Source organism: Pistacia vera, unplaced genomic scaffold (genome assembly GCF_008641045.1).
Source record: "Pistacia vera cultivar Batoury unplaced genomic scaffold, PisVer_v2 Contig578, whole genome shotgun sequence".
NCBI lineage: Eukaryota > Viridiplantae > Streptophyta > Magnoliopsida > Sapindales > Anacardiaceae > Pistacia > Pistacia vera.
Window position 1 is genome coordinate 334,769 of NW_022196421.1, and position 65,786 is coordinate 400,554.

At 36.8% G+C, this 65,786-nt stretch overlaps 5 protein-coding genes, 1 non-coding gene and 1 pseudogene across 7 annotated transcripts; 2 read left to right on the forward strand and 5 right to left on the reverse strand.

Moving 5' to 3' along the window:
- The first annotated feature begins 5,830 nt into the window (after nt 1–5,830).
- LOC116109374 lies at nt 5,831–5,937 on the forward strand. The gene has a single exon (XR_004124758.1). It is a non-coding gene; the product is annotated as a small nucleolar RNA R71 (small nucleolar RNA).
- A 15,852-nt stretch (nt 5,938–21,789) lies between these two features.
- LOC116109317 lies at nt 21,790–22,773 on the reverse strand. Its single transcript, XM_031395552.1, has one exon. The coding sequence runs from the start codon at nt 22,771–22,773 to the stop codon at nt 21,790–21,792; it is 984 nt and encodes a 327-aa protein (XP_031251412.1).
- A 10,141-nt stretch (nt 22,774–32,914) lies between these two features.
- On the forward strand, nt 32,915–36,620 carry LOC116109344 (deSI-like protein At4g17486). Its single transcript, XM_031395569.1, has 4 exons — nt 32,915–33,335; nt 34,588–34,849; nt 35,630–35,697; nt 36,318–36,620. Exons 1-4 carry the CDS (start codon nt 33,201–33,203, stop codon nt 36,603–36,605), a joined length of 753 nt encoding a protein of 250 aa, XP_031251429.1. The 5' UTR covers nt 32,915–33,200; the 3' UTR covers nt 36,606–36,620.
- A 6,223-nt stretch (nt 36,621–42,843) lies between these two features.
- On the reverse strand, nt 42,844–43,537 carry LOC116109346. Its single transcript, XM_031395571.1, has one exon. The coding sequence runs from the start codon at nt 43,535–43,537 to the stop codon at nt 42,878–42,880; it is 660 nt and encodes a 219-aa protein (XP_031251431.1). The 3' UTR covers nt 42,844–42,877.
- Nucleotides 43,538–50,347: 6,810 nt separating this feature from the next.
- Nucleotides 50,348–50,991, reverse strand: LOC116109347. 2 transcript variants are annotated; one of them, XM_031395574.1, is made up of 2 exons: nt 50,646–50,991; nt 50,348–50,507 (listed from the first exon to the last, which is right to left on the reverse strand). In XM_031395574.1, exons 1-2 carry the CDS (start codon nt 50,894–50,896, stop codon nt 50,411–50,413), a joined length of 348 nt encoding a protein of 115 aa, XP_031251434.1. In that variant the 5' UTR covers nt 50,897–50,991; the 3' UTR covers nt 50,348–50,410. The 2 variants fall into 2 exon arrangements, with proteins under 2 accessions (XP_031251434.1, XP_031251433.1); XM_031395573.1 differs by having other exon boundaries at nt 50,349–50,510.
- A 1,418-nt stretch (nt 50,992–52,409) lies between these two features.
- Nucleotides 52,410–55,818, reverse strand: LOC116109341 (protein YIPF1 homolog). Its single transcript, XM_031395568.1, has 6 exons — nt 55,662–55,818; nt 55,529–55,568; nt 54,855–54,935; nt 54,389–54,593; nt 53,455–53,722; nt 52,410–52,903 (listed from the first exon to the last, which is right to left on the reverse strand). Exons 1-6 carry the CDS (start codon nt 55,716–55,718, stop codon nt 52,697–52,699), a joined length of 858 nt encoding a protein of 285 aa, XP_031251428.1. The 5' UTR covers nt 55,719–55,818; the 3' UTR covers nt 52,410–52,696.
- A 1,125-nt stretch (nt 55,819–56,943) lies between these two features.
- Nucleotides 56,944–59,572, reverse strand: LOC116109342 (annotated as a pseudogene).
- Between the last annotated feature and the right edge of the window lie 6,214 nt (nt 59,573–65,786).

The window sequence follows — 65,786 nt, forward strand, 5'->3', positions numbered from 1 at the left end:
TTTGGACCAATGTCCTGTATTATAAACTAGACAGAGCAACAACTCAATCTCACTGTGGCCATGGTTTTAGTGTCATTGCCATATACGGAATTACGCCATGAGATAAGTTCTCCCGTACCCGAGAGTGATGAATCCTCTGTCTATCCACCATAGTCTTGATACACTCCTTGATGAAGCCAATCACCACCATATTGACAGCTCTAAATAGAACTGCGTTAGGCTAGTGTCAAACTGCATCAATTGGTGCACAAGGCGCTCCGGTGATCTCAAGTCTAAGGATCACATGCACCACCATTCGTTAGAAGATTTGTTCCATAGACACTGGGGTTACCATCCATATGAAATCCTCTGGTGGGTCAATCCAGCGAACTTGCTGCGGTGTATTCGCCTATAGCAAGCACCCATATGTTGCACCAGGTTGTCACGAAACAAACTTGACAAGTGAGATCAATCATTGCCTTTTGACAGGGTCGTTCAACACTATGATAGCCTTACCGTATTATCTGTGCCCTTACTTTAGAATAATACTGGGCTACAAGCGTTTCTAGAATGGCCACCATATGTGCTCATAGGGTTCTCACTATCAAGATTTGAAACACTTGATACCCTCATCACGGTTCTACCATTCTAAGGACATATATCAATACATATTGCAATAATAATGATTTACGCGATATAGAATAAAATGCCTTTTATTATTGACTAATGAACATTATTACAAAGAGTCAATTCTACAATAATTGATTGGCTCTAAGGCATCTACTCTAACATTGATAACTTATACTAATTTTATTAAGCTCATCATAAATGTCAAACTCCCTAAATTTCCAATAATTTTCTCTCGAACAATTATCAAATTGACCCCTAATTATTAACCTGAATTATCTCTAATAAGATTTAAGCAAATTGGAGATCATTATGCTCTATGGAGTTTACCAAAACCTCACAAATACCGGTAAACTATCTCTAGCGTTCACTCAACCTATGGTTTTACTACCATACACCAACTAAGTATCATCTCTCGATCTTAACTTAGTCCATTAATTCATTCAATTCCTGGGCCCTTAAGAATCAAAAGCGTTAGGCATAATAATAAAACTTAGAAAGAAATCTTAATTAAAATAAACATAAATAAATCAACACATAATCAAGAAATTGGGCTACATCTTAGCCTTAGAAAATAAAATTAGTTCATAGCGAATATAAAAGAAACAATCATCTTTATTAAAACAAAAATCATGAGTTTAACGAGAAACAAGGAAAAACTACTCTATGATTTTTCTCCAAAAGCTCCAGAAATTATGATGCACTTTTCTTTTGATCTCTCCAAAAATCCCCAATATAATGCTAAAAGACTTCTATTTATATCTCACAAGGGTTAGGGTTTTGTTTTCCTTAATTCTACTTAGTTTAGGACTCTTAAACCTATTTTCCTAGTAAAAAAGGGAAAATAAATTTCCAGCTGTTGTGGCTATGCTTTGGCACTATGCTGCAGCATGGTTAATTCTGGACTAATAGTACAGTGCTGTGGCATGGTGATAAATTCCTCTTCTTCAGTTCAAACCTCACATCATTTCTCAGTACTCCAGATATAGTGACTTTTTAGCATTATAACAATGGAACCTAGAAAAGTGGTGAACATATGTAATGTATCTCTTTAAATTAGGTTTCTAATAGTCCAAGAATTGTCTTAATCCAAGGTCTACAACTTGAGTTATTGTCAAAACACCGAAGCATGTTCAAACTAAAGCGTAATCTAGAATCTCCTCTTTAACTTCAAAACTCTATAACTTCTTTAATTCAACTTCGATTCTCGATCTGTTTGTTTCTACTCGTCATTCATTCCATTGTTGACATGACTCTTCATCCGAGCATAACATTTAGCATAGATACCCTGAAAACACTCAAACACACCCATGATTCTGTAAAAGACATTTATGAAAATATTAAGCAAATTTACTATTTAAACCTAATTTCTCCCAAATAGTCCCCATAAACCACTAAGTAGTTGTGTATTTTCAAGCTTTTATCACAATCCCTAACTAGTTTCTTGCTAGTCCCTAGCAAGCTAAGCGATAAAAGTAAGTCTTATAGCTTGAAAAACAAAATAAAAAAATTAAGTAAAACCTATATCTAATATCTAACTATCCTAAATCACTTATGTAGATTGCCACGGTTGCATTTAGCATATGTAATGAGCCTTTAAACCCCTAGGCAACCCTAGTTGGACGAGTTGTAGTCTTGTGAGGGTTTCTAGCGATGATACCTATAAACATCCAAACCTAAACTCACCTAGACTCAAAACTAAAGACTCAAACAAACATTTTAGGATCCATATAATCGGCTCAAAAATTGTCAATGTGAACAAATCGAATAATTAACAACACGCAAATATAAAGAATAAGCAAATTTCAACTACACTTTTGTTATTGACTATCTCATAATCATTCACAAACCATACATCCAAAAACCTGGAAGATTTTATGCAAAGCTTTCATAGGCAAAGTGAGAAAAACAATAACAAAGGTACAATCAAATTCCATAGGCTCACTTTTCAAACCACTCTCCAGTGATGTAGAATCCATTCACTACCTTAGATCATTAGGTCTTTATCATGGTTATAACATTAGGCTAGGGTAATGGTTTATGAAAGAACGGAAATGAATTTTAACAAAATGTAAGAGACTTAATATTTTACAGTAAATGACCATGAACAATCTCCTCTTTGCTTTCTTTCTCATTCACCCACTACTCTTTCACATTCATTGAACTCTTCCTTCCAACAATTGCACCAACCCTCATATAATGTAAATCTTATTCCATGTTCTTCTCACTAGCTACTTCTTCCTATTTTTCTGCAATTTTTTTTTTCAAATTTTTTTCTTTTGCACTTTTTTTTTTCACAAGAAGATAGTAACTTATAAAAAAACCTCACCTTGCTTCTACTATTATTATTTTTTTTTTTTTTACAACCCCAACCAATCTCATTGCACATACTCAGGTTGTGGTCCAAAAGATACATTTATGTTCCTCTACCACTCTTCTTTTCATGAGTTTTTCTTCTAAGGTCACACCAAATTAAGTCTCTCACAATAAGATGGGTCGGGAAAGCGTTTTAGGCTTCATCATCCAGGTGAGATATAGTAGGTTAGAACATAAAAATTGAAGGCTTTCCAAGTGTATATAATAGGCTCAAAGGGTTAACTAGAGATAAAATAGTATAGGTTGGCTTGAAAGGCTCAATTGTTCCAAAGAAAATTGCCTAAATCATATCCTAAGCAATGTGGATTCTAGGATTTCACCTCAAGTGGTTATCAAAGGATTTCTATAGTTTATGCACAATTTTCACAAAAAAATTTATTGCGCATAAAAAGACACATAAAACATCCGAATTACTTAACCAATCAAACCCATTCCCAAGAGAGTCATTATTAGATGCAATTGTCATCTACTATCATCCTTACACTATGCGAAAGTTAATAAATTCTCAATGTTACAAATTCACAATCATGGTCTTATCATTGACTTATGTATGAGTTCCAAAAAACAAAACAAATTACATTGACTCTTTGACTCTACAACACTCTTAAAACATTTCCACCCAAAAGCTTTCCCCAAAGAGATAAAAAAATAAAATAAAAAAACAAAAGATATTCAAAGATGTTCATCAAACGAAACCAAAAAAAAAAAAAGTTTCCTTACCCCTAATGTTAGAGATGGACATTGTCCTCAATGTGCAAATAGAACAACTACAAATACCCTTTGTGCGCAACATTTATGCGGAGATAATCGCGTGAAGGCATGCATATTGTTTTTCATGTCCAATAGTCATCGGAAATCTAGTCAAAAGAAAACAAACTATGTGCCTTTCTTGGCCAATTTAGTGTGCATAAAAGAAATTATAGGTGAAACATAAACAACTAACATATCAAACCAAACCAAAGTTATCATAACTTAACACATTAAATGAAAATCTAAAATAAATTAAAAAAAATCAAAATTAATGTAAAGAGCTTGGGTTGCTTCCCAAGAAGCGCTTTATTAGAGTCAATCTGGATCATCTAGGAAAATCCAAGCCTTTGTATCCTTCAATCCACCATACACATAAGGCTTCAATGGTTGTCCATCTACCTTCTCAAATTCAGCCTCCATAGTCCTAGAGTTGACTAAACAATTTTCTAAGGGTAAACTAGGGTAGTTTTCTTCTAAGGTTTCCGCAACTTTGTCATCAATAATGTTAATCTTAAAGCAAGTATCTAACTCAGATGGACATTTCATTGTGTCAAAAACATTGAACTCCACTTGTTTGTCTTCCACCCTTAAGATTAGTTTACCTTGGTGTACATCTATTGAAGTCCTACTAATAGCTAGAAAAGGCCTTCCTAATATTATAGGTATGTTATGGTCTTCTACCGTATCAAGAACTACAAAATCTACCGGAAAGATAAATTTGTCTACCTTTATTAGGACATCCTCCACCACTCCCCTAGGATATGTTATGGATCTATCCGCCAATTGAAGATGAATCATGGTCGGCTTCACCTCTCCTAAACCAAGTTTCCTAAAAATAGAAAATGACATCAAGTTAATTCTAACTCCTAAATCAGATAAAGCTTTATCAAAATAAAAACTACCAATCGTGCAAGGAATATTAAAACTCCCTAGATCTTTTAATTTCAATGGTAGTTTCTTTTGAAGCAACGCGTTACATTCCTGGGTGAGCATGACCTTCTTATGTTCTTCAAACTTCCTTTTGTGCATGAGGAACTCCTTTAGAAACTTCGCATACTTTGGCATTTGCTCCAACATGTATACAAAAGGAATATTAATATGTAAGCTTCTAAATATATCCATGAACTTATCAAATTGCTTGTCCAATCTCTGTTTCTTTAGTCTACAAGGATACATAAAAGGGGTTTCATCTTTCTTCACATCTTGGGCTTTGTTCTCAAGTTTTGGTTTTGTGCCTAGGCATTCTACTGAGGCATTCTTCATTTTGGATTTTGTGCCTAGGCATTGTGCTGAGGCATTGTTGGTTCTATTAAATTTCGTGTCTTCAGATTTTTCCTCAGTTTCTTCAACTTTTCTTGATTCTTTCAGCTCCTTGCCACTCCTCAACATGATGGCATTGAGTTACTCATTTGGATTCTTCTCAATATCACTTGGTAATAATCCTTGAACTTTCCTCCATAAAATATTATGGATTTGTCCCATTTGAGTTTCAAGGTTTCTAATGGATGCATACTTATTTTGCAAGAGTACTTCATATTTTTTTAGCTGAGCTTCATTCATGTCAAATCTCTTGCCCGACTCCTCCATAAATTTTGTAAGCATGTTCTCCACATTTGCTTCTGTCTCTTGAGCTTGAAAACCAAGATGTGGCTTATGATCATTATTATTACTCCACGAGAAATTTGGATGATTATGCCATGCTGAAGTATATGTGCTTGAGTATGGATTCCTGGCCCTTTTTGAAAATTGTTGACATAATGCACTTGTCTGGGTTGAGCAAATGGACTTCCTACTTGTCAATCTCTAGATAAATGATTTAATAGCATTGACTTTGAGAGCAACACCTAATTGTTTTTGGATGGCTGAAAGTTAAGTGGCTAATGTGGTGTAGCCATCGACTTCATGCACTCCTATTACTCTCCTTGGAACATTCCTTTCCAAAGGTCTCATGTAATTGTTGCTAGTCAACACCTCAATCAATTTATAGGCGTCCTCTGGTGTTTTATTGTTCAAAGATCCCCTACTTGCAGCATAAACTATCAATTGCGTATTAAGAAGCAACCCGTTGTACAATGTTTGCACTTGCAACCACATTGGCAACCCATGGTGAGGACACTTCCGTAAGAGATCTTTATACCCCTCCCAAGATTCATAGAGTGACTCCATATCTTGCTAGAAAAAATTAGTGATGTCACTTCTCATCTTGGCAGACTTAATAGGTAGGAAGTACTTCGCGAGGAAAACTTGAACCAACTCATCCCATGTGGCAATGTTGTTAGGTGGTTGTGAAATCAGCTAAGCTTTAGCTTCATCCATTAGAGAAAAAGGGAAAGCCTAAGCTTAATTGCATCATGGGATACCCCCTTGTGCTTGAAAGTGTCGCAAAGCTCCAGAAAATTTACAATATGCAAATTAGGACCGTCACTTGGTAAACCTCCAAATTGCACCGATTGTTGTATCATTTGAATGATGGTAGGCTTTATCTCAAATGTATTTGCTTGAATCAGTGGGCTGCGAATGCTAGAAAGACATCCTTCAATTGTAGGACTAGAGTAGTCCTTAAGTGCTTTTTGAACAACTTCAACTCTTGTATCAGCCATTGAACTAACTCCTCTATTGTAACGCCCCGCTTGAGATATGAAGCCATTGTTTTTCGTATGGCCTAAAGGATTACTGAATTGCCCCTAAATGAGGTTCTATCTTATTCATGTTGTTTGGTTGGCCCTTGGTTGAGCTTATGTTTTGGGTTTGGTTGAGTGTTTACCATGGAATTGATAAAGACTTGGCAGATTTTGGAGTTGCAGTCTTCGCCGGGGCAAGGGAGAAGCATCGCCGCTGTGACGTTGGTTCTGTGTTGGCAGTATCGGCTCTGGTCTGTTTCGCCGAGGCGACAGAAAGTTCTTCACCGCTGCAACGGGACGGCAAAAAAGTTCCTTGAGGTTTCTAGAGGATTCTCCATAGGGGTAAAATGACCTTTCTACCCCTAATTAGCAGGAAAAGTGGGGAGTAAAATGTAAGGAAATTTCATGGAGAATAGTATAAAATGGGGGTGAGTTTGTAAAGAATTAAAGGATAAAGGTGGAATTTTCAAGTAAGAGTAAGGACAAAATGGGAAAGAGTGTATATTATATGAGCTAATAAGGGTTTAGTTCTCTAAACCCCTTCATTTCACCCATTTCCACCGCTTCTTCATCTCCCATTTTCTCTCAATTCCTCACTCAATCTTCCAAGGGATTTTTGAGAGTTTGAGTTGGAATTTGACAAAGAAGTGATCCTAAGCAAGAAGAGGGAAAGCTATGGTCCAACAAGAGTAGAGAGCTTTAGTGGAGACTACTCAAATATGAGGTAAGTAAATCCTAACCCAAGTTGAGATATGAGAATTCTCTTGAGTACAGATTTAGTAGAAATGGTGTATGCATGTTTTATGTATATTATTGAGAAATTGAGTAGAGATATATGTATACTTGTTGAGAAAATAAATTGAGATAAGTACTCATGTTGAGTTTGTTGGATACTTCTCCTTTATAAGGAGTGTAGATGTGTGATGAGTTGAGATGAAGTTAGATGAGATTGAGTATATATTTTGGGAATGTTCTTCCATGGAAGGGATTATGCCCATGGAAGGGAGTTTATGTGCAAGTAATAAAGTGTAAGAATACGGATGTCGAACCCAAGGGAATTACTAATACCAAGTACTACACTAACCTATCTTATTGCTATTTGATTAATTAGATTTTCAGAATGATTCAACGAAAAATAAAACAACTTAGAAACGAAATAAAAACAGACTTTTATTAATACTTTGGTAGGAAATCAATACAACTAAACCTAGGGCATAGATTTCACACCAATTTAATCCTATACATTGACAATTATTGTTTACCCAATTAAGTTTATTCTAAAGACCAAACTCCCTAATAATTCGCTAACTTTCTCTCGAACAATTAACAAATTAACTCCTAATTACTAACCCAAATTATCTCTAATCAGATTTAAGCAATTGGAGATCATTAAGTTCTATGGAATTTACCAAAGCCTCACAGATCGCGGTAACTTATCTCTAGCGTTCGCTTAATCTATGGTTTTATTACCTTAGACTAATTAGGTTTTATCTCTTGATCTCAACCTAACCCATAAAATCAATCAATTCTAGGGCCCTTAAGAATTGAAAGCTTTAAGCGCAATAATAAAACTTAGAACAAAACTTAATAAAAATTAGCAACAAATAATTCAATGCATATTCATAAAATTGGGCTACATCTTAGCCTAGAAAAGAAAATTAGTTCATACTTGCAGTAATAAAAGTCATTGTATTCATAAACATGAGTATAAGAAAGAGTAGAAAAACTTCTCTAATTGATGACTCAAAATTGCAGGAATTTCCAATCTCCAAAGAGCCGTTGAACTTCTCTCATTTTCTTCTCTCTAAAAATCAGCTAAAGACATCTATTTATACTCCTAGGGTTTTAGGGTTATGATTCCCACTATCCTAATTACTTTAGAACTCTTAAAACAGGAAATACATGTCATAAATTTAATCTAAAAAAACCCAGATTCGTAGTTGTGACGCGGCACTGTGCCTAGGCATAGTTGATTCTGTCCCAAAACGTGAAATCTGGACAAGATGGTGGTTTTTGAGCATGATAACGTTCGAATCTTGCCAAGTGGTGAACATATTAATTGTAGCCCTTTGAATCATCTTTCCAACGGTTCAAGAATAATCTCAATCCAAGATCTACAGCTCAAGTTATTATCGAATTACTGTCACATGTTCAAAACTAGAGCGTTTTTCAGGATTTTCACTTTAACTTCAAATCGCCCTAACTTCTTCGTTTTAGCTCCAAATCACGAACCATTTGATTCTTGTTGTCCAACATTCCATCATCGATATAATCTTCATCTGAATATCATCTTTAAGAACCTGAAAACACTCGAAACATACCTGTGATCCCATAAAAGACATTTATGAAATAATTAAGTTAAATTTCACAAATTAAACACATTTTTTCCATAAATAATCCAATTGAATCACTAACAAAATATGTATTTTCAAGCTTTTATCATGTATGTTTGAGAGAACATATGAATAGGAACAAAGGATGAACATGTTTGAAGGACGAGAACATGTACATGACTGAGGTGTTGGAATTAGGGTAATAAAATATTTAGCGGAAAATTTTCTTCTTTAAAAATTAACAAAGAAAAATAGAATCCAAACTCATAATGTTAGATACAATTAATAAATTAGCTTATCAGTTACCTCTTGTAAATTGAATCACGCTTAGAGAAGCTTCAACCAGCCGATCTTCTTTGCCATCCTCAATCCACTAAAAACCGATTATTGTGTGTGGGCACACTTTGGATGTTTTGATGGTTCTATAAAACAGGCCTACTCCTTTTCTCACAAGGAATTTCTAGAATAAAAAACTCTATTGTGTCTTTTAGTCACACTCAAATATATCTCAATAAGATATATTTATATAATGTTGTTGCTTTCAAGAATGCTCCTGATAATCTCAAATTAAAATCACCTGAGATTCAAAAAGACATTGTAAGTGCTGCTTCAAATGAAACCGTAAGTACTATCATTAGAGATTTAGGAGATTCATTATTCGCTATAATGATTGATGAATCTCATGATATCTCTAGGAAGGAACAAATGACTATTGTCTTACATTATGTTAGCAAGAATGGACTTGTTGTGGAGCGTTTTCTAGGTGTTGAACATGTTACTAGTACCACAACTCTCTCACTCAAGGCAACACTAGATAATTTTTTTTCAAGAAATGGGTTAAGTTTTTCTAGACTGCGAGGACAAGGTTATGATGGAGCTAGTAATATGCAAGGAGAATTTGATGGTTTGAAGAAATTGGTTTTGAAAGAGAATAGATGTGCTTATTATATTCATTGTTTTGCCCATCAACTCCAGTTGGCTCTTGTGGCTTTGGCAAAGAACCATGATGATGTTAATGATCTTTTTAATATCGAGGTGATTATGGTTAATATTGTCGGTGCTTCGTCAAAGCATTGCGATCTTCTTAGAGATAAGCAAGCTTGTAAAGTTATTGAAGCTCTTTCTAATGGTGAACTTTCAAGTGGAAAAGGTATCAATCAACAGACTAATCTGCAACGTGCCAGTGATACGCATTGGGGCTCGCATTATGATATATTAATGAGAATAATCTTGATGTTTTCATCCATTATCGATGTTCTTGAAATTGTGGCAAAAGATGGGTCAAACTCTGAGCAAAGATTTCATGCAAAAAACATATTTAAATTGATGCAATCATTTGACTTTGTGTTTACTCTATTTTTAATGAAAGATATACTTGGCTTTACAAATGAACTTTCTCAAGCACTACAAAGAAAAGATCAAGATATTGTAAATGCTATGAATTTGGTTGAAGCATGAAAGCAAGCTTTACAATTGATGAGGGATAATGGACGGGAGACTTTATTAAGCAAAGTTTATTCTTTTTGTGCCAATCATGACATCGATGTTCCTAATATGGATGACAAGTTTTTTATTCAAGGGCGATCACAACGTAAGGCTTAAGGTATCACAAACATGCATCATTACTGCATTGAATTATTTTATAATGTCCTAGATATGTAGCTTCAAGAGTTGAATAATTGTTTCAATGAGGTAAACACTGAATTGCTTATTTGTTTGGCCTGTTTATGTCCAAATGAATCATTTGTTGCTTTTGATAAACATAAATTGATACACGTTGCCGAACTTTATCTTGATGATTTTTCTTACTTAGAACTCATGGCACTTGATTCTCAACTTGATGTTTACATTTTGGATATACACTCTAATGTCAAATTTATGGGATTGAAAGGGATTGGAGATCTAGCAAAAATGATGGTTGAAACTAACAGGGATAGAGTGTTTCCATTAGTTTATTTGTTGATGAAATTAACATTGATTCTACCCGTTGCCACTGCCAGTGTAGAGAGGGTATTTTCAACAATGAATTTTTTGAAGAATCTTTTGCGAAATAGAATGGTTGAATGATAGCTTAGTTGTGTATATAGAGAAAGATGTATTTGATAGTATTGATAATAAAATCATTATAGAATACTTTCAAAAAATGAAATCCCGTCGAGGACAATTATAAATGTACTAGTTAATGAGAATTTTATAAATACAAAATTTATGCTTATGTTAATTTAAAATTGTATTGTTCTTTTAACTTTGACCCCTTTATACATTATTTCTGGCTATGCCCCTGTTTATATTGCAGACTTAGAATCCTTTTTCCCCATACTTAAAAAAGCTTTTTTCCTCTTTTAATTAGAGACAAATTCCTTAAAGAAAGTATCTAATTAAAATAAACTTATTTAATATCCAAATATCCAAGATAATATGAATTAATATCTCATAACAAGATCCATAATTCAAATATATAAATATATTAAATATATCTATATTTAAAATGCAAATATTCATTTAATATAAATCAGAAAATCTAGTCATAAACCCAATTTCCATACAAGAAATCTATGTATCCGATCGACCATTCTAACATTTTTCGATTTAGGGATTTTGACCTAGCAAAGGGACCCGCTGGACAGATATAGTCAAGCTCCAATAATTTAGACAAATCAACTCCAAGTCAATTTTCTACCAATTATTAACTTTAGAATTGCTCCACTATAATTTCTATAAATCCGAAGTTGCACTCTTGATTATATACCGTAATTACAAAAGATCTATTATCTTTTTGTCCACAACCTCATTCCATGTAACATCCCCATTTGTTATCCATATCGACTCCAGGTCTTGTTTGTTTTACTCATCGATCATTCTATCCTAAGTTCAATCATTCTATATTGAAAAGCCTGGTTTAAAAAAGAAAAAAAAAGAAAAAAAAAAGAAGATATCATTTGAATATGAAATGCTCAAATGATCGAGATCTCTTTTGCTTTCGATTAACTTGAATAATTTCGTAAGAGAACAACATTAACCTTTTCTAGTTAGAGCCATGGATTCCATATCTAGGAATCAAGCTCCATTATTTATAAGTCATGTCTCCAACATACATGAATATTAACCTACTCTTATAGTGGCTTCATCCTTAGTACATCAAAAGACATAAGTTGCAAACTCAAAGACATGAATTCATTTCAGGATTAAGATGAAATACAAGTATGATTATTAAAGCGAATTGATTAGATCAAACAAATATGTTAAAATCAATTCCATTCTAGGTCCTGGCCAGTGTACATCCACCACTAGGATGTACATCAATGTATCTATCTTAGAGTTTAACTCTGACAGCCAAGATAAGCTATCTCCCCAATGATATAAAGATTCATAACAGTCCTGACATGAATAAAGTGTCCAGCTTTATTCCTTTGACTGCGGACCATGTATTTAAACTATGTCCTTGATATTGTATATCTTTCCACTCCCTCATATATCCAATTCAAGGTTCGCTTTAATATAGTTTAGGACATCTAATTTACTTGCATATATTCAACAAACGAACACAAATAGGACACAATTTTAATAACATGAAATAAAATTCATTTATTAGATATCAAAATGCTATTAATACATAAAAAGTATCTAACCTTAGGGCATAGATCCTACATGAGGAGTGTTGGGTCAATGCTTCATTTGAAGAGAAACGTATCAAGTGACACATAAGAAAGGAAAAAGTGGAACAACGTAAAGTTGGAGAACAATAATGAGTAAGTGAACACTTATCCATATTACTTTGTTGAAACTCATATGAGTTGTTACATGTTATGAATGATGGCAGAAGACGAACCACTGTATCTAGAGAAATGATTAAGTACTGTTTGAGTACTGGAAACCTTATTGAAAACAAGAAGAAAGAAAAAGAAAACATTATAGTGTATATAGTGTAGATGTAAAAATCTACCTGTACGGAAGGAGAGACTGATCCTGTGAGGTTGAGGCCAGTAGCAATCTACTGTACTTGCACACGCAGAGAAATAAATGTGAAGCAGGGAAAAACACCAGGGCGGTGTTTGCCGTAGGCACTCCGACGCTCAAGTCAACAAGGCTAAAAGAGGCTGATTTAGTGAGGGCTAGGGAGTAGAGAGGTTACCAGAAGTCTAGTCGGGGACTGTGACTACGACTGTAATGTGAAGTTCTCAAGCAGGAACTCCGAGGTCTGAAGGTGTAATGTAATCTACCTTGTGAGAGGGAGGGTCTCTGTTTAAATAGTGACTGTCTGGTCTCCCAATCCTGGTAGGATTTGGAGTTCTCATAGTAATTGTTTTCCCCCAAGGATGTATCTTTTGGCCCCCTTATCCTAGCGTGAAAGGGAGTCCGAGTATGATCTGGATATAGATGTTGGAGGAGTTGGGGTAGTAGTGGACTACCTTATCAGAGTTCAAGTAGGAGTGTGATCCGTAGTTGACTGTAGGCTTCGAAATCGGCCATAAGCCCAGATGGTGTGCTAGGATCAAGAGGCCTGGGTCTAGATGGTATGGACTGGTTGTCCTTCATACCGAATGGACCCCATCTTGGGAATTCTGGCTCGGGTCACATCGGGACTGGGCCTGGGCTTAACTCTTTGTCAGATGTGTCATCCTATTTAGGTCGAGGACATTTTTTGGCCTTAACAGTTTGCCCCCCACTCTCTGAGTTAAGGAGTGCTTAACTTAGAGAGTAGGCATTGTCTGAGGCGTATCCGGTCAGCCTTCGTGGTCGATCTATTAACTGGATGACTGTGCCCGCAGTTGATCGGTTCTTCGGTAAGACTGATCTTTCGAACGAAGGCGACACGTGGTTGTGAACAAGCTCGATGCCTTTATCCGAGTGAGGGTGTGTGATCAACCCAAAGGGGTTAGCTTGATCGGTCTATGGAGCCGAACGGTCGAGTGTATAGGCGATCAGTCTAGCATACACGTACTGGCCCGACGCGTCTGACCGGGTACAGAAATGAATGAATTGTCTACTGAAGGTGCATTCGCTCGGTCTGCTAGGCCGAACGGGTGAATAGATGGGTTGTACGCTGAAGGTGTGCTCGGCCGGTGTTGCCAGCCGAGTGGGTTACATTAGTCCCAACTTGGTTACAGTGCTTTGGGAGGATTGGTTGAGTCTGAGCAAGGGAATGAACTCGTTGTCAGTGAAGTCACTCATTCGGTCAAGGTGACCTAGTGATGAAACTTATGTTTTGCTAAGCTGGTTGGTGTGAGGATGGATAACTAAAGCTGGATAGTTAGATGTGGTGTTGTCGACCTCGCTAGGTCAGATAAACCGAGCGACTGGTTAGCCCCCGGGAATGGAGTGCAGTTGGACTGAACATCTCTCGACACGTGTACGATCAGGATGTCCTCTAAATTCGGGCAGGAAAATCAAAAGCTCACAGTTTTTTATGTCTAGTCGTGTGATGCCACGTATTACCTGACACCTTTTCACTAATAAGTACCTAGGCTTGCGACTGCTCATTTCATCTCCCATTTGCTTTTTCTTTCTCTTCATGTTTTTCTCTGAAGCTTAGACTCTCTTCACAGCTTCAAAGGATTTCGAGATTTGGCCCTTTTTACAATAAAAATTCTTTCCTCTTTGCTTTTTCTGTTTGGTTCCTTGTTTTCTTTGTGTTTGTACACTTTTTTTTTTTTTAAGAGATTGAATGGTGTTTGGGAAGAGTTTGGTTTGTTTTTGGAAAAGTTTTGCCTGAGTTTTGGGGGTGCCGAGTTTTGGTTTTTAGAGCATGTTTGAATATTGGGTTTCTGGAAAATTTACCGGTGATTCACCTGATTTTTAACGTTTTTGGGTTTTGGACGGAGAATAGAAGATGACACCGAGTTACGTCATCTCGGTCTGCCTAACCGATCGAGTGAACGGATCTGGTCTAGGTTTTGATAGACAACTGCTGTAGGTGGGCTAAGCAGATCATCCGGTCATCCTGATCGAGTGGTAAGACGATCATATAAGTATAGTTGAAGAGCGTTCGGTCGTCTAGACCGAGCGGAAGGTTTTATAACTGTCTTGTTTGGGGTAGTTGATTGGTGATTTAGGGCGAGTGGAGCTACAAAAAAGGGGTTTGGGCTTTGAATTTAGGTCAGTTGCTTGGGGCAAGTGGGACAAAATAGTTGCTGATTCTAGGGACTAGGTCGGTCGGTTGTGGGAGATGAGTAGTTGTCAAGAAAAGTTTTAGAAGAATAATTTGGTCGGTGGTGCAGGGGGAGCGGTAATCTGATACTTAGGTTTTGTGAAGATTTGTGGAATTGAATCGGTTTGTCGGGTAGAGTGGATAGGCTGAAATGTTTCTTTCGGAGTCAAGTAGTTCCAGTGGGGCCGAGGCAGATGTCAAGAATGAGTATGAGAGTGCCCTAACCATGGTCATGCTGCCTAAAGGGGGCATTCCGGTCGGTATACTGACTACTGTGAACATAGCTGCCCTAGGGACGAGTGCGGCTATTCCGAGTGATCTGGATAGAAAAAAAGGGAGTGGGGAAGACTCCGAAGGAGTTGGTAGTCCATCGTCATTTGGAAGTGGCTCTGAGGATGAGCCGAGTCAGCAAGGCAGTGGGATTCTAAGCAGGGATTATCCGCCCGTACTTAAAGATAATGACGTGTGGCAGATCTGAACGATGTACCACATTTCGGATTCGATCGAGATCAGGGCGCCACGGTCGTACAAATAGGTCAACTAGGAAGCAAAAGGCTGGGTGAGTGTCTATGAGAAATGGTTTCACGACAAGCTAAGGTTTCTCATCCCTCGCCTCGTCTGGGAAGTGTTGAACCATTTCATGATTGCCTCGTCTCAAATCATGCCGAATGGTTGGAGGTTGTTGATGGCACTAGAGGATTTTTGCGTGCAGCACCAAGTGATGTTTGGGCTGCACGAGATATTGTATTCGTATTTTTTGAAGGAAAACGACAAGGAGAAGGGCTGATATCTGATCAACCTCAGGCATGATCGATCTCACCTAGTGATCGACCTTCGGTCAACTGACAAGAACTGGAAGGATCGGTACTTCTTTGTGAAGAGTGAGGCGATCTTCAAGGAAAGAGGCCAGGGCGATATTCCGAGCATTTGGCGGGCCACTGGTGAGAAACCTTGTCTTTGTTTTGTATTTTGATTACTAAATCTTATTGTGTTTTTTTTTTTTTTTTGTAGAGCTTGAATCCAATCGGGCTGGGCAAAGTGGGGACGGCTTGGACGTGCAAACCTAGAAGATTCTAGCCATTCCTAAGGTGTAGAGGGATTGGCGAGTGGTGTTGGAGGAGGCTAACTTGAGGACCAACCATCTTTGGGCCAGAGTAGAACGATTCAGTGAGGTATCCTCTTCCTTTCGTTGAAGCAGACTTGGAATGTGTTTCTAACTCGCTATTGTAATCATACCACTTATGGTAAGTCCAGGCTGAACCCACTAACTGTTAGAGAGTTTGTTCTTGCAGAAAGATTAATGAAGAAGCTGATCGTCCCCAGTGCGAGCGAGTCTATCGCCAGGCGTCGGGAAAGAGGAAGAGGGAATCCTCGGCCAGAGGGGAGAGAAGAGCGAAAGATGTGGTGACGACCCCACCGAGCAGTGAGCCCGCAGCTAGAGCTCGGTCATCCAAGACAGCGGTCTTGGATGAAGAGATTGAGACGATTACCTTCAAGATTCCTGCTTCCGTGTCGACCTATTCTGACGCGGCTTCCATGAGCAAATTGGCTGACTCGTTCCTGTTCCCTGCAGACGAGACCCGTTTGAACCAAATGGGCGCGGTCGCGGCCGCTGACTGGGGGGTATCCCATGCTTTCTAGGTAGGGTAGGAGTTTTTGTTTTATTGTGTTCATCGTGGTTGTATACTAATGAAATTGTTTTGTTGTGCAGGCATTCACGAGCAGTCTACATCTGAGGAAGTCCATAGTGGCGCAGGAGAAGAGGATACAGGATGTGTCTAAGGTGAATGCCAGTTTGTGCCAGAGAGAGGCGGTAGCCCAGAAGGCTGAGCAGGAGAGCCAGTAGTGTCCGAAGGATGTCGAGGGTGAGCTAGAGTGACTGAGGGGGGAACTAGCTGAGAAGACTGCAGAGGTCGAGTCGCTCAAGGAGCAATGCCTAAACACTGTTGATGATGCTATCATTAGGGCCAAGGGAGAGCTCATGCTTGAGTATAAGGCTGAGAATGCCTCTTACTGGAACCCGGACGAGGGTATCCAGCTCAAGCAGGAGATGATGGAGTAGGGAGCCGCTGGGCATGCGGAGGAGCAGATTGATGAGTAGGTGCTCAATTTTGCTAGCCAGCCGAGGCCGTCGATTACTGAGGATATGAGAGACCAGGCTACAGGGGTGAGTGGTAGTGCTAGTGATAGGGTGATCGAGTCGGAGATGGGTGAGATGACTCACACCGGTGATACTTAGCTTTATTTTTGTTTTTGCTCATGTATTTTGGGGCCTACGATGCCCTTTCCTGGCGTGTATGCCTCACATTGTACTTGGAACTTAGCCGCTTGAGGCTTCTTCTATATTATACTTGTGATTCTGTTTTTGATGCTTTCCTTATGGGTGAATGAGTTGTTGATTGCTTCTTTGTTCGTAGATGCACTAGGGGTTAAACTGCATGCTTGTGTTATGATTTTGGTGTGACCTAATGGCTAAGTCGTGTGGACTCTCTATTGGGGTGGGTCAATGACTTGTTGATTTTGAGGTGTAAGAACCCTTCAGTTGGTCTAGGCTGACTGAATGTGTAGCTTCATGAATCAGGCAGGGCCGATTGGAAGGTGTAAATCCATGGATTAGGCAGGGCCGATCCAAAGGTGTAAATCCATGGATCAGGCAGGGCTGATCTGAAGGTATAAATCTATGAATTAGGCAAGGAAGATCTGAAGGTGTAAATCCGTGGATTGGGCTAGGTCTATCCGAAAGTGTAAACTCATGAATCAGGTAGGGCCGATTCAAAGGTGTAAAACTCATGGATAGGATAGGGCCGACCGAAGATGAAAATTGCTGAATAATACTTCATTGAATTCAGGCCATCAGGCCGACTGTCTATGAAGGAGATGGATAGGCACACTCATCCCTTTTAAATAAAAACAAAAAGAAAACAAGCATGTAAACGAATGAGTTCACCTAAAAGTAGTAGTGTTTGAGGACTGTTGCTGATGTCTTTGCCTTTGAGAGTCTGGAGTCGGTAGGTGCCCTTACCCGCTCATTTGGTGATCTTGTAGGGACCCTCCCAGGTGAGGCCGAGTTTGCCAGGGTTGATCTCCCTAGTATTTTGAAAGACCGTGCGGAGGACCCAGTCACTTGCTTTGAAAATTATGATCCTTATGTTGCGGTTGTAGTGCCGGGCAGCTTACTGGTAGATTGTGTTGCGGATGCTCGCCCGCTTGCGTAGCTCATCGACGATTTCTAGGTTCTGGCAAAGGTTCTGGCAAAGGTTCTGGTTGTTGGTTTCCTCATTTGCCCATTGGAGTCTGGTGGAAGGAGCCGATACTTCGGCTAGGATGACTGCTTTAGATCCGTATGTAAGGGAGAAAGGAGTCTCGCCCGTGGATGAGCGATTTGTAGTTTGGTAGGACCAAAGGACTCCAGGTAGCTCATCTTCCCATGCACCCTTCGCTTTCTGCAGTCACTTCTTTAAGGTCTCCATGATGGTTTTATTTGATGACTCGACTAGGCCATTGGACTAGGGGTTGCGGGGGGTAGAGAAGCTTAGCTTAATCTCCCACATGTCACAGAAATCCCTAAAGTCTGAACTGATAAATTGGGATCCATTGTTGGTGATGATTTCCTTCAGTATCTCGAACCTACAGATGATATGTTTCCAGATAAAAGCTTTTACCTCTTGGTCTCTGACTTGTGCTAAAGCTTCGGCTTCGATCCACTTAGTACAGTAATCAGTCACAGCCAACAAGAAGACTCGTTTCCCGGGTGCGGTCGGTAGCTTTCCAACTATATCCATTCCCTACTTCATGAATGGCCAAGGCGTGAGAATGGAGTGGAGTAGCTCGGGTGGGAGATGTAAGACATGGGCGAACCTCTGACAACTGTCACACTTCTTAACATAAGCCGTCGAATCAGTGCATATGGTTGGCCAATAGTATCCAGTGGTGATCACCCGATGTGCGAGGCTGCGTCCTCTTGCATGGTTTCCACACTCGCCTTCATGGAGTTTGGCTAGAACACATTTGGCCTCTTCTAGGCCTGTGCACTTGAGGTAGGGACCAGAGAATGATTTCCTAAGGAGTTGACCCTCATATATTGTGAACCTGACGGCTCTTGCTCGTAGGTGGCATGCTTCGTTTTTGTCAGTCGAGAGCTCGTTGTGTTCCAAGTACTTCACTATCGGGGTCATCTAGCAGTCAACCAGTTCGATGTCCATTGCTTCTTCGGGCAACTTGTTTGCTGGTTGTTCATTCCAGTTGGTTGGCCATTGTAGGAATAACAGAGGGATGGATGATTGGGAAGAATGTTGAAGTGCTGAGCTGAGGTTAGCAAGGGCGTCAGCATGAGAGTTCTCCACTCTTGGGACTTGGGCGATGGAGAATTCTTTGAATTGGGTATGCAGCTCTTTGACCAGGTTCAAGTAGGTCGTCATCTTCGAGTCGCATGCTTGGTGAGTGCCTTGTAGCTGGTTGACCACGAGTTGGGAGTCAGACTTCACCTCCAGCCTCCTTACTCCAATTTCTTTGGCTAGGGAGAGTCCAGTGATGAGAGCCTCATATTCAGCTTCATTGTTCATGCACTTGAAACCACATCGTATGGCTCACTGGATGACATCTCCCTCTAGTGTAGTTAGTACTAGCTCGAGCCTACTTCTATTCACATTGCTTGAACCATCCACTGAGAGAGTTCACTTAGATGGTGACTCACTGTTCATACATAATAACTCTCTTTCTGCTTGGATGGTGGTGCTCGGAGTGAAATCAACAATGAAGTCTACCAGTGCTTGGGACTTGACAACAGTACATGGCTGGAAAGATATGTCGAACTCACTAAGCTCTACTGTCCATTGCGTGAGTTGGTCTGATAGCTCTGGCTTGTGCAGTATCTTCTTGAGTGGAAAAGAGGTGAGTATGACTATGGAGTGGCACTGAAAGTATGGCCTGAGCTTCCTGGATGCATGGATGAGGGCGAGGGCCAGTTTCTCCAACTGACTGTATCGTGTTTCTACATCGAGGAGTGACTTGCTTACATAGTAAACCGGTAGCTGCTTCGTATGATCTTCATGAACTAACACTACTGAGATTGCTGTTTCTGAGATCGCCAGATAGGTGTAAAGCTTCTCCCCATCCACAAGCTTGGAAAGGAGCGGAGGGGAGGTCAGGTATCTCTTCAATTGTTGCAAGGCTTCCTCACAGAAAGGGGTCCACTCGAACTTCTTGGATTTCTTGAGTGTGTGGAAGAAAATGTGGCACTTGTTGGCGGATCTGGAGATGAAGCGGCTTAGCGCAGCTACTCATCCTATGAGGTGTTGGACGTCTTTGATACAGGTTGGTGATGGTATATTGAGGATCACTCTGATCTAGTCGGGGTTGGCTTCTATCCCTCGTTGAGTTACCATGTATCCCAAGAATTTACCTCACGAAACATCGAATGAGCATTTGGCTGGATTCAACTTCATGTTATACTTCTTTAGGACAGCGAATGCCTGGCTGAGGTGGTCGAGGTGTTGCTCGGCTATCAGGGACTTGACGAGCATGTCGTTGATGTAAACCTCCATTGTGTTCCGGAGGTGTTTGGTAAACATTCTGTTGACTAGCCACTGATAGGTAGCCCCCGCATTCTTGAGACTGAATGGCATCACCTTGTAGTAGTAGGTTCCCCTCTCTGTGATGAAGGTTGTCTTCTCCTGGTCGTCAGGGTGCATCAAAATCTGGTTGTACCCTGAGAAAGCATCCATGAAACTTAGGAGCGCTTGGCCTTCGTTCGCATCGACCATCATGTCGATATGTGGGAACGGGAAGGAGTCATTTGGGCATGCTTTGTTTAAGTCCGTGAAATCAATACAGACCCTCCACTTTCCATTCTTTTTCTTTACGACCACAACGTTTGCTAGCCATTCGTCGTAGTGGACCTCTCTGATCATACCATTACTCAATAACTTTTCAATTTCTTTGTTGACGATCCAGTTGCGCTTTGGTGCGAACTTTCTTCTCCTCTGCTTTACTGGCAGGTGATCTGGATCTACTTTGAGGTGGTGGACCATTGCCTCTAGGCTGACTCCTGTCATGTCAGCGTGGGACCAGTGAAACAGTCCTGGTTTTGTCTGAGGAATTCTATGAATCTCTCTCTTGTCTCGAGCCTGAGGCAAGAACCTATATAGGTCTTTCTTTTGGGGTCTTCTGGGTGTATCTGCATTTCATCCAACTCTTCCATAAATGGTTGATGTGGCTCGATCGGAGGGATCGGATGGGACTGTAATTGCTATGAAGCATTACCTTTGCTTTTGAAGGTGTTCTTGTAACAGTCTCTGGAAGCCTTAGGGTAGCTCTTGATTTCCCGTACTCCTCATTTGGTAGGAAACCTGATCATTTGGTGGAAGGTGGATGGAACAGCTCGCATGTTGTGGATCCAAGGTCAGCCCAAGATGACGTTGTATGGTGAAGGATAGTCGATCACTAGAAAAATGGTATGCTTGTTTACTTCCATGGCATAGACAGGAAGGACGATCTCTCCGATGGTATATTTCTGATCGGAACTGAACTCGACATGTAGGGTCGGTCGTCTGTTGATGTTTGTTTCTTCCTGACCCATAGCCTTTACTGCTTCAAGGAAAAGAATGTTTGCTGAGGATCCCCCATCTATGAATACCCTCTTGACCAGGATATTGGCGATCTGGAGCGAGATGACAAGAGTATCGTGATGTAGGGCGGCCAGAGTGATCGGCTCGTCATCTTCGAATTGAATTACCTGGTGGGAGTGTGACCGAGAAGGCGAATGAATGGATTAGATTTCAAGGTGGCTATTGGCTTTGGCGTAGCATTTGGCTAAGGAGTAACTAACCTCACTGATCTTTGACCCTCTGGAGATGAGTGAACAAAATCCTTTTAGCATAGGTTCCCGCGGAGGTGGAGATGTTTCTTTCGTGCTTTTCTGGTTGATGGTGTTCTTCCCTTTATCTGTCAACAGGTCTCAGAGATGTCCCCTCTTCAATAGTGCAGTGACCTCCAATCGTAGGGTAATGCAGTCCACGATGTTATGTCCATGGTCGCCATGGAATTCGCACCACTTGGTCATGTCTCTCCTTGCTTCGACATTGAGCTTGCCTGGCCACTTAACGCTAGATCCCATTCCTTTCATGATCACCATAACTTGGGCTGGTTCGACGTTGAGGTTGTATTTTGGGATTTTGTATCGGATCAGTCCGGTTGGTCTATTGTCGATTCTAGGTAGCTGGCGGTCATATGGTTTTCTGACTTTGTTTAGGTTACATGGAAAGGGTTGGTGACGGGGTTCAATCGATCTAAACTTTGGCCTTCTATCATTCCGCCTCGAGTCATACCTAGCATGACTTGCCCGATTCATCTCATCCTCCTCCCACCTTATTTGAATCATTGCTCTGGCCAAGGCATCTTCCATCGTGGTGCAACCGAGCTTCGTCAGTTCTTTGCATAATTTACCATCCGGGAGGAGACCCTTCCTAAAGGCGTCTACGGCTGTCTCGGGGTTACAAGAAGGGATGTAAATTTTTTCTTTGTTGAATTTGCTGACGTACTCTCTCAGTGGCTCCCCCCTTCTCTGGTATACTCTATACAGGTCAGCTGATAGTTTCTCAAGTTTCTTGTTGCTGGCGAATTGCTCCACAAAGATGTTGGTGAGCTGTGCGAATGAGTCGATGGAACCGTTCGGGAGGTTGGTGTACCACTGAAGAGCTGGACTAGATAAGCTTGAACCGAAACTATTACACATGCAAGCTTCCCTTAGCATTCGAGGTATCAAGACGGTGAACATTTGCTGCTTATACGAGGCTATGTGATCATCTGGGTCGGTTGTGCTGTCATAGGGCTTCATGCTAGGGATAATGAATTTGTAGGGCATGCCGGCTAGCGTGATCGCATCCATGAAGGGCGAATCAGCGTAGCAGTAAGGCTTGCTCTTTTTGGTGGGGATCGACATTCTTGGTATGCACCTCATCACTGCCTCTACATTGGTGCGTGTTTCCTACAACATGCAAATGTAGCAAGTATACTAGTCGCATAAAGTAATAAAGTGATAAGTAGAGTATTGTTCCCATGAGGATAGTGTTACTAAGTACCGATTTCCTTAGTTTAAGTCCTAATTAAAGCAACAATAAATTGGATTGATGGAAAATTAACAACTAAATACAAATTAACAAAATATAAATGAATGATAATGAAATTAAAGCAAAACCCAATAACTTAACTAATTAGACAATGCTAAAAAATGCTAGGGTGTTGATTTCACCTAGATACGCTAACCCAAATCATAGAATCTATTACCCAAGTTCTAATTCCTTGATTGAAAATCGAATTCCCTAAGTTGTAAAACATACCTTCTCAGGCTACATTTCTCTACTTATCCCTATTAAGCTTCCGCACCCAACAAATTGAAGATTAATAGTTCAAAGTCTTTTAAGCTTTATGGAATTCTATCTAGATTTCATAGATCGCTAAACCTATCTCTAGCATTTGCTTAATCTACGGTATTTATCCTAAGAGGCACAATCACAAATCACGTCTCAGTCTCATTGTGAACAACACACATTTGAATGGTGATCAAGCATCCAAAAGTCATTAAGCAAAGAGATAAACACTCAATCGTGAAATTAAAACTCAAAGTAAATCAATTCATATAAATTTGAATCATTGTATCAAGGTTACATCAAACCCTAGCTAAACAACTCAGTTCATACTAAAAAACGAAATAAAATAACAAAAACAAACTGAATCAAGATTCATCATTGAAAAACAAGCAAAAGATGGAGAAATCTTCTCTAATTTGAAGCCCAAATCTTCAATAATCTTCTCCTTCCATGAGATGCCTCCCAAATGACGAACCAAGAATCCTTTTCTCTTCCTTTTTGCTCTAATTCATACCTCTCTCACTTAAGGATGAAACCCTAGCAAGCCAAAATGCATCGTTTTATTTTTACATCTGATGCAGGTTTCGCCGCGACGAATCTTTTTCCTCGCCGCGGCGAAGACTTTCAGGCCAAATTTGAGCCTGATAGATTCTGAATCTAGAAACGTGTTAAACATATTAATTTTAGCCCTTTAAAATTCAAGAATAAGCACAATCCGAGGTCTACAGCTCAAGTTATGGCAGAAATACTGAAGCACGTCCAAAGACGTTTTTTCTTCAATTCCCATTGTACTTTTCACGACTTCAAGCCAGGTTTTCACCCTTTTCCAGTCGGAATTAGGAAAAACCCAAAACATGAAAGTTATAGCTCTTCTTCTTAGCTTTCCAAAGCTTCTAAATTCAGTCATTTCGAGTTTCCAAGCTCAAGTTACACAATTTACGCTAAAAACTATCATTTATGCTAAAAATCATCGTTTAGGCCTGCAAGGACAAATTAATAGAATTAGGTAGCAATTATTGCCCAAATTTTATGAAAAGTATCCTAAATCCTATCAAAATTCAATGCAAAATCATAGTGTAAAATATGATTATCATACGTCGGCCAGTCTCTTGGCCAATATCTGTTCCATGGGAGAGGGGAATACCACTAGGTAATCCCGCTTGACTTGGTCAGCCATAGGATTCGCACTTGGCACATTTTGTTGGGTCAATCTACGTGGTATAGCCTGGTTGATCATTCCTTCATGTATCACTTGGTAGCTTGGATCACCGTTCATTTCCTCCAGTTGGGTGACTCCCATTGTAACTGATCGGGTGTTTCACCTCACATGAATGGTTAAGGGGGTTGTTTGGCACTCGCTCGGTCTGTTGGGATGGATGGACTTGAGCGGGATGGTTTGGTGTGGGTGACCACTCGACCCGCAAGGGTGAACCGAGCCAAATGGAGCTTGTGTAGGGATGGTTGACTGAAGGTAAGGTGGGATGGCGAGGATGGACTATTCTTGTTGTAGCGAGCTTTCTGTCACTTGGATGCCTTGATCTTATGCCTGAGGCGGATCGACCGTGAGGGGTTCCGTTGGCAGATCCCTTTCTCCATGAATCAGGACCGAGTCTCGACCAATGACGAACATAATTTATGCGACCTTTTATCTGAGGCCGCATGTCTGTGCTCTAGAGTTTGGAGAGGTTGCATAGATGGAACCGAAGCGCGAAACTGATTGGGTGGTACCTGACATGGCAGAAGCTCAAGATCATAAAACTGACTTACCTTCTCTTTCAGAGACTGGTTTTTTTGCCCTGATGGAGGCATTTTCGGTCCGGATGGTAGTGTTCTCAGCTTCCAGTGCGGCCACCTTGTCTGAGTTCTGTTGCATGTGGGCGGTCAAAGCCTCCAGTTTGGCCTCGAGGTTAGGGTTAGCATTGTCAGAATTGTTAGCCATGGAAAGTTTCTTCACATAGCAAGGTTCGTTGAGCCGAATGATTGTTAGAGGCCCCACGGTGGGCGCCAAACTATAGACGTAAAAATCTACATATACAGAAGGAAGGACTGATCTCGTGAGGTTGAGGCCACTAGCGATCTGCTGTACCTACAGACATGGAGAAACAAACGTGAAGCGACAGAAAACACCAGGGTGGTGTTTGTCATAGGCACTCCGACACTCAAGCCAGCAAGGCTGAAAGAGGCTGATTTAGTGAGGGCTAGGGAGTAGAGAGGTTACCAGAAGTCTAGTCGGGGACTGTGACTACGACTGTAAAGTGAAGTTTTCAAGTAGGAACTCCGGGGCTAAAGGTGTAATGTAATCTGCCTTGTGAGAGGGCTGGCCTCTGTTTAAATAGTGACTGTTTGGTCTCCTAATCCTAGTAGGATTGGAGTTCTCATAGTAATCGTTTTCCCCTAGGGATGTCTCTTTTGGCCCCTTTATCCTAGGGTGAAAGGGAGTTCGAGTATGATTCAGATACAGATGTTGGAGGAGTTAGGGTAGTAGTGGACTACCTTATCAGAGTTCAAGTAAAAGTGTGATCCGTAGTTGACTATGAGCTCCGAATTCGGCCATAGGCATAGATGGTGTGCTAGGATCAGGAGGCCTGGGTCCAAATGGTATGGACTGGCTGTACTTCATACCGAATGTACCTCATTTGGGGAATTCTGGCTCGGGTCACATCGGGACTAGGCCTGGGCTTAACTCTTTGTCAGATGTGTTATCCTATTTGGGCCGAGGACATTTTTTGGCCCTAACATATAGTATCGGTGAGTACTATATATGTAATATGGAGTTAGTAGTGTACAAAACTGCAAAGAACTATATTTGTGTTATTATTTTACAAACTTGATTTGTTAGTATATATCTTTGTATGTTAACGAGTCAGTATGTTACAATATGTAATGTACGAGTAGTGTCTTTGTATTTAAGATACAAGATGATATGTAATTCGTATGAATGATATATGTTAGGAAATACAGAGAATTGTATTAATGTCAGTATTGAGTCACTTAGAGTCTAAGCGGAAGTCTTGAGTTGGAAGATTGGTTTTCCTCTTTAAAATATTAATTTATTTAATCTATTCCTACTATATGACTATTTATTTGTAAATATTGTTTTGGAAAGTAGATTATGCTAATTGTAATAAAAAATTAAATTAAATAAGGTCCAATTAGATAGCTACTAAAAGAAACGAGGGTTTAAATGAGATGATATAGGGTTTTATCGAATAATTTAAACAATGGGGGTTTTGATATCTGTGCCAGCTTCAGTGTGAAGTCCATGAATTGACGTTTTCGGCTCAAAAGGAGGGCATTTGTCTTGGGTATTGAAGAAAAAACACCCTGACTTTCAATTTGTATCACTCTCAATATCGCAATGTCACTCTCACATTCACTCTTTCATTGCTGATGGAATCATTTTTTTATTGTGTTTAGATTGAACCGTTTCCTCATAATAGCTGGATGGAATCTTTGCTTAACGGTGACGTTCTTAACTCTTATTAAGTGTTTGAGGTTGGTGTTCTTCGCTATTCTTCATGGTATTTCCTGAGAATGTATTTCACGATGGCTGTTGGCTTCTTTAGCGTGGTGTTCTTTACAGAAGTTGCTGCATTCTTCACTTGGTGTATGTCTTAAAAACTTTAATTTTGGTGTATTCTTGTTCTCTCTTAATTTTTGCTTCTAGAAAAATTAGAAATCGAAAGGTAATTTTAACGATTAAAACAAACTCAATTGTTTCATATTTAACTGATAATTTTAGGCCTCTCGGATTTTATTCTTCAATTGATGGGTTAGTAAGGTTTTATTTCATTTCAATTATTATTATTGCTTGAAAAGACCGGTTAATTTAGGGTCCGTTTGTTTTGTTATTTTAGATAGGATTTTTAAAATAGTATTGGGGAGTTGAGTTGGGTTATTATTACAAGAATAGGATTTGAATAAAATATGTTTAGTAGAGTGTTTTGACCTTGTTATTTGTGTTGAATAAATTGTTGAATATTTGTTTGATATATTTTTTTATAAATGATTTATTAATATAATATTTTGGTGCATTTTGTTAAAATAATTTATTATTATAACCTTAAAACTTATGAATTTACATTTTAATAATATTAAACATTTGATTGGTAATTTCGTAACCACTAAATATTAAAAAAAAAAAAAAAAAACCTATATTAATTTCAAGTACTAATCCAACTGTTTAAAAACACCACATTAATACATATATGACAAAGCTATTAATTATCAGCCCTTAGAATCGTTGTTACACGTATACTTCATTAACAACTATGACATGGTCATATGTGCTACCCACAGTTCAGTCGTTATGTTATCTAATAAAGTTGTCATGTTGTCTATAATACCTTGCTGCGGTTGACTCGATCCCTCTCCATTTCTGCCATCTTTTGCCCTGTTTTGGCTATCACAATATACTTGCTCATTACCCATATTTTCAATATACCGTTGGAAGATAGGGTCCTCCATATTGTACATTCTGATAAAATTATGAAGTACATAACATGCCATAACAATCTTCCCTTGTTTGTCCAATGGGTAATTGTTCATTCCATTGAGAATACGGAACCTTCTTTTTAAAACACCAAAGGTTCTCTCGACAACATTGCGGAGTGATGCATGTCTGTAGTTAAACAACTCTTGTGGCTGCCTTCGGTTATGGTGGTGATCAGAAATATGGTAAGTCACTCGTCTATAAGCGGCGAGGAACCCCTCTCTATTTGGATAATCCGCATCAACCAAATAGTATTTTCCTGTAATAAAATCACACATGTTATTTGAATTCCAAGGCCTCAAAAGTGGAGCCAATATGCTATAATATGTCAAGAAAATACTTAAACCTGGTGGAGGATGTGGGAATCCAAATTTAGGATCATCAAGAATTGAATTTAAAACTTTTGAATCATGCGCAGATCCTTCCCACCCAGTGATGACATAATTGAACATCATCCTAAAGTCGCATACAACCATTACATTCTGTGACAACGTTCCTTTGTGATTTCGGTACCTATCGCCAAATTCCTATGGAGCCGAAGCATATACATGTGTGCCATCAATGGCTCAAATACAGTCCTATCATCAAAATTGAATTTTAGTAATATTAACCGACTATCAACATTAATAACACAATGAACTTAACTATCCACTAATATAAAACATAATGAAGAAGTACCTTAAAGAAAGGGTAATATTTTCAGTTGGTTGATATTTCCCATGGAGCATCACTGAAGTCAGGTGGCCTGATAAACTCCATCTTCAACTCACATATCGCCTTGCAGATTTCGCCAACATATCTAGAGATCATTTCACCCGAATGTTGGAAATCCTCCATCATTGTTATGATTGTCATTTTTACCAACGATTGTAAAAAATATCATAACTTGTTCTTCCATACTCATCCTCCTGGTTGGTTGCAATTTCCCTTGTTATGCCAAAATGTAACATAAGTATGTAAAACAGTCTTTGTCCATGTGGCACTTGTCAAAGATTCTATCATCATGACCATTGAGTACTTCCAACATGTAATCATGACCAGTTAATATAGATGTATGTCATAGTTGATGCTCATTTGTTTCTAACACGACAACAGCGCACAGTGCAATGGTTATATCTGTCAGTATTTCTTCTTTGTCATCTGCAAAACGCCGTCTTCTTCCTGTACACTTAGGCGATGCCATTTAAACCTACACATTTGCAAAACATTGATCAATATTTAACAGTTGTAGTAGTACTTAGCAAAATATAACAGTCAATTTTTAATTCTAATGACAATCCCAAACTCATATGAAACATGTTATCTCACATAAAACAATAGCACAATGAATAAGTTCATACAGTAGCAGACATCTAGGGACATTTTCAAATCAAGGTGTTGAACAGAAGTTTGGTTTAGCCATAAAAGGATAAGTGCCCACTGGAGCATACAAAACTGTGGGCAAACACTTAGGACATACAGGGTCATCTACAAATTGCGAATGTCGCTATAAATCCAATTAGCCTTTTCTTCGGGCGGATGTTTTACGAATACCTCCCGCCACCCTGGATTTTGATATAAGTACATGAAAACCAGCATGTAAAACTCTGTGGGTACTTGGATGGCCGTCAAGATGTTAATACAATGGCTCATGGAAAACAGATCAGATGGAGCACTAGTGTTCTCTTCATCCCCCTCATCTCCACTACGATTGCTAGCCCTTGATCCCATACTCCTCCTCTCCACAAGCACGTCTGTCAATCTACCAAGGACATCCATAAGTGTTTGTCCCAGGCCCTTCTCTTCCTGCTATTTCTTGGTCTTGCATGACCAAATGTGTTTGGTTGTTTTTCCTCTGTCCTCTGATCTGGATCAAGTTCAAAGTCACTATCATCAATGTCAACCGATCCCTGATTGGAAGAAGTGAAGTTCTCCACCAGTTGAGACGTAGATGTGTACGCATATCTCCCTGTGGCAGTTTGCTTCTCAAATATGACTTCATAAAGCTTCTTGTGAGGAAGTCCCTTGTGGAAGAATCGCTGCACTTGTGGGTTTTGCTGGTAATGTAAAATAAACATATATTAATGTATGTCAGTCCAAAAAAAAAAAGGGTAAAAATACGGTGTTATTAATTAATATGAATTAAAAATTTTAAAATGTGCCTTGATATATTCTTACCAAACCTATAAGGGACACGTTGGAGTTTGCGACTCATGATCCTAACCAAAGCCCGTGTGTTGAAGCAATTTCCGCCATGCTTGATATACTTTTCACAAGCAAAAGTACTTAGAGGTTAGTTGTGTCACGTTGAGTCTCCTCCTAGCCAATGATGATAAGTCATCCAATATTTCCTGGTAATCTGCTGTTTTTATTGAAGTACCATGGGAAGTTTTCGCCTGCTCAGACAACAGGATCAGAAATTTGTGGGTCATCTCAGCAGACCAGTTCACACTATCACTCATCTAATAATAGTATGGTGAGAATGACAACCAAGATTGGGACACCATACTAATTAGCAAACACATTACCAACACACATACACACATTTAAACCTCATAAACTAAACACAGATAAATTGTTACCTCGTTTGATCCAACACTACTTGAAGTCGTCAATGCAGGGGAAGATACAGGCAATGTTGACCAACAGGGTGTATGACGAACTCTAAGTCTGGAAAAAAGTCGAAACTTTCTCCTCTGCTAAAAGTAGTAATTAATCCTGCGATGGCGGGCAAATTATATTGACATTTGTGCATATGATCATAATTTGTTCTTACGATCAAATTACGATGCTGAATCTACAAAATAAATATACAAGTTAGAGAAATCCCAAAAAAATATTTGGAATAATCCCAAAAATTTTTACTCTCAAAATTCATCCAAGAACTCGCCACACAACACTGAACACACATTGTTGTCTTTCTTTTTTCTTTTTTCATTATTGGTATTTTCTTTTTGTTGTTTTTGCCTTTCAAGATTTACATCAATTTGTTGTTTGTATTTTTAATGAATTCTGGGAACAGATTGGTAGAATTGGACCTAATTAACCAGTTTTTCCCCACTTTAAGTTATGTATATTTAAATTTAATTTTTGAGCTAAAAATATTGTCATGTTGCCTGTATTTTCAGGTGCCAACCTGTGTAAAAAGACAATGAAACATATAGGTGCTAACTGATGTAAAAAGTAAGTGAAAGAGAAAGGTACCTACATCCAGCAAAGAAACTTGCCTATGGAGATAGCGTTGGAGGAGGGTGGCCAACGATGGTGGTGGCTGTTCAAGATCGTGCGACGGTGGACCTCGAAGCCTGGCGATGGTGGTGGATGGTATCAGATCGTACGATGGTGGCGGTCCAAGGCCGAAGTGCGTGGGCGTTGTAGCGAGGTTCAACGGTCGTCGAAGAGGAAGAGAGATTCCCGGTGATGGGCAGTGGCTGTTCAAGATCAGGTGACAGTGGACCTCAAAGCCCGACGATGGTGGTGGATGGTATCAGATCATGCGATGGTGGTGGTCCAAGGTTGAAGTGCATGGGCATTGCGGCGAGGTTCAATGGTCATCGAAGAGGAAGAGAGATTCACGGTGATGGGTGGTGGCTATTCAAGATCGGGCAACGATGGACCTTGAAGCCCGACGATAGTGGTGGATGGTATCAAATCATGCGATGGTAGTGGTCAAGGCCGAAGTGCATGGTCGTTACAGGTCGTGGAAGAGGAAGAGAGATTCTCGGTGATGGGTGGTGGCGAAAGACAGACAATGTGCGGTGGGTGGAACATATTTAATTTATATGGCCACTTTTGGGATAGAGATCTTGGGGAAGGAGAGCTGCAAGATCTTGGGTTTTTTTTTTTTTTTTTCATTCAGGTGGAAGATCATTTGGTGTTAGATTTGGGAATTGAAAGGATGGGTTTTTTTTGTGATTCAGGTGGAAGATCGTTTGGAGATAGATTTGGGAATTGAGAGGAAGATTGTTTGTGACGGTGCTGAAGTAGTGAAGATAGAACAAAGAGAAAGACAAAAAAAGTGAAGAAAGCACTGCAAAATAGATAGACAATGGTCAAAATTGTCAGAATCGAATTTTGAAGATTGTTTTTTCTGAATAATAAAACAAACACTTACTCTGAAAATAGGATCAACAATAGGGTAGAAAATAACAAAACAAACGGACCGTTAGCTATCTCTAATATGTTTGTTTAGTACTTATTTTTGTTTCTCTTACTTTCAAAGTAGTGATTGGAGGATACGGTTGATAGCAAGTGTTGTGTAGCTTGAAGCTTTTTATTTTGACTGCTGGTTAGCAAATGTGTTTTTAACCTTGTTGAATGTTATCTAATAATAATTGCATAATTTTTTTTTTTTTAAGTTTTTAATCTAGAGGTTGTTCTTGTTTTTATATTTGAATTTTGTTGTTGTCTGTTATAGGTACTCTTTTTCTGATATTCAAATTCATGGAATCAAAATCAGTAGCTTTGATTAACCTTCACTATACTGAAACCCTCAGTAACTCTACTAATGGTGGTTAGAGAGACAATTAGTCCATTTGGTCAACATGGTGACTTCATCACACTGCTTTTGAATTTAGGTTTTAGAGAGATTTGCTGCTTTAATATTACAGGTGTCAAATAGCTTTTAAATTATATTTTGTTTGAATTGAAATAAATATATAATGTATATCAATATGAGTCAATTAAATAATTATTAATAATTCATTAACATAAAATGATCCAACTCCCAAGTTTGGGAAATATACTAATTAAGTTCTCTCTTGCAATCATAAGAGAGCTAAGTCTAGTATATGGTCAAAATTTCTAATAAATTAAGGATATTTTTTGTTATAAAAAAAGCTTCTAATCCTAAATATCTTAAAACTGACCATACAGCATGCACCATCTTTACCCTCAAGATCCCAGAATTCGTCACCAATTTCATATGCTCAATGCTTGTAATAAACCAAAACAAGGGTATTATCGTATTTTAAAGTGTCGATGTCTCAAAGTTTAAATAATTTCATGCGTGACAACGTGGGGGCCGCATCCTCCACCTTGGGCTAATCATATCCATCACTCACTGACAGTTGTAAGATAACTACCTAACAGTTTCGTAGTTTCCTCTAAACCCAGGGGTATTTTTGTAACTAATATTTTATCTTTTATCTTATATATAAATTTGAAAAGGTATTTTGGTTCAGAATTTGAAACTCCATCTATCTTATTCACCTTTTCTTTATCGCTTTAATACAAATAATAATAATAATAATAAAAATAGAAATAAAATATCCAAAAAGGGTAGAATAATTTAAAAACAAAAAAGGAAAGAGAAATTGAGCGATTCGAGGTGGAGATATTCAAATTAGTTACAGAGCAAAAAAGTGAAAGTGGAAAGAGCGTTGAATCGAGTAATTCGATTGCTTCGCTTTACAGACTGATAGAGGAAGAGAGGGACACAGAGAGAGTAGCGAGAGTTGGTTTTCTTTGTGAAGAAAGTAGGAAGTGAAAACAGACACAATTAGGGTAAAATCTAGGGTTTAGGCGAAGATGACGGATGTGATACTTCACATATACGACGTGACGAATAGTGGATCGGACAAGACCAACAACACTATCATGCAAATCAATAAGATCTTCAAAGACGGTATTGGCGTCGGCGGTATCTTCCACAGCGCTGTTCAGGTCCCTTTCTATCTCTATCTTTATGTTTAAATGTGTTTGTGCATTGCTGAGTGAGTGTGAATGAGATCAAGGTTTTTTAAGTAATATCAGTCTTTAGATATGTGAATGACGGTAATAATTGATTGTGTTAGTTGTGTAATGTAGTGAGATCTGCAATTTTCGTGTGTTTGTTTGGTGTGTTTAATTGTGTTAATGCTTTACAGTAGAATTGCCGACAAATCTGCCTCACCTAAAATTAGGTCAAGTTTGTATTCTTCGAGTTTACTCTTACACTTACAGGGCCTCTATTTATTGGTCAATTAATTGGGCGTGTCTTATGAGTGTTGTGGATTTATAAAATGAACTCTGCCCTGGTTGTGGCTGATCTTCCTCTTGGACTAGTTACTGGTCATCGTCTCTAGCAAATCAGATGTGTACTTATGAGGAATGGATTTCTGATCTTTATTGCCCTTCAGAGAAATAGTTGCAGGCTAGCTTAGAGGTTATTTTTTCCTAATATTGTTACTGTAAGGAATGTGCAACTCAATTTGAAGAATTAGTTTTGGATTCTTGCTCTAAGTTTTCTTTGTTAAAATAATATATACTTGAGTCCATTAGAAAGGATAGTAGGAGCTCTTTCTCCTTGAGGCCTGCTTGTCAATTCATAGGATTGTGGCTGTTTATGTCAAGATATATTACTCTGCAGTGCTATGCTTCTTAGTTTCTTTTCATTATGTGCGCATTATGTTCAGAGCTGTAAGATGCAAGGAGGCAACCTCGTATGTTTGAGATCTAGGATTAGTTGAGTTGTACATAGTTGTATCTCTTGTTTGGGAATCTAAACTTGTAAACAGAACTAAGGTCTCCATATGTCATATAAAGCAATGTCATCTGCTATGTTGCCTATTTAAATCAATTTTATTTTCTTTAACTTTCTCACATCCAGTCTGAGATTGCTCTACCATCTCTTCTTGAAATACTTTATGGGAAAGGGTTATGCTCAAACTTTGAAAACCTATGATTTCTTATTTTTCTGTGAAGAAAAGAAAATTGGTGCCACTTATTAGTTTTGTTGGATACTCTTTGCCACATGTTAGCCATATTATTTTATGCGGTGCGTTCAAATTGCAGTTTATTCCATGTATATTTCAGATTCTTATAGCTTTGCAATTTATGTTCTTTGTCGTTAACATTTATTTGATATATAACTTTTGATTGCTAATATCTTATTTCATTAATTATATTGAGTGATAATTTTGTCCGAACTTGACAGTTATATGGCGATGAAGAATGGTCTTTTGGGTTCTGCGAACATGGATCAGGAGTTTTTAGCTGCCCATCTGGAAAGAATCCAATGTATACATATCGCGAATGTATTGTCCTTGGAAAAACAAACTTTTCAATCTTCAAGGTGAATCAGATATTGCGGGAACTTAGTCGAGAGTGGCCTGGAAGTTCATATGACTTGTTATCCAGAAACTGCAACCACTTTTGTGATGAGTTGTGCGAAAGACTTGGTGTGCCAAAGCTTCCAGGTAAACTTTTTCAGATTATGTAGTCTGCTATCCGTCCACTTGAATTCTTAAATTCTGGTTTGTGATACATAGGGATGGATTGATTCCTATGCGTTTTTCATGTGAACTGTTTGATATATGAGGAGCACTGGCGTACAGATGCTCAATTGACTAAGCAAGACTTTGAGATATACAATGGAAAGGCAATATAAAAACAATGATAAAAGCAGCTAGTGATGTATTGATATGCAAGTTATTTTCTTTTTATTATTTAGTTTTAATTCCTAAGAGAGGCATCAACTCAGATATGGATAAGCGATCTATAAAAAATTTGATTGTATATTTTGCAATTTAATTTGTTCATGGTTGTCTTGCCCTTGCAAGCTCTACCATGAGTAGGGGTGGGGAATGGGTTAAATGGGTGCTGTTTTATACTAGGCTTCTAGCTGAATCCATGGTCTGTTCTAACTATGAGTTTGTACATGTAAGATAGAACAACTGAGCTTCAGTTTGTTGTCCTTTTATCTTTCTTCTTCTTCTTCTTCCCTTTTTTTTTTTTAATTTTTTTTTAATGGGGATCAGTAGGAAGATTAGGGGAGGGAGGACCATGTTTTTTATTGCTTTTGTGCTCCGTGCTGTTGACTACTTTATTCAAAGAGGTTTTTTTTTTCTGAGATTATGCCCTGTCCAGAGGTTTTTTCTATTTAAAAATATTGTCTTCAGTGTTGATAGGTTATTTCTTCCTTTGTAGAATTATGGTAATAAATGATAATATGAATCTTGTTATAATTTCTGTAACAGGCTGGGTTAATCGTTTTGCCAACGCTGGTGATGCTGCCATGGAAGTAGCGGGAACCACTGCATTACGGGTGAGATGCCATTCTGCATTTTGTTTGCTTATAACCTGCAGGATATCAGAATATTACCCCTTTTTTATGTGAATGTCTATAGCTGGATCTATTGAATAACAGATAACTGTTTTACACTCACACATGTACAATTTGTGAATAAATGTTAATTTTTGTGGTTATTTTATGCATTTGCTCTGCAATGTTGCTTGATTCCAATTGTTACGGGAAATGCTTGGAAAATGTTGATGTTTTTACCTGTAGTGGAGAATATTTGATGTTGAATATTTGTGAAGGTTTAGAAGTAACTCCCTATTCCTGATTATTCAACACATAATCTTACACTAAACTATAGAATTTGGACTTAGGAGTTGCCATTCACATCTGCTTTCATTTACTGTTTAGCGGTGTTAAAATCTGGTGGCTTGAATTAAGCTTGTAGCTGTCATGTACCATTGCCATCAGACATGAAATGTGGATGAGTAATCAGATTGGAATTGTTTTAAGTTCTTGTGTCTCTCAAGCATTTTTTTGTTTGGATATTTAATGATAACAGTTCAAATGTAAACCCTTATTAATAGGTTTGAGAGTTTTGCTTTGTGAATAACATTGCCTTTACTTTCTTGTTTGTGCTATTGCAGTTGAGACAAGCCAGGACAGAGATTGTCTCGGCTAGCAAAGTGGCTTATCGTTTCCTTCTGGGTGTTGCTAACAATGGTAATGGCAACAGCAATGGGCCTGTTCCTGATTCCCCAAGCAATTTAATCAGAGGGACACCTAGATTTCAAGCAACTTGGTTTAAAAATCTCATCACTACTGGCGCTAAACCTTCAAGTAGTTCAGATATTGAGAATAACGAGGGGGATACCCCATCCACAACAGGAGCAAAGTCCATCAGAAGTCCTACCGCAACTGAATCTACATCGTGATATAGGAGGAAACTTTTTTCCCAGCAAGATATTCATTCTGTATCAAATGTAAAGTGTCCAATCGTTCCAATTAATATTTGTTCAATTGACTCAAAGGTTCGTTTGATGTATCTGTACGTATTTTCTCCTCACAAACTGATTACGTGCTTGATTCTTCATTAAAGTGTGGAAGTTCTCATGCTGTGCTTTAGGCTGTTCTTACATTCTTCAAAGACACAAGGCGCTTATGTATGTTTGTAGATTTAGACCCTTTCATTCGGTGAAGTAAAAAAATTCCATTTTTATTTTTTATCTTTTTGCCTGTTAGGGTGTGATACTTGCTCATCTGTAAGTCAACTTTCAGGATCCAATTTGGACTTGTACGTTCATTTATGATGGCTTCTTTGTCGCTAGATAAATCAACAAAAGATCTATAATTCGAATTTTGGAAGAAAATGTTTTTGTGGTTGCAACCTTCCAAACCTGCTAGGGCCAAGGCAATAATACAAAAACTTGGGTGTGTTTGTTTTGTTATTTTGGGTAGATTTTTAAAATAGTATTGTCGAGTTGGGCCGAGTTATTATTACGAGAATAAAATTTGAATAAAATATGTTTGGTAGAGTATTTTGACATTTTTATTTGAGTAGAATAAATTGTTAAATATATGTGTGGTATATTTTTTATAAATGATTTATTAATACAATATTTTGGTGCATTTTGTTAAAATAATTTATTATTATAACCTAAAAACTTATTAATTAACATTTTAATAATATTAAACATTTGATTGGTAATTTCGTAACAACTAAATTAAAAAAAAAAAATTCCCACATTATTTTCAAGTAATATTCAAACTGTTTAAAAACACCACATTAATACATATATGACAAAGCTACTAATTATCAACCATTAGAATCGTTTGTACACCTATATTCCATTGACAACTACGACATGGTCATATGTGTTGCCCACGTTTCAGTCGTAATGTTATCCCGTAGAGTCGCCATGTCGTCTATAATACCTTGTTGTGGTTGACTCGATCCCTTTCCATTTCCGTCATCTTTTGCCTCGTTTTAGCCATCAAAATATACTTGCTCATTACCCGTATTTTCAGTATACCGTTGGAAGATAGGGTCTTTGCCATAACAATCTTCCCTTGTTTGTCCAACGGGTAATTGTTCATTCCATTGAGAATACAGAACCTTTTTTTTAAAACACCAAAGGTTCTCTCGACAACATTGTGAAGTGATACATGTCTATAGTTAAACAACTCTTGTGGCCCCCTCCGGTTACGACGGTGATCATAAATATGGTAAGCCACTAACCTGTGAGGGGCAAGGAACACCTCTTTATTTGGATAACCCACATAAACCAAATAGTATTTTCCTGTAATAAAATCACGCATGTTACTTGAATTCCAGGGCCTAAAAAATGGAGCCAATACGCTATAATACGTAAGGAAGATACTTATACCTGGTGGAGGATGTGGGAATCCAGAATTAGGATCATTAAGAACTTAATTTAAAACTCTTGGATCATGCGCATATATTTCCCATCCAGTGACGACATAAGTGAACATCATCCTAAAGTGGCATACAACCATTACATTCTATGACAACGTTCCTTTGCGATTCTGGTACCTATCGCCAAACTCCTGTGGAATCGAAGCATAAACATGTGTGCCATCAATGGCTCCAATACGGTCCTATCATTAAAATTGAATTTTAGCAATATTAATCGACTATCAACATTAATAACACAATGAACTTAACTATCCACTAATATAAAACATAATGAAGAAGTACCTTAAAGAAAGGGTAATATTTTCGGTTGGTTGATATTTCTAGTGGAACATCACTGAAGTCAAGTGGCCTGATAAACTCTGTCTTCAACTCACATATCGCCTCGCAAACTTTGCCAACATATTTAGAGACCGTCTCACCCGAATATTGGAAATCCTCTATCATCGTTTTGATTGGCTCGTTTTTACCTACGATTGTAAAAAATATCATGACTTGTTCTTCAATACTCATCCTCCTGGTTGCTCGCAATTTCCCTTGTTGTGCCAAAATGTAACATAAGTTTGTAAAACAGTCTTTGTCCATGCGGCACTTATCAAAGATTCTATCATCATGATCATTTAGTACTTCCAACATGTAATCATGACCAGTCAATACAGATGTATGTCGTAAGTGACGCCCATCTGTTTCCAACATGACAATAGCACATAGTGCAACTGTTATATCTGTCAGTATTTCTTTTTTGTCATCTGTAGTACTTCGTCTTCTTCTTGTATGCCTAAACGATGCCATTTAAACTTGTACATTTGTAAAACATTGATCATCATTTAATAGTTGTTGCAGTACTTAGCAAAATATAACATTCAATTTTTAATTCTAATTACAATCCCAAACTCATATGAAACATGTTATCTCACACAAAACAATAGTACAATGAATAAGTTCATACAGTAGCAGACATCTGGGTACATTTTTCAAATCAAGGTGCTGAAAAAAAGTTTGGGTTAGCCGTAAAAGGAATAAGTGCCCATTGGCGCATACAAAACTATGGGCAAACACTTAAGACATATAGGGTCATCTACAAATTGCGAAAGTCGTTATAAATCCAATTAGCATTTTCCTCGGGTGGCAGTTTGACGAATACCTCCCGCCACCCTAGATTTTGATATAAGTACTTGACAACCGACATGTAAAACTCTGTGGGTACTTGCATGGCCATCAAGATGTCAATACAATGACTCATGAAAAACGAATCAGATGGAGCACTGGTGTTCTCTTCGTCCCCCTCATCTCCACTGCGATTGCTAGCCCTCGATCTCATACTCCTCTCCACAAGCACGTCCGTCAATCTGCCATCATCCACAAGTACCTGTCCTAAGCCACTTCTCTTCCTCTTATTTTTCGGTCTTGCATGACCAGATGTGTTTGACCGTTTTTCCCCTATCGTCTGATCCGGATTAGGTTTGAAGTCACTATCATCAATGTCAATCGGTCCCTGATCGGAAGAAGTGAAGTTCTTCACAAGTTGAGACGTAGATGTGTACGCATATCTCCCTGTGGCAGTTTGCTTATCAAATATGACTTCATAAAGCTCCTTGTGAGGAAGTCCCTTGTGGAAGAATTGTTGTGCCTGTGGGTTTTGCTAGTAATGAAAAATAAACATATATTAATATCTGTCAGTCCCAAAAAAAATTCGTAAAAGTACAATGTCGTAGATTAATATGAATTTAAAAATTTGAAATTTAACTTGATATATTCTTGCCAAACCTTCAAGGGTCACGTTGGAGTTTGCGACTCATGATCCACACCAAAGCCCGTGTGTTGAAGCAATTTCCGTCATGCTTGATATACTTTTCTCAGGCGAAAATACTTAGAGGTTAGTTGCGTCATGTTGAGTCTCCTCCCAACCAATGATGATAAGTCATCCAACATATCTTGGTAATTTGCTGTTTTTAATTAAAGTACCTTGGGAAGTTTTCGCATGCTCAAACAACAGAACCAGAATTTTGTGGGTCATCTCAGTAGACCAGTTGACATTATCACTCATCTAATAACAGTACTGTGAAAACGACAACCAGGATTGGGACACCATAATAATCAGCAAACACATTACCAACACACATATGCACATTTAAACCTCATAAACAAAACACAGATAAATTGCTACCTAGTTCGATCCAACACTACTTGAAGTCATCAATGCAGAGAAAGCTACAAGCAGTGTTGACCAACAGGGTGTATGATGAACTCCAAGTCTGGAAAAATATCGAAACTTCCTCTTCTGCTAAAAGCATGATTATCAAATCGTGTATCGTATCGTGTATCGAAAACCTAATTTTTTGAATCGTGTATCGCGTATCGTATCGTATCGTAAGATACGCCTTTTTCAAAAAAATTAATAAAATAATCAAAATTTTCTAAAAATTAATATAATCCTCAAGATTAATTAAAGAATTTTGTGGTATTATTGACTTTAAATTACGGTATTACATAATCAAAATTAATCACAAAATTCCAAGATCAATGTCAATATCTATATCTCCACTTATATTATTATTATCATGTAAAATGGGTAATACATATTCCTCTTCACTTTCTCCATGCAAAATAGGTAAATTTGGACAGGTTTTAGTGAATCGGGTTGGGTGACTCGGTTTCGACCCGAATTTTTTTTTGGATCTTTGGCCCAAATTAATAAAGTCGTATCGATTTATATCGATATTTTTAAGGATACAAACGGATACGTATCTTATCGTAGGATACATATTAACGTATCGAATGGTTTAGGATACACTCTCTGATACGTATCGTTGGTGACCTGTATCGAATCGTATCGTATGATACGTATCAGGTATCGTAGGATACTAAGAACCATGACTGAAAGTAGTAATCGATCCTATGACGGTGGACCAAATTATACTAACTTTTGTTCATATGATCGTAATTTGTTCTTACGATCAAATAACAATGTCGAATCTGCCCAAAATTTCCAATAACCATGGTTAATTAACTATAGTTGACAGTAACTATAGTAACCAATTCAACTAACTAAACTAATTACTCCTAACCATATACAACCATATTAACTACAACCTAACCAACTACGAATAAAACACAAACAACTAATGAAATTCATACACTGCATTACATACAAGTAAAACATAAACAAATATAATACAAATGCAAAATAAAACAAATATAAACTAAACCCTAAACAAATGCATAATAAAACAAATATAAAACAAATGCATCCTAAAACATAAACCAAATCAGTGTGCTGCATTGTTTGGGTTACCTTTTAACAAATCATTTGGATCTGGCGGCGTGGGGTTAGAGGAGGGTGGTCGACGATGGGTTAATGAAGTAGTTAAACAACGCTGCTGGTGCTTAAAGAATATGGTGGCCTCAAGTTAGATGAGCTCTCATCGACGATGGTGGTGGAACTGGTGCTCGTTAAAGAAGCCGCTGGCCTCAGGTTGGGGGAGGTTTCACCGACAATGGTGCTGGATCTGGGTCGTGTGAGCCGGTGGTGGCACTCGAAGGTGGTGGCTGTCGAAGGTGGTGGGCTCGGGTTGGAGAAGAAAACCTTTTTTGCTGGTGGATCTGGAGTCCTGTCAACGCTGGAGGTGGTGTTCGAAGGTGGTGGCGGTCGAAGGTGGTGGATGATGGTTGGTGAAATGATTTGCTTTGGGTTCTTAGTCTGTGACTATGGTGTGGAAATGTTATCTGTAATTGTTTCTTTTTCCTTAATAGATCGTGAATGTGTTTATGTCCAGTCGGGGGGTGCTTTGGATATGGGCTGGTGTTTGTTGTTGGTAGGTTGGGTGTGTGGATTTTGGCTTCAATTTTTCAATCTGTCGAGGTTGACAGTTGGGTGTTTTGCTGTTGTCCTCTTCCACTGGTGGTTGTTTTTTTGCTAAATATCGTTGTAGGAGGAGTTTCAGGTTCTTTGGGTGTTGAGTTTGAATGCAGGTGGAAGATGTTCTAGCTTTGATTGTAACGTGGAAGATGGTGACTGTTGGGGATGACGATCTGAATTTCCTGAAGCCGGTGGTGGTTTCAAGTTAAGGGTGGGTTTCTGAATGCCTTAAAATGTGTTAGCATGGTAGGTTTTTGAATGCCTTAAAATGTGTTAGCGTAGTGAAGGAAGAAGAAGAAAATAAGGAAGAGAGAGGAAAAGAAAAAAAAAAAAAAAAAACCGTGCGCTTTTGTTGAATGGTCATTTTGTGCGTCAGGAATCAAATTTTTAGAATTTGATTCTCTGAGTACCAAAACAAACACTTTTTCCCTAAATCCAATTCCAAATACAAATACAAATAGGGAACCAAGGATACCCATCAGTGTCGCAAGGAAGAATCCATTTATAGGCAAGCGCAAGAATCACAAATTGCGTCAGGAACTAATTTGTTTAACATAATATTTAACTATTCCATTTATGGTCAAGAGAAAGAATCACAAATTGCAAAAGGGACTAATTTAGTTAACATATAATCTATAAATATTCGATACAATAAGTCAGCAGATATTTCTAACTCATTAGAGTTAACAAGAACACAAATCTACTAATTGTTCAAGACGTGTGAAAATCAACCATATATGAACCAAGCAACTTCAAGACACAGAATTATGAAAGCAACCCCGACCCACCCCCAAAAAAAAACAGAACCGACTTGGACATGCTAGTGCGGTAATGTTTTTTTGACTGAAGAAGCAAGCAACATTAGAATTTAAGTAGAGGGCTCATTTGTACTAAATATATACAAAACCATTATTTTAGACTTTAAACCACGACTTGTCCCTCTTGAGCATCCCATTAAAAACAATGGCGTCTACTTGTGCATCCTCTGCAATTTGTAGTGATGAAACAGCTTGTGCTGCAATAAGACCAGCAGAGAATTCTGAAGCTCCCCAACCTTCGTCCTCAAGATACGGCATAGTTAGATTTCTTTCAATAGGCCCATACGTAAATGACCAGTCACCATTTCCAAAGTCATCCCACTTGCAGCCAGAACCATACGTGTTAGAGAGCCACCCAATGCCTTCAAGTGTACACTGTGCTCGGTCCTGATGAGGAAGAGATGCTCTCCCTCCACCCATGAAAATGTCAACATTGCTAGTACAATCCCAAGAACTGAATCCCTCTTCTTTGTTCAGCAAAACTTTACATGAATCATCAGAATCGTCACAAAGGACACGGAGAGCAACAGCCTCAGCAATTGCAGCACCCTCTTCATCAAGCCTCTGTTGTTCTTCTTTCTTTTTTTGTTTCTTCTTTTCCAGTTCTGATCGAATGGCTGCAGATGTAGCAAGAGCTTTCTCCAGGCGCCTCTTTTTCTTCTCAGCCTGTTTGATGCGATCCATTTCATCCTTCACCTGCTTCTTCTTTGCTTTTCTCACAACAGGTTGCGCTTTATTACATGCCATGTTATCCATGAATACTACACACGTCTATAGACTCGACCTTTACAAACTCAGTCCTGTTTGCTCAATTTTTTCCTTCAAGAGTATTCCTCTAAAATGTATACATTTCCCTATAATTATCTTTTCTTCTTTCACTTTTCTTTTTCCCTACTAATAACCCTAATTAATTTCTGGTTCAATCTTGTATTGAAAACTTATATAATGCTGACCTATGATCACAACGACTACACCCACTCAGGTCTGTAGGAATACTTCATTTTACGAACAATGCAATCCCAAACAGAAACGACAGGACACAAAAGAAGAGAAAAATGGTACGGACTAACAGACCCATCCCTTGGCAGCATTCTTCCTAATTTCCCACAACCCTTGCATTTACCCATTATCTGCACACCAGGAGAACCAGTACGCTTATCAAAATTGCAGAACCCACAATTTAGTCTTGTTTCAGACAGCTCACATGGCCTTCTCCACTACAAGTAAACAAAACCAAATATTAGCCATTAAAATGCAAAGAAAGTACACACGACAGAAGATTGATTTTCCAATGAATGGCATGAATTCAGATGTAAGGCAAGCACACTGACAAATAAGGTCTTAACCACAGAAAGTTCACAGAAAGGATTCATGATATCTATCAAGCTCTAAGAATAAATATTGCCATCATATTCACATGTTATCTGGGCAAGCAAAAGGGGCACCACATCCATGACAATGACAATGAAACCACTCAAGAAGGTGTAAATTGTTCAAAAAAAATAAAATAAAAAGTTTACACGCCTCACATGACCTTGTCCACAAGAGAAATAAAAGTGATGAACCTCAAAAATTTATATTCATATGACAATTAAAATTACATATTAAAAACATTTAAGAACAAATCCACATCCACAGAAACAATACAAAAGATAAATGGACTACAAAACAAAAATAGACTATACCCAAATCCATAATCAGCATCATCAGACAAAACACTAGAAGGCTGATTCAGAATTCAAAAGGTAATAATAATAACAATAATAATAGTTTACGTGTATTAATATACCCTCATATTATAACTCCCTAAATATAGAGTTTCAAAAGAATACATAACTCTACTAATGCGCAGAAGAAAATATATCGTAAATTTAATGGACCTAAATTTTAGCAATCCATATAGAAAGAGACTCATCATTCAACTATTTATGACCAAACGCATGGCCCACCAGATGCTGTAATCGCACAAAAATATTTCCCCAATTACTCATACATTCATACTGTTAAAAGAAATTCATAGCAACCATATTTTTGGGTTCTTTCTATTGATTTAAAGTTGAGAGCAAGATTCATTATGTCTGAGCTAGGTGTATATTTCATTGGTAAAATGCCTTATTGATTCTTTGTATCAATAAGGCATTTAAAAGTTTTTTCGCCCAGCCCCTAGAAACCTACTTAAAACATTTTAGATCCAAAAGCTAAAACGAGAAACTCAAATAAAAAACATCAACAAAGAAAATCGAAATTTTACTTGCAACCTACATCAGGTGAATTATTCATAGATAAGAAATTCGCAATAAATTCCCTCCTCCCACTCCTTCCCCCCCCNAAAAAAAAAAAAAAATTCTCATATTAATTTCAAGTACTAATCCAACTGTTTAAAAACATCACATTAATACATATATAACAAAGCTACTAATTATCAACCCTTATAATCGTTTGTACACATATACTCCATTAACAACTACAACATGGTCATATGTGTTCGCCACAATTCAGTCGTTATATTATCCCGTAGAGTCGTCATATCATCTATAATACCTTGATGCGGTTGACTTGATCCCTCTCCATTTTCGCCATCTTCTGCCCCATTTTGGCCATCAAAATATACTTGTTCATTGCCCGTATTTTCAGTATACCATTTAAGATAGGGTCCTCCACATTGTACATTCTGATAAAATTATGATGTACACAATATGCCATAACAATCCTCCCTTATTTGTCCAACGGATAATTGTTCATTCCATTGAAAATACGGAACCTTTTTTTTTTTAAACACCAAAGGTTCTCTCGACAACATTACGAAGTGATGCATGTCTGTAGTTAAACAACTCTTGTGGCCCCCTCTGATTATGGCAGTGATCATGAATATGGTAAGCCACTCGCCTATGAGGGCCAAGGAACCCTTTTTGCTATTTGGATAACCCGCATCAACTAAATACTATTTTCCTGTAATAAAATCACACATGTTATTTGAATTCTAGGGCCTCAAAAATGGAGCCAATATGCTATAATACGTAAAGAAGATACTTATACCTAGTGGAGGATGTGGGAATCCAAAATTAGGATAATCAAGAACTAAATTTAAAACTCTTGAATCATGCACAGAACCTTCCCACCCAGTGACGACATAACTGAACATCATCTTAAATTCGCATAAAGCCATTACATTCTATAACAACATTCCTTTGCGATTCCAATACCTATCGCCAAACTCCTGTGGAACCGAAGCGTACACATGTGTGTCATCAATGGCTTCAATATAGTCATATCATCAAAATTGAATTTTAGTAATATTAATCGACTATTAACATTAATAACACAATAAACTTAACTACCCACTAATATAACACAACTAGCCTCTAAGTACTTTCGCTTGAGAAAAGTAATCTGTCAATCCAAAAAAAATTTCGTAAAAGTACGGTGTCGTAGATTAATATGAATTAAAAATTTTGAAATTTACCTTGATATATTCTTGCCAAACCTGTATGGGGCACGTTGGAGTTTGCGACTCATGATCCTAACCAAAGCCCGTGTGTTGAAGCAATTTCAATCATGCTTGATATACTTTTCTCAGGTGAAAGTACTTAGAGGCTAGTTGTGTCACGTTAAGTCTCCTCCCAACCAATGATGATAAGTCATCCAACATACCCTGGTAATCTATTATTTTTATTGAAGTACCGTGGGAAGTTTTCGCACGCTTAGACAACAGAACCATAAATTTATGGGTCATCTCAGCGGACTAGTTGACATTATCACTCATTTAATAATAGTACGGTGAGAACGACAACCAAGATTGGGACACCATAATAATCAGCAAACACATTACCAACACACATACGCACATTTAAACCTCATAAACTAAACACAGATAAATCATTACCTCGTTCGATCTAACACTACTTGAAGTCGTCAATGCAGGGAAAGATACAAGCAATGTTGACCAACAAGGTGTATGATGAACTCCAAGTCTAGAAAAACATCGAAACTTCCTCTTCTGCTGAAAGTAGTAATCGATCATGCGACGGCGGGCCAAATTATGATGACTTTTGTTCATATGATTGTAATTTGTTGTTACGATCAAATAACGATGCTGAATCTGCCCAAAATTTCCAATAACCATGGTTAATTATTTGTAGTTGACAATAACTATAATAACTAATTCAACTAACTAAACTAATTACTCCTAACCATTTACAGCCATATTAACTACAACCTAACCAACTACGAAAAAAACACAAACAACTAATGAAATCCATACACTGCATTGCGTACAAATAAAACATAATCAAATATAATACAAATGCAAAATAAAGCAAATATAAGCTAAACCCAAAACAAATGCAAAATAAAACAAATATTAAACTAATATAAAACAAATGCATCCTAAAACATAAACCAAATCATTCGGATCTGTCGGCGTGGGGTTGGAAGACAATGGTTGACGGTGGGTTACCTCTTAATAAATCATTCGGATCTGCCGGCGTGGGGTTGGAGGACGGTGACCGACGGTGGGTTAATGAAGTAGTTAAACACTGTCGCTACTGCTTAAAGAATGTGGTGGCCTCGTGTTAGATGACCTCTCGTCGACGATGGTGGTGGAACTAGTGCTTACTAAAGAAGCTGTTGCCCTTGGGTTGGGGGAGGTTTCCCCAACGAAGGTGTTGGATCTGGGCTTCTATATGCCAGTCGTGGCGCTCAAAGGCAGTGGGCTCAGGTTGGAGAAGAAAACGTTCCTTTTGCTAGTGGATCTATAGTCCTGTCAACGCTGGAGGTGGCGCTCGAACGTGGTGGTGATCGAAGGTGGTTGGAGAAGAAATGATTTGCTTTCGATCTTGTCGAGCTTGGCAGTGGGGTGTTTTGTTGTTGTCCTCTTCCGCTGGTGGTTGTTTTTTTACTAAATATCTTGGTAGGAGGAGTTTCAGGTTCTTTGGGTGTTGAGTTTGAATGCAGGTGGAAGATGGTCTACCTTTGGTTGTAACATGGAAGATGGTCACTGTTGAGGATGATGATCTGGATTTCTTAACGCCGGTGATGATTTGAAGTTAAGGGTGGGTTTTTGAATGCCTTGAAATGTGTTAGCGTGGTCGGTTTTTGAATGCCTTCAACCATGTTAGCATGGTGAAGGAAAAAGAAGAAGAAAATAAGGAAGAGAGAGGAAAAGCATAAAAAAAAAAAAAAAACTCAACTTTTGTCAGAACGGTCATTTACTGTGTCAAAAATCAAATTTTTAGAATTTGATTCTCTGAGTATTGAAACAAACACATTTCCCCTACATCCAATTCCAAATACAAATACAAATAGGGAGCCAAACGCACCCTAGGCTGCATTTGATACACTTTTTTTTAATAAGATTTATAAAATCCTATTCTGAATACAATTTAGGATAAGATTCTGAGAATTTGTTTGGTACATTATTAGAAAACATTTTCTGAAAATATTTAGATTAGTTTTAACCCCTACATTTGTTAATTTAGCTAAACACCCCCCACAATAAAAGTTTATAAATTAAAAAAAATACCCCCACCCACCCAATCAACTTCCAGCAACCAGCCACCATCGTCGGACGGTGGCTGTCAGTCATCTTAAATGGCACATGATCAGCTGGCTCTAGCCGATCATGCACCAATCTTACCATTTTCGGCCAAATCCACAGTGGATTTGGCTGGAAAAGGCTAAATCTACGGCCAAAATCTGGACATCAATGACAGCCAAGATATGATTATCGTTAATTGCCAAATCTCTAGCTGTAGATCTGGTTGTTTTCGACCAGATCACTGTGGATCTAACTGAAAAAGGCAAGATCGACGCACAATTGGCTAGATCCAACCGGTCATGTGTCGTTCTGGAACCGACGGTGGCAACGACGGCATTGGCTGCTGGCAGGTGATAATTGTTTTACCCTTACACAGGTTAACGTCTATTAGAATCGGAAAAATCTATCCTGATATTTTAAACTGTACGATATAGACCATACTAGACCCGAACCCTAGTGGCATAATGTAATTATCTTAATAAACACATATATTATATAATAATATGCAATAGTAAAATAATAATACTAGAAACATAGGCTCCTACATTGAAATGTAAACAATAAGAAGCAAAACCGCGTAATTGAACATGAGCCCATGGGCCCAAATGTTCCATTTTCAAGGTCCAAGTGGAGCACCACTTTTAATTAAATATTTCTTCTTTAGTCGATTTGTTTATAAGTCATTCTATAGTACAGTAGTACTTACATAATTACACTGAGAGAACAATTTTCTTTTTTCTTTTCTGATGATACATCGTATATATATTTATTTACCTACTCGTATTTACGATGAATAAGTTTTGAAATAAATACCCATATAATATAATTTTATTGGACTGTCTAAGGATAATGTGGTACGTCAAAATGACATAAGCATGACTCGCCCATTGGTCATTACTCAAATGCAGAAGTGACGGTGGGCCGTGCCGAAAAATTTAAGGCCCATCATGTCGTGTGTCGTGTTGTGCTAAAGCCCACAAAAATTCATGCCTTATCGTACTATGCCGGCCCACCAAATTTGAAGGCACAAGGCACGACCCGTTATATATTTTGTCATGCTTTGGACCCACCCACATGCTTTGTAAAAATATTTAATTTTAATATTCATAAATTATGGTAATTTTGATTATTACTAACAATTATTATAAAAGTATTTTATATGTTATATTCAATGACATTTTGTATTATACTAATTAAAAAAATATATAATCACTAAAAAATATAATAAAATAATCAGATATTGAAATATTAATTGAATTTTAATACTTTTTATTATTTATAAATTATAATTATAAATTACAAATACAAACTTATAAATTAAGATTAAGAATTATTATACATATTCATTTTCATTAATTTCTAAATTCTTAAATTTTTTTTCAATTTTTTTTTTAGTGTCATGTTGTGCCAGCTCATGTGCCTTTTTTAAGGCCCACGAAACGGCCCGCATATTTTCATACCCTATCCTGGGCGGCACGACCTACCATTGGCTTTGCTCAAATGTGTCTTTTTAATATTAGTTTATTAGTAAAAACTTGTCTAATAATTTTGCTTGAAATTCTCTTATATACTTTTTTTTTTAAATAATAATAAATACATTCGTGAAGAAATTATCACTTTAATAATTATTATTTGTACGCTATTAATTGATATGATAATATTATCGAATAAATTATCAGAATAATAATACCTTTCTCAACATGAAATGTGATTATGATCGTGGGAACGTTCATTGAAACCACATACAAATGAACAATAATAGAAAACCGGTTAGATTAAATCTAAGGCAGAAGTTAAGATCTATACAGTCAAATAATTGATAAATTAATAATAAGCCTTTTGAGGAAGAATAATTAAATAATTTTAATAAATCAATTATTAATATAACATGTGCGGGTCCATATATATAAGATATGTCCCTTAATATTTTGTAGTCAACAAGGGACACCATTTTTATAGATAACATTAAATAATATAATAATAATAATAACAACAACAACAACAATAATAATAAAAGGGTATAAAAAGAGATGAAATACAAATGCATTAAGAAAATAATAATAATAAGACTCATGTTATTGTATTTTTTTCCATTAATATAATGAACTCTCACATATAAACCGAGATTCACTTCTTGAAATCTTGATGTATATGATGAACTTGAATCGTCTAACATTGATCATGATCTTCCTGCTAATAAATATAAAATATTACATATGTAAAAAGCTCTGAATCCATGGAGTGATCGATCAACAGTTTACATATATATATATATATATATGTTTGGTGTTTCTGTATTTACAAGTAAAACTCTTCAACAAAACCTACCTGTTGTGCAGAGGATCGGGGCAAGAGGGCACTTCTCGATTGATGGTAGCAACAAAACTTGAATCATCGTCATCTACAGTATTGTTTTTACTTGAAGAAGAAGTACTTTTGTCCCAAATCTGAGGCTTATTCTTCTGTGTGTCTGCAGCTTGTAGATATCTCCCTGCCAGGGCTTCATGTCCCAGAAATGACATGCTTAATAAGAAGAGCAGAAGAAGAGTGAACTGAACTTGATTCCTTGACCTCAACATGGCTTCTTTGGTACTCTAGGAAACACTTTCAAGAACCACTTTTAAGAAGCACTTCTATTGAAAAGGATGAGAAAAGAAGAGAGAGAGAGAGAGAGAGAGAGAGAGCTTGGACTTGTTGTGTAAGACTGTAAGTTAGTGGTGAATTTAAAGAGAAAGACAGAAAAACGTTAGTCAAACCTATGTTATTGGATATTATAAAGTTTTTATTTTATAGATTTCAAAGAGTTTGAAGATTAAATATGAAATGTGTTACATCATTCACACTCAAAATTACCAAAATACCCCTAAGGTTTTGAAAATAACAGAAATCGCTTAACGGTTAAGTTTTAGCTATTAAGAGGGCAATTTGATGGTAGTAAATTTTAATGGTAGGGAAATTTTTGTTATTTCAAAAACCTTGGGGGGTTTTGTAATTACATCTTACCTTAGGGGGTCTATGTTAACCCAATATTTTAATAATAAAATGAACCAAACCAAACCCAACTGAGGAAATTGTCTAAAAAAGGGGCCTCAAAATCAGGATCTTACGTATGAGTATTTGACCCTTCTATTGGGTTGTTTTCACTTTCTTCAAATTTCCTCATCTAAAAGTCTAAAATGGTGAGAATGTCCATGCTGGTTAATGCTGTTTTCTAGGGCTTGTTTTATATTTGTTTATGACAATTTGATTTGTTAATTGTGTTTTGTGTTTCACAAACTAAGGGTGCTTTGCCTTTAGAAGAAAGAACATAGGTTTGGTGGGAAAAGGCATCTTTAGAGTTTGTTTTGTTGGGTTTAGGTTTAAATTAATATTTGTTTACTATGCCTTTGTTTCTTCTCTTGGACTGGCTCTGAGTCTGACATTGCATTTCTTTTTTTTTTTAATAATTTTTTCTATGATCTGGTTTCGTCTTACTTGATCACACATCTATCTATACATAATTTCCTATTCTATTCTACCCCATTAATGTTTACAAACTTATCATTCGGATGACATCAGACGACAACTTTCGCACTTTTGATCAACTCTCAGAATTTCAAAATTGTATCATGGATACCCTTATGCCCTAACTTCGTTACATTATCATTTGTAATAGACAAGTAAAGTGGTCACTTTGATCTTATAAAACATTGTTGAGATAAAATAATAACTTTGGTCCTATAAGAAAGTGATATGCAAAAGGGTATCTATGATAAAAGTTTTTAAACTTTGAGGGTCCATTTAATAATGCAAAAAGGCATCCATGATTCAATTGTCAACCAAACCATTAATTTGGAAAACTTAAAAAGTCTCCCATGAAAAATAGCAAACCAAGATCCTATTTTAATCTTCCAAAATGTGATAATTATGTTTGAAATGTATAAGTATGATTTTGGAAATTAAAGGCCCCAATAAGAGACTAAATGCCCACATGTTTGACTTTAGAACAAACCTTATGTAACACGATTTTTCAAGTCCATTTGCAATTATTCTATATATGCTCTTCAGACGTCTCTATTTCGAGAATTATTGACCTAAAACTTACAATCAAAATAATAATCAAACTGAAAATGACATCTTATCGACGATGTACACTCAACTGACTTGCAACGAGAATGGAAAGAAGCAAAGAAAATCTTACGCTCAAATTTATATTCCGGAAATGAATGAATACACAAGGATTTAATTGGGGTATAATGTTGGGTTAAAGCCTGAGACCTTGGAAGCTGAAGGACCAGAAACTTTTTCTTTATGATGTATAACCCGTTCATGCCTCCGTATTGAAAGAACAGTTTACTCTTATGCTGTGAAGTGAAGAAATATTGTGAGTGCTCATATCTCTATACTGTGACGGTGAACAAATACAGCTTTAAGGCGACAGACAGAGCCAATTGCAACAGGAAGATCCCCGCTACTATCAAGAACCACCTTTCTCCCGCAGACTTAATGTGGGCTCGGAGATTAAGTGCCACAAAAGTTGCCGACATGAACCCAGCCACACCGGCAACTACCCATCTGAAAATCTCCAAGGGCACAACTGAGAGACACTGCAACCACAAAAAAGAAAAAAGAAAAAAGAAAAAAAGATTAAGCTTTAGCAGTTGGAGCCTGTTTCCAGAGTTCATCAAGTGCTTGGTATATTACATTTTTCAGATGGGAATTGTCATATAACTTTTATATTCAAAGATTGATATTGAATGGCCAGTCAAGAAATCCCTTCTAGTCATTCACACCTTACATTTTTCAGATGGGACTCATACAACGCAAAACACTGAACTTGTAACCATAGAGGTCGGGCTCACTTTATTCTGATTTAACATTTTCTTTTGTTTACCTTGAATATAACACAATTAAACCATGCAATATCACCACCAATATCAATTCGTTAAATACATTGTCTAGATTATATTAATACACATATGGGAATTTTGACCTTAGAGCTTAATATTGTTTCCTCTAGCTTTTGGAAAACATGAAATATGCTCAGCAGAAATTCTTTGAAGTCAGGGAAGGACTTTAAAATAAAAGAAAACAGAAGGAAAGGACTGAAATAGCTATAAATGATTCAAAGGCAATATTTGAAAAATAAAGAACTCACCAGTGCAGGAATAAAGACAAATAGTGAATAGCCATAAAGACAAAACAGCGGAACAAGGCCTGATGGTGCTGAGAAGTATTTAAGGATAACATATAGCCCAAGAGGAACAATGGTGACATAGCCATAGAACAAGCCAGCAGACCAAGTCACTAGGTTTATGTCATACTCCCATTCTTTATTCTTCAGCTTGTGTGCTATGTACGTCACGAAAGTGCCAATAGAAGCTGCTACAAATATGAGGGTGGTGCAAATCCAGAATGGTCCATACCTGCACAGCATATGAGCTGAAGATCACAAACTATTTTACTCATGAAGGAGAGAATGAAGAAGATAAATGAGCCAAATAATTTTTTTTCACACAATATGCTAGAAATATATGTAGCTTGCTAATACAAATGTAACAACTGAAATTAGACCAGTGTTGATAAATGCTTGGCATAACACTGACAAAGGGTAAAATAAACTGTATGGCAGTTAATAAAATTAGCACAAGCAAAGATAGACTAGTAGTCTTAGTGGTTCCCAGTTATAAGCTGTAACTATGTGGAAGATCCTCATAATTTCCAAACTTACATCAGGTAATAAATTAGCCTGTATCTTGCTTACAATCTAAAAAAATTGGTAGATGCTTAATTTCTTTCAGATCTACTCTTCTATGTCAGAATCAATGAATATCACCTAAGAGACCTTATATACCCATCAGGTAAGCATTGTAGTTCACTCTAAACAACCCAGCTAAAACAGATTTGCCAGCACAGTGCCAAGTTATTCCATTTTTGTTCTTTCTGCTCCAACAGTCTGTGGTATGCTCATGGCAAAATCTATAAGAATATCATGATTAAAAGTTTTCCACTAAGACGGTATTTGTATTCAACACATAATATTTTAGTAAAATAAATCCATTAAACAAATGACTAACAGGAAGACAACTTACAAGTCAGGGTTACTAGCTGTTTTTTCATTAAAGCTATCTCTGAAGGGAAAAAGTGAGTCCTTAATCCTGTCTAAAACATCTGCAGTGTCAATATCAAAGTATGGCTTGTAAGTAGCAAGTGAGAACGGCCGTAACCAACCACTAGGCTGGGATTCATCAGAGCCAGAGCTAGAACCAGCACCAGAACCAGATTTTGAAAATGTATCTGCATCAATTTGAAACTATTAGACACAAAAGGATAACAGATGTAATTCAATGAAAATTCAATCAGATTGATAAACATTAACATAAGTTGGGATCCATCAATACTTCCCTGGTAAAACTCAACCATCTAAGTTCATTAATTTCATGTCTACTCAAATATTTAAATAAAAATAGATCTCAGATCTGATAATATAACTCTTACCAATATCAATAACTAACATATCTAAATATTTAATCATAAAAAACTCAAAGCTGGCAATACCATCAGCATCACGAGGAGGACCAGCAGCAATGGAAATCTTTCCCTGTGCTTCAGAAGGTGGAAATGTCTGTAGATTTGACTCTGCAATGATAATTCACCAATTCAATACTCAAATACATATCATTAACAACAATGACAATAATGGAAAAACATGAACCTTAGGCCAAATCATGTATCAAGCTCAAATGAAGTCTTATATTCAGAAAGCAACCAAACACAAACCTATCAAACTACAAAAAGGTCAAAAAATTGCTTCAAAAAAATATGTCGAACTATCTCTCAGCTAAGCCTAACACAATAAGTCCATTCTCAATTCTCAAGATTCAAAATTCTTTAATCCCAATTGCTCATTTTTTTGCTACACTATCTAAGCAACCAAACAAAAACCTACAATTCCCATCAACAGAAACAAATTGCTGAGAAATTGAACAAGAACCTCAAATTCTCACGTTCAGCTCAGCCTGCAACAACAAATCAACCTACACAATTCTTCACAGACAGTTTCTCAACATCCAAGCATCCTATACTTTCAATGAACAAAGTTCTCATGATTCAATCTACTATACGAAATCAAACCACTCGATTCTCAATTCTAATCACGTTTCTTGACAGACATTTGATCTACAAAGACAAACACATAAGATGAAAATTTAATTCAAAAATGAATTAATTACCTGAAAATTTGACGGTGACGTGGCCCTGATCTGGAACCGCCTGCGAAATTAAACCAAAGCACGTAGTGAGATCTGCTAAGTTTATATAAAAAAGATAAAAATAAACAGAGATGTGAATATTGTGAATACTTACCGGAACGGATCCAGAGAGTTTCGGATTATCAATGCTTGTGTATCCTCCGGACATCATCTTCTCAGTCCTTTTATTTTCTTCTTCTTTTTCGTTAAATTGTTTCTCTTCTCTGCTTCAGCTGATCTCTCTCTGTCTTTTTGTCTCCAGTAGAACGCGCGTGGCTTTATGTACTTTGTGAGTTATCTTTTTTTTTTTTTTTTGGTTAAATTTTAAATTTTTATTTAAATTTAATTAATTCAAGAGATTTATATTTTATTTTAATGTTAATTAGTATGAATACCAAGTATTTATTAGATATAATAATGTAACACATTTAATTAAAATCTGAAAAAATACTATTTTAATGGGACCCTGTCACACCACGAGACGCTGCGAGTCGGGTTGTTTGAGAATGCAGTCTAAACTAGATAATAAATTCCGTTCAAAACTAAATACAAGAGAAAGACTGATATCAAATAAGTACTATAAGGGAACGATGAAATATGCTTTAAAAAGAGAGTCGAAGAGTGCTTAAAATTGTCGGAAGGGAAGCAGATGGGGGTTGACGATGTGCCTTAGTCGGATGTGGAACGATGACAAACCAGTTCGCCAATTGACTCATGGCGTGCACTGATGCGAATTGCGACAGCAGCCACGAATCATTTCTAATAAATTTCATCCTAATATTATACAAAACATGTTTGAAAATTATAAAAAATAAATAAAACTTAAAATATTAAATTGTATCCAACAAAGCATTACTCTTTGATTAAATTAGTTTTTGTTTATTACTTTCATATTATTTGGTAGGTGTTTAATTTTCAACAAAAAAAATTAATTAATTATTTTTTGAATTTCTGGTAACATAGTTACCACATACTTGTCAACAAAATATTGAAAGAAAATTCAACTTGGTTTGCTTATGAACACAAATACTTCAGTTGAGTCATCTAAACTCTCAGAAGAAAAGCTTCTTATTGAAGTTATTTTGCCATTTCTGATCAGGCTCAAAGCTTAAAAGCTCACTGATGAACTATCTCAGAAGCAAAACAATCCCAATGGAGATGATAAATTTAACTTGATCTCTGAAATAATATGTTATGAATAATACAAATCATAAAATTGTACAACTATTAGGCACATTATTGCTCTTACAGAAACCGCTGTCCAGAAATGCAACAGAAGATGGTTGGCGCAGCTTATTCTTGATAACTGACCAACCAAAACCGAATTTATTCGCCTTAATTCACTTCCTCTCTAAGATTTAGACTCACGGCTTTAAAAAAATTTGTTTCTTCTTCTATTGCGGCGATAGTTATATACATGGACAATGTTCTCACAATCAAGCACTTTTCAATCTACCCCTGCTCAGTAGAGATACCTTCGGGTTGCGAGTATAAGAACCCAGGTGGCGGCACAATTTTCTCCTTGATCATCAAAAGCAAAGCCGAGCTCAGCACAGTCTTCAAGATCTGAGCATGCAATCCCTTGAAGAAGCCCGAGCCCTTCTCTTTTCCAGATAGCGTAAATAACTCCAGCCAATGTTTTGCGGGATCTTGGCTGATTTTTCGTAGTTCCATCATCTGTTGAGTCTGCAGCTTGAATCATTACCTTACACCTATGCGGAAGTAAAGGTCTCGTTTGTTCTATATATCAACCTATTAACTGAGATAGTTTGAGATGATAATAGATTGAACCTGATTGCAGATATTTGTTATACAGTAGCAATGCTCTTTGAAAGAGCACCTAGCGCAAAAGCCTGAAGCAGAGAGGGCCATTGGAGATGAACCCTTCTGTTCTCCTTTCAAGAGTCGTCGTTTCAGCTGATCGAACACTGTATACTGCAAAGTACAAGTGTTAGCCTAGTCTATTTTCTTAGAATCAAATGTTGCAAGTGGAACAAATGTTATATGACAGGAAGTATGATGAGACTTTTAATTTGAGACAAAACATTCTAGTTATAAAGTGAAAGACCAGTTTGTTTACCTGAATGGCAGATTTGAGGTTAGCAAAAGAGAGATGCCAAGGCCATCAAAGCAGCATTCCAAGCTACTTCTGATAGTGTCTTTAAAGCCCTTTGGATTTCCAAAGGCACTTGTCTGCATCCTTGACGAGGCTGTATCCAAGGGCTGACAATAATTAACAGTAGTCAAACATCAGTTTAAGATTTATTAAAAAAAAAAAAAAAAAAAAAAAAACACTCATATTATGTGTTTTGCAAGATGATAAAGAGATAAATTAAATGACACAGAAATAGCATTCTAAAACTTCTTTCCTTTTTCCCACGTGTCAAAACCAACGTTTATTTTTACACATTAACCACTATTTCTTCCATTTTCTGTTTCGATGTACCAAATTAAGATAGGACAGTAGCATAACATAATATATTAGAAGATAGCATTATTTAACATCATAAAAGGCAGCTCAAACCATTCATCTAAGACAGAGGATCTTATTCTGCAAAAAATGAGCTAACTCATTATAGGCTCATCATACACTCGACTTAAACTTTGTGGAATCTGGACATATGCAACATGTGCTACATTTCACTGCATAAATTAGAATGTTTCTCAACAAAAGCAGGAAGTTAGCTAAACGATGTCTCCCCTGAGTCAAAAGGCAGTGCAAGCCCCAGCCGTAGCAACTAATCAAGTTTGCTTTGTCCCAATTGATTTAGAACCACTCTTTTCCAGATATATCTTTTGAAATAGCTGTAACCAAGAGAGTAGACAAACTGCGCCATAAACGACTGCATTTTTTCGTCCCTAGACCCTGGTATAAGGAGCGACCTGACCGGTAGATATTGCTTCCCAGAAAACATCTGAGAGATTCCTACATAACCCAAGATAAACACAAATCAAGCAATTATAGTCAAAATATGTAACAAGGCCTTAACTTAAAGATTAAAGGTTATCTTCCCCACCGGAGATCATAAAACAATTTTTTTTTTTTTTAATTTATGCCTGGAAATCCCTTAAACAGAATCATTAATAGAATTTGTGAAATAATCATATAGAAACTCATAGGAGCACATTTCATCCCATCTAAAGATAATCTTTGGCAAACCATCATCCATTTAGTTGAGTTGAACTAAGTGACCTTTTATTACTAGTGATCGAGAAAATAAACATTATACTTAACAGATTGAAACAAACATGCAGTTAGCAAGTCAACAACATGGATTGCATAATAACAATGGCTAACTGGAATTTTCCCAACCCACAATAAGTGCAAATCAAGTGCATTATGTCAACCTCCACACCTATCGTCTATCTCACTCGCTAATAACAATTTCAAAGAGTCCTTAATGTCCAGACTGCAAAGTCAATTTTTAGTAGTTCTATTTTCAGTTCACTCGCAGCTACAACAACTACACCAACTAGGTCGTTAACCCCAGCACATTGAGCTCATGACCTAGCCTGATTCCTTTAAACTATTATTATTTTACTGTAAATAGAGTTTTGGTCAACGAAGGCAGCCATTTTGTCATCGATTCACATTTTTTCTTCCAAAAATTACAGCCGAAATTCACAAGAGAATCATTGCAATTCGAAAAATATATTGCCTTCAAATTAGATATAACGAACAAGGTAAACATAACTATGAAGAACATTTACAAAACATAAATTGTAGCTGCCCTCATCCACACTTAGAAGATCACACATCACGATCAGACAAACAACAAAACATAGAACACAGAGATCACAAAAAAATATTAAAATAAAAAAACACAAGACCCAGATAAGGAAACAACAAACAGATCAAAACAATAAAAAACTGAGACGGAGAACCGTATTTCTGCTGGCCATGAGCTTTGACCTCAGCCTGGTACTTGGTCTTACACGTGTCAAGCGGGTACAAAATCGTTGTGCTCAACAGTGTCCTATAGCACCTGAAGTTGCTTCCGATAAAGATTCGAGATCAACACCCATCTTCACCGTATTAACCACACCGGATCAATTATGGGGTTTCAGTTTTCGAGAGACGTGAAGTAATAAACCTTTTTGTTGAAGGTTTATGAAAAGAAAATAAATAAATGAATGTGAACTGCCACAGAGTATGGGAAAGGCACGCCGTTATATACATGTTGTAACAATTTTGGCGTTTACTTGCGAATGAAGACGAAATCGGGTTTGTTTCGTTTCGGACCGGAAGGTCTCCGTCCAGAGTTAGGTTGGTGAATTTGACGATCTAGCGAGGTTCTGTGTTTCTAGTCACTCCTAAGCACGTGAGCTCGTGCACAATTTTGTAGTTAACACGTGTTCAGTCTTTAAAAAAATGGTCAAAATTGCATGCTTTTATGAATTTATTTTTTTATTTAAAATATATTTTTTTATATAATACAGTAAAACTTTTCTATAATGATACTTATATAGAAATAAACTCTATATAATTAAAAAAAATATATTCTCAATTTAGGATAGTTATAAATAGAATTAGCTTTACATTGTAATAAGTTATAATTTTTCTATTTCTCTTCTTAAGAAAGATGTCTTTCTACAGTAATAATTATTTGTATATTGTAAAAAAAAAATACTATGTCATTAAAAATATACATAAATAAAATATTTATAAAGTTATTTAAGATAATGATTTATGCTTCAAATTGTTACTACATCTTTTAACTTGCGGGTAGATTACTCGTAGCTGCATATCTTCTTGTTTAATCAAATATTTCTAGTTTCTCAAGTAATTTAGAGTTTTTTGGCACAAATTTTTTTGTATTTCCGTACTATCATCCTCATGATTATTTCTTTATCTTTGTCTAATTGTAGCGTGATTAGTAAAAGCATACATGACTTATTACTCATTTGAAAGATTGAGAAAAACATTAAGGGTCTGCTTGGAGTTTCAGGGTAGCGGTTATAGAGTAAACCTCGTAGCGTTTTTGAGGTTAACCACCATGACGGTTTGAGGGGTTTTTAGTAGCGGTTTTTAAAACCACCCAACCTGTGCTTGAGAGTTTATTTTCCAACGTTTCTGCCAGTTTTTTAAAATGATAAATTTACATATATTCCATAAAGTTAAACACTCTCTTTTGCTTAATTAACTTTGATAAATACAAATATGCCTCCATTGGCTCAACTTTAAAACATTTGCTTAATTCAATTTTCACACAACAGCTTTTATTAACTTTATAATTAATTCAATTCCTACATCAAAAGTAAAACATGTGAGCCATAAGTAATATATTTAGCTATGATATAATTTTCGAAAGAATTATAAATTCATTCTTTTGTGCAGTAGTTAACATATATCTCTCTTTGGATCCTTTTTGCTTGTCTACCCTTTTGCCGTGTATAAAAACATGAAAAGAGAAAGCCTATCTTCCTTGCTGAAAGTGAGGAGAGGCAAGAGAATTGTGTGCTAGAGAGAAGTGAACAGCAATGACAGATTTGAGAGATTTGTGTGCTAGAGAGAATCTACAGCAGCGACAGATTTGTAAAAGGGAGTGGAAAGGGGTTTTTTGGGGATAAAAGTTTTAAACCAGTCAAAACACTCCAATTTGGGGTGTTTTATAAACCCCTCAAGAATACACTACACTGGTTTTGGGGGGTTTTTAAACCCCTCAAAACCAGCCTATTAAAAATCTGGCAAGTAGAGGTTTTTAAACACCTCAAAAACAGTCTAATTAAAAACCCCCCAAAACCAGTGAAAAAAAAACTCTCAAGCAGACCATAATATTCATTCGATTAGTGTAATGAAGTTATCAAGTCTGATCACTCAATTCTACAATGACTCTTTAATTTTTCTCATCCACTTCATTTGTAACTTGCAATTCATCGACATCGAGGATCCTAATTTTGTAATGATTAAAACAATTGGCAAGAGTTTATAGCTTCATATTAATTTGACTATGCAACAACTGCATTTACAATTCCATCATAAACACTTATCTTTGCTGGTTTCAAGAGACAATCATCTATCCGTTTCAAAAGTAAGCAATTGAAGCGCTAAATTGAAATCTTAATAATATTAAAACATCAATTAGAATCCTAATACTGTACTACTAAAACATGAATTATAAAGAAATTTTTATTATCACACCTCTATTAAGTTATAATCTTCTCATAGTAATAAAATTAATTAATCCCAAGTTTTACAATACAATTATATCAATGTAAATTATTTGTAACAAAATTATAAATTAACTTAGGGAGTTAAAGAAATTTAAAATGATAAATTAGAATTAATTGCTAACCATTTAGAAAATTTCAAATTAATTATTGAAAGGTTCCTTTTTTTAGGTAGCAAATGTGTCCAGGCTAACTTACGTGCACTTTAACTAATTCTTAAGTTTCATTGAACATCCTAAAGCGCAAAGAACCAAATAAGTTATAATATAATTATGGTTGGTAACCTCAAGGTTTGCACCAAAAAACTCAAGAAAGAGATTAAACCTCCTTAACCGTCAGGCTTATCCCTTGGAGTTAATTATTCTTGAAAGGTTGGTTATGCTAACTTGAAATCTTTTGCATTAATTTTAAGCCTTTAATTTATTTCAATCCGATGTGTTTAGAACTTATTAAGGTTGTCAAGAAAATAACCATCTGTAACTTCTTTGTAATGTTCATTGCATTGGAACATCGTTCTTTCCCACCCATAGTTTTTGAAAAGTATTATGGTTCCGTTTGGTTCACTTTTTTGCAGTTTTTAGAAAAGTTTTTTGAAAAAAGTTAAAAAAGTTGAATTTGGCGGGTATTACGATGTAGGATTTGGAAATTAATAAAAATACCCCCTATGTTTGTTTATTTACTAAACACTCCTATAATAAAACTTTAAAAGTTAACAAAAACACCCTCAACCCACCCATTGAATAATCACTGCCGGCCACCACCGCCGGAGGGTGGCCGGAGTCGTCGTATCGGCACATGACCAGCTAGATCTTGCCGGTCGTGCGCCGATATGGCCTTTGCCGGCCAGATCCATGATGGATCTGGCTGCATTTACTCATCAACGACGGCCAAAGATACGGCCGTCATTGATGGTCAACGACGACCATTGACCATCCATGTGTTGGCCGTCGTTGACGTCTGGTTACGGCCAAAGATCTGGCCGTCAGCGTAGATCTTGTCGAAAAAGACTAGATCTGCTCACTACCGGCTAGATGGCAGTGTTGGCCAGAATCTAGTATAATGTGGGTTTAGGGGTGTTTTTGCAATTTAAAAAAATATTTAGGGGTATTTAATTAAATTAACAAATTTAGGGGGTTTAAAAAAAGTTAATTAATATTGGATAATATTGTGAGTTTTTGGGCATTTTACTGTTTAACTTTTTTGGGAATACTAATAATAGTATTCTCAAAAACCAACCAAATGGAGCCTATATATCCCCTTATCAAATCCCTTTTTGATACACTTTTAGAGGGTAAATGCTAATCACGAGAGGTAAATAATGGTTTTAAGGAGGTAAGATTTTAATCATTTGGATAGGTTACTTAGAGGTCTTCTGTTCAAGCCACACAAAATGGCCATCTATCACATTCTTCAATGAACCTCAGGATTAACTAAGGTACGTACAAACTAGTCTGAATATCCTAATTATATAAAATTAAAAAATTAAGGAGGTATGTAACATTTTTGTAAAATCCTGGAGGCATTTAATATTTTCTCATCTTTCAAGGTGAATAGAAAAATCTACTGGATTATAATATAGATTGTATTTAAGTTCAAAGTTTAAGCGATGATAATCTGATATACTATTAATGAATATCAACATATGAATATTTAAAGTATTTTAGTAGGCAATTATCAACTACCTCCCCAAGATTCTCAACAAATCTCTTTGGACCCTTGATATTTTAAGAACCTAGGGTCTTCCCTCATTTTTTAAAAATTGTGAATCATCTCCGATAGGTTCTATAGAGTTGCAGTCATAAGCTAGTCGATAGGCATAAGAAACATTTTAAACAAATTAATATTTAAAAAAAGGGGGAAAATATGGTGAACTACACGTGTCAACTACACGTGTCTTCTTTGATAATCATGCATTGTCATCATCCATGGGCTATGAACCATCTTACTCATGCAACTTATATCTATCTTGAATTTTGTTCATCCACAACCAATGATATCCATACATATTTGTGTCATCAAAACATAAAGAATTGTATTTAACAGATTCACATAATTCTTGGACTCTACGGTCATCATAATTTGGCCCGCAAACGAGTTTAGCTGCTCTTGAGTTGTTCGGCTCGGCTCGAGTAGTTTACGTGTCGAGTTAAGTTGAGTTTGAATTTGATGATATTCGGCTCAAGCAACCCGCGAGCTTACTCTAGCTCGATTATTATATAATATTTTAATTTTTTATATAAATTAAAATAATTAATAATTTGTCTCGATTACAATTGAGTATAGCTCAAACTCAAGCTCGATTTTGACTCAATTGTAATCGAGTCAAGGTTGAGCCAATCATATATCGATCAAGTTCGACTGAGTAGTTACGTTGTTATTGAGAGTCAAACATTATATTATAGTATTGATTTTATTTAAAGTGAAACTAAAGGGCAATTTTTTCATTAAAGGCACTATGTATAGTAATAATGACTATTGAAGGACATTTTTGTAATTTCAATATTTTTGAATTCAATAAAATGTTAGTGTAGGTACTAATATAGGAATTTCCCAATTTAGGGTCTAACTTGGGTTTCCAAAAATCCTATGGAAGTTTTTGGTAATTGTGCTTTCATAAAATAGTTACATCAGTTATCTCTTCCAATAATTATATGAGACCAATGATTATATTTGATTAATGTAATAATTATGATCACTTAAAACAATCATATATTCGATTAATTATTACAATTTTAAATGTTAATAATTTTTTTTATAGTAAAACATGAGTGTGTAGCTTTTTTGTGTGTGCATTCGATGGTTTAAAAAAAAGTTATGGTAAAATCGGGTGTTTAATCTTTTTTATAGTGAGTATCCGCTATTTTTTAAAATGCGACTCCTAAGTTCTATTTTTTTACGAACCATTAGGTTATTTTATTTAAGTTTGCAAGGAAACAACGTTTTCATTATTAACCCAAATTCAATTATTCAAACATATAAAATCTGTTAACAATGTTGAGAGGTTAATATAATTCTATAGAGGTTGAATTGCTGTTGATAAATTTGAAGGTTGAATTGATGATAATTCCAAAACCATGTAGCGCTCACTATACAGAGAACCAAACATAAAAGGGTTAGAACTGTATATTTGAAATCAGGTGCTCATTACAAAAAAAATTCCAAACACATAAGATAACTAGATAAGTGTTGTATTCATGAAACCAACGAGTGCTTATTATAAAAAAAATGCAAACACACAAGGCTAGGGTTGTATTTCTGAAACTAGCAAGTGCTCACTACAAAAAAATGCTAAACCAGTGGATGCCACACAAAAAGGCTAACCACACGGGATTTTACTATAAAAAAACTCTTATACAATTGATATTTTATTAAAAAAAAATTAATTTCAAATTATCTAATACAATATATATGATATCTTAAAATGACAAATTATATAATTATACTATATAAGATAATATATCACATTATTTTATAAGATATTTATATTATTGTTAAATATATAGCAACCATAGATTTTAAAAAAGATTAAGCAAAATCATTGAATAAATCTTATATTCACAAAAAAATTTATTTTTATTAAAAAAAAAAAGGTGTGTTTTGATGTAGAAAATTCCAAGTAAAAGATTGAACATGATTTGACCATTTGAGTAGTGGTTTGCTTGGAATGTTAAGAGGTGTCAATCGATGATGAAAAATGGAGACCCAAACCATTGTTTGTTTGCTAAGGGGAATTTACACTTGAATTGAGTGCCCATCAACTTCTATTGTATGTATGTCCCTCAAATGGAAATTTCCTCTTGTACCATGCCTCACTAACTCCTATGTTTGATTTATATGTAATCTATTTATTCTAATTTTCTAAAAATAATTTCTTCCTTGGATGAAACATTTTATTTACAAAGGAAATGCATAGTATTAACTCTTTTTTTTTTTTTTTTTTTTTATAATCGAGATATCCGTGTTAGTGTACACGTATCTCAACTCATCATCGATGTTTATTGAATACCTTACAAGCCTAATAGGTCACGAAAGTCATTGATGTAGTTGGTGATCACTTTGTGAGATTCAA

Coding starts and splice junctions, on each gene's coding strand:
- LOC116109317 (XM_031395552.1), bottom strand. CDS start 22,773: ATGTCGATCCCCACCAAAAAGAGCAAGCCTTACTGCTACGCTGATTCG.
- LOC116109347 (XM_031395573.1), bottom strand. CDS start 50,896: ATGTTGAGGTCAAGGAATCAAGTTCAGTTCACTCTTCTTCTGCTCTTC. Junction 50,511..50,645: donor CCCGATCCTCTGCACAACAG/GTAGGTTTTGTT, acceptor TATATTTATTAG/CAGGAAGATCATGATCAATG.
- LOC116109344 (XM_031395569.1), top strand. CDS start 33,201: ATGACGGATGTGATACTTCACATATACGACGTGACGAATAGTGGATCG. Junction 34,850..35,629: donor TGGTGTGCCAAAGCTTCCAG/GTAAACTTTTTC, acceptor TTTCTGTAACAG/GCTGGGTTAATCGTTTTGCC. Junction 35,698..36,317: donor CGGGAACCACTGCATTACGG/GTGAGATGCCAT, acceptor GTGCTATTGCAG/TTGAGACAAGCCAGGACAGA.
- LOC116109341 (XM_031395568.1), bottom strand. CDS start 55,718: ATGATGTCCGGAGGATACACAAGCATTGATAATCCGAAACTCTCTGGA. Junction 54,936..55,528: donor CGTCACCGTCAAATTTTCAG/GTAATTAATTCA, acceptor TTATCATTGCAG/AGTCAAATCTACAGACATTT. Junction 54,594..54,854: donor TCCTCCTCGTGATGCTGATG/GTATTGCCAGCT, acceptor AAATTGATGCAG/ATACATTTTCAAAATCTGGT.
- LOC116109346 (XM_031395571.1), bottom strand. CDS start 43,537: ATGGATAACATGGCATGTAATAAAGCGCAACCTGTTGTGAGAAAAGCA.